Source organism: Lycium barbarum, chromosome 12 (assembly GCF_019175385.1).
Source record: "Lycium barbarum isolate Lr01 chromosome 12, ASM1917538v2, whole genome shotgun sequence".
NCBI lineage: Eukaryota > Viridiplantae > Streptophyta > Magnoliopsida > Solanales > Solanaceae > Lycium > Lycium barbarum.
The window spans coordinates 73,695,898-73,767,668 of record NC_083348.1 but is presented as its reverse complement, the minus strand read 5'-3'; the positions used below and the strand labels follow the sequence as shown (position 1 = coordinate 73,767,668).

Genomic DNA, 71,771 nt, shown 5'->3' with positions numbered 1-71,771 from the left:
TGCTACAGGAATTTGACTTTGAAGTCAAAGACCGGAAAGGGTCAGAAAATCAAGTAGCTGACCATCTTTCAAGACTTGAAGCACCAGGGAGACCGAGTGATGTGCTAGATATTGATGACACTTTCCCGGATGAAAGAGTTTTGGTCATTTCCAATGATGTGGCACCATGGTATGCCGATATTGCCAATTATTTGGTAACTGGCATCGTTCCTGAAGAGTTGAAGACATATCAAAAGAAGAAGTTCTTGAGAGACTGCCGACAGTATTGTTGGGATGAGCCTTACTTATTCAGAACGTGTGCTGACAATATGATCCAGAGATGTGTGGCGGAATCTGAGGTGATGGACATTTTGAAAGCGTGCCATGATTCTCCAGTTGGTGGACATCACAGTGGAAATCGAACAGCAGCCAAGGTGCTAGAGTGTGGCTACTACTGGCCAGCCATTTATCGTGATGCAAATATGTTGGCACGCTCTTGTGATAAATGCCAACGCCAGGGCACAATAGGTCGGAGGCATGAAACTCCGATGAACTTTGTTCTTGAGGTGGAGCTATTTGATGTATGGGGAATTGATTTTATGGGGCCCTTCGTGAGCTCCTACGGCCTGAAATACATTATTGTCGCAGTGGATTATGTCTCCAAATGGGTGGAGGCGGTGGCCGTGCCTAACAATGATGGTAGGAGAGTCAATGCGTTTCTCAAAAAGAACATCTTCACTAGATTTGGCACTCCTAGAGCTATTATTAGCGATGGTGGATCTCATTTCTGCAATAAACCATTTGCTGATCTTCTTGAAAAATATGGCGTGCATCACAGGGTTGCCACTCCATATCATCCTCAGACGAGTGGTCAAGTTGAGGTCTCAAACAGAGAAATAAAAAGCATCTTGGCAAAGACGGTCAATGTGAATCGCACTGACTGGTCTAAAAAGTTGGATGATGCTTTATGGGCATATCGCACGGCTTTCAAAACGCCTATAGGGACTTCACCGTATAAGTTGGTATTTGGGAAGGCATGTCATTTGCCAATTGAGCTTGAGCATAAAGCCCTTTGGGCATTGAAAAAGCTGAATATGGATTGGCCTGAAGCAACCAAGCTGCGGTTGTTTCAAATCAACGAGATGGATGAATTTAGGTACAATGCCTATGAAAGTGCAACACTGTACAAGGAAAAGATGAAATACTATCATGACACGAAGATCCTAAAAAGGGATTTTCAGCCAAAAGACTTGGTCTTGTTGTACAATTCACGCCTGAAGTTCTTTCCAGGCAAGTTAAAGTCCCGTTGGTCTGGTCCTTTGGAAATTGTGAGTGTGTCCCCAAATGGAAGCGTCTTTGAGGTGAAATCCGAGGATGGCACTCGGACTTTTAAGGTGAATGCACAAAGAGTGAAGCATTACCATTGGTGTATTGATGATGGTAAGGTCGTGGATATGTATCATTTGAAATATGGCTCCTGAACTCGAAAATGAGGTACCACGTCGAGCTGTGACGTTAAACCAAGCGTTGTGTGGGAGGCCACCCACATTTACTGCTTTGTAAGTAGTTTAAAGTTTGTATTTTCCTTGTATTCTTTTGTGTTGTTGATGTTCTAATGTGGTGGGATTTTGAGAACTGAAGGGACCAAATAACTACTGAGTGATCCAAGGCGAGACGCTCCATGTTACGGCCCGTAACTCATGTTACGGTCCGTATCATGAAGCGTAACAGGCAAAAAGAAAAAAAGAAAAAATCACTGAAGGATGAGGAAAAGTGTTACGGTACAAGTTACGGTCCGTCGTACGTGTTACGGACCGTAACACTGGGTCGTAACTTTGATACAAAATCTGGGCTTCACTGGAAATTTTCAACATGTTACGCCAGGTGATACGGACCGTAACACGAGTTACGGTCCGTCGATTGGACTGCCAGGTCATTAATGAATAAATGAAACAGGGTCGTTTGATGGACCGTAACACAAGATACGGTCTGTATCTCAGGATACGGTCCGTAACAGGTAACGTAATTGTCTGAAATGTTTAAATACATTACCGACGGTTCCCATTTCAAATTAAAAGGATTCTTAAAACGTTTTTCAACTCCCTCTCCCTCATAAATCCTCTCTTCTCTTCTTCACATCCTCCTCTCTTCATCTTTCCATTCTCCCCCATATTTCTCTAAAAATCTCTTTACTATCTTCTTATCACAATCCCTGTTTTAAGTTTGAGTTTCATCCTTACAATCGCCAACGATCAGGTATTACATGTCTTTGCTCTTTTCTTTTAGCTATCAATGCGAGTTCTATGATGCTCATGAGTAATTTCGTATAATATGCGTTGAAATTCGTGTTTTGGGCTTTGTTGATTGAGTTTGAATTTCAATTGATAAGTTATGGGGGATTTGACAATGGTTGGGGGTTGGGATTGGTATTGGTGCTGTTTAAAAGATTCGTGGGCACAAGCAAATGCTTCCCACTGAATTGGAGGGCGAATCCGGTTAAAGGTTTCATTTGTGAAATTACTAAATCGGTTTGCCCACCAACTGTTCGATAAAAGTCCCCAATGAAAACTTTAATAAAACCGGGTGAAGTCTGAGTAACCCGAGGCATGTGAGGGGATATGATATTGTTTTACAACATACCCATGGGACATTAAGTCGAAAACCTTAGCCTCGTGCTTAAAACGAGAAAATTTGGCCAAGTCATTTGTTTGCTAATCTGTTGCCCGTCATTATGTGTTACGGACCGTAACGTACGTTACGGACCGTAACATCGCACCGTAACACCGATAATTTCCATGAAAACTTTCTGGAAATTTGGCTGATGTTACGGTGGGATGTTACGGACCGTATCCTATGTTACGGACCGTAACACCACACCGTAACATCGATGGATTCCATGAAAACCTTCTGGAATTTTAACAGACGTTACGGTGAGGTGTTACGGACCGTAACACGAGTGACGGACCGTAACATCATACCGTAACACCTCTCAAATTTCCAGTAACTTTTCTGGAAATTTTGATCATGTTACGGTGAGACGTTACGAACCGTATCCTACGATACGGACCGTCGACTGTGTTACGGTCCCTTTGCTTAATTGAACCATTTGAGTTACGGTTGAAGATACGGCCCGTAACACCATCGACGGTCCGTCGACTGTGTTACGGTACCTGGCCTAATTAAAGTCCTTAGCTTAAATTCATAAGGTGTCTAATTTTTTTTTTTTAAACAACTTCTCGTACATCATATCTAACTTTTCCTTCCACAGGTATGGGTAAACCACGACAATCAAAGAAGGCTTCACCTAAGGTCGCGCAAAAAGGAAAAGGTCGTGCTGCAAGCAAGGTAACCTCACGGCTGCGCGACGACGATCTGATCAAGGACGCCAGGCCTAAAAAGAGGCCGGTCGCACCTAGCAAGCCAACCCCACCAGTTGCACCCAGCCAACCAGACCCACAATCAGAAAGTTCCTCCTCGACTGAGGAGTTGAGAGAGTCGAGCTCGTCGAGTTTGTCGAGCCAAAGTGAACCCCAGCGGGCTATCACACCAACACACCAACCTCAACCACCCATTAGACAGCCTACTGCGGAGGAGCGCGAAAAAGAGCGCGAACAGGAAAGGAGGAAACTTGACATTCGACTGCAAGCTATGACTGAGAAGATCCTCCGGTTTAATGTGGAGGGATCTGAAGATTTGTATAACAAGGGGTGTGAGCTGGTAAAAGGTGAGGGAATGGACCCAAGGCGGAGTATTTTCGAGGAACGGAATGTCATCTTCGATGGAATAGAAGGATATCCCGGCATTAGTGATACTATCCGATTCCACAAGTTGGAGTTTTTGAAAAACCCCGTTGGGTCCTACATACCGGTTTTTGTTAGGGAATTCTATGCTTCATATGGGGCAGCTATATTCAAAGTAGTGAAGAAAGGGCAGCGAGCAACTCAAGTACCGGCAATGAATGAGGTTGTATTCCGGACAAAGAAGATAGATGTCTCTCCATCGGCTATAAATAAAACACTATTCGGGGAAGATTATATAGAGCCTACAGCAGCGGAAGAAGGGGAGTTTGCCTACAAAATTGAACAGAAGGATACAATCCCCGTCCGAAAATGGGTAGCTTCTGTTATTGCACGGACAACAGATCCTGAATGGGCCATAGTACCAAAGTTGACAGCCACCACGCGGATTTGGAAAAACACCCTAACGCCAGAGGCAAAGTTTTGGTGGCAAATTGTTCTGTTCCGCATCCGTCCTACCCAATCAGATAATTATTTGACTCCAGACAGGGTTGTTCTTGTGGCTTCCATAATGTCGCGATATAAGATCAACTTCGGACGACTGATAGCCGAAGACCTCCGAGAGAGAGCCACCCAGCCGGCCACTTCCCTCATTCATCCATGCCTGCTTACGCTACTATGCTTGCGTGCAGAACCAGAACCCCTACCCCATATCGATCACAGTGTGATTGCCAGCCATATTTATGACATCACAAAGGGGAAAGATGAGGTGTTGAGCCAGGGTTCATTGCCCTCTGCATCGGTTTCTGAGGTGCCGGAGGGGCCTACGGGGTCAGATGTTATACCCTTGGCTATCATGGGTGAAGAGGGAGCTGCTGCGGATCAGCCCACAGATTCGGAGGCTCCACCGGCTGATCATGCTACACAGCCTATGCCACCTCCAGCCGCACCTACTTCGGGTGGTCCTACCTCTTCCACTGGAGCAAGCCCAGCACCACCGCAGGCAATACCAGGAGTCCCACCCTAGCTTGGGAGAAAAATGATGTTCAACCGGGACAATTTTGGGGCAGTGGTCCTGCAAGCGGATCGCACAGATAGGCAGGTCAAACAGATCATGACTGAGCTAAAGTTATACACAAAAAGGGCTATTGATGCAGCGCTGCGACCGATAAAAGAACAAATGGTTGCGGACCACCTATAAATCCACTCCCGAATAGATGGTATTGAGGGCAGGATGACTGAGCTGACTAGGACACACCCTACATTGGAATTGGGCGCTATTCGGAGTGAGTTGCGGTCTGTCAAGGATGATGTGCAGAAATTGAAGGCCCAGGAAGTGGCTGTGGCGACAGACCAGGTTCCTAAAGTACACACGGAGTTGGTACAGAGCCTATACCAGCCGGTTCAGAGCCTACTAGGGGATGATGACAACGAAGACACGGTTGAGGAACAGCACGACGAGGAGTTGGAGGAGGATATCCCCTCTGTGGACAAAGGGAAGCGAAGCAGAGCATCGCCAGATCTCGAGCCCATTCTCCAAAGTCTTGATCCATATGCTGAGTTGCGCCCACAGAATGAGGAAGAGGAGCGGCGTACTTTGAAAAGAATCCGCCAGGAGTCCCAGTTAAGTTCCGACACCGCAGGAGCTACTTCTAGCTCAGCTCAGCCCATTGAACCGGCTCACCGTATTTCTCCCCCACCCACTGCTCCACCCCATGATGTTGCGACAGATCCGAGTGCCTAGTGCGCTCCAGGGAGGCCCTCCATTTTTTAATGCGTTATATTGATGCTTTGAGGGCAATGCATACTTTTAAGTTGGGGGTGTGGTATTTACTGATTGGTTGTTGGGATTGCTGTTTTAGTATACTGGATATTGTTTTTAGTATTTTTGTTTTGATGGGTATTTTATCCCAAAAAGTTGATAATAAGCATGTGTTTAAGACAATTGTTATTGTTTTGTTTTGTTGGTATTATTTTTATTAGCAAGTATGTGTTAGGACGTTCTTCGGCTGTTCTTTGCTATGTGTTTCTATTCCCGAAGAATGCTATGTGTATGTTAAACCTAGCATGTTTAGGATGTTTAATATAGAAGTAAAGTAATGATGACTTAAGTGGTAGTGGTCCGTGTTTCTAGCATAGATATAAATGGTTTTTACAAGTTCAATGATATCCCTCCGAAAAATAATTTGTGATATACATCAAAAATGAGTTGTTGATATTGACATGTATGGTTCTTTTAATGACATTGCAAAGAAAGGGTGTTTATGCATATGAAATCTTCAAACGGAAATGAAGTCGGAATATTTAAACAATCCTTATACCATTGTGTGGTGAGTTTTTAGCTTCTATTTGCATATGATGCTTGCAATCTAGAACTTGCCCGGTTGGTCGTGCGTGAATTCTAAGGAGAATTTGATTGTGAAGTGATCTTAGGCTTTCTTTGTATTAACCCCCAAGTATCTTAAATGAGTCTGGCCCGTACAGAAAATGATCCCTAGTCTCCCATTTTTGAGCCTATAGACTTTTTCTTCGATTAACCATCAACTAACCTATTTCCCTTCTGTGAATAAACCCATTTGGCACCAAGTCCCTCCTTGACACGGAAGAATGACAAATGAGGCTAAAATCCTAAGTTGGGGGTAACAAGTCAAAAGTGCGAAAAATGAGGCTAAAAGCCTAAGTTGGGGGTGATAAGTCAAGATGCGGAAAATGAGGCCAAAGGCCTGTTGGGGGTGATCACGAATATAAAGGGACATAATTCAGCGTGGATATAAAAGATTTTTTTTTTTTTAGATATATAGGTATATAAGTTCTAAATAAATCCACGCTAAAGATGGAGGGTCGGAAATGATAGGAAGAATGATGAATGAAGTCAAAAAGAAGTGTCGAGGAGAGTGAGTCACCGATACCCAAATATTCATCCTACCCGTCCCTAAGCCAACGTTACAAGCCCAAAAAGTCCTAATGTGATCACGATCAAATTGTTCAGAGTTGAATGCATGGAAAATAAAGGCAAGCCTATGGTTTGTGCACGCATGGTATGCAAATTTCTTTGTGAGTGTGAGTGTTCTTCTGTATCTTTAGTCTTCCGTCCCATTTATGTCGTAAATGTGTGTTGGGACATTCTTTGGTCTATGTGAGGGCATAAGGATTGTAGGATTCAAAGTAACTGGCTTTCCGGAAGTTGAAATTCATGTGCATAGAGACCCCCGTACTATGATTGTGTCATTAATTGAGGTTGCATAGTTAATTGAAATTTTTCTGAAATGTGCGTTTTGTGTCACAAACAGGAGATGGATAAGAGCCTAAATATTTTTCTTGGATCGAAGTGTTCGTGCTAGAAACACATGCCAAACCCACCGTAGTCATTCTTATTTTGCTAAGATGTCGTGTGTTAGTAGCGAGTATTGTTGTAGTTGCTTGAGGACAAGCAAAAGCTTAAGTTGGGGGTGTTGATGTGCCGTGAATTTTAGCACATTTTATGCCTTTGTAACTAGACATGTTGCTTGATTTTAAGTGTTTTTACATTGTTTCTTATGTTATTTTTGTGTTTTATAGGGTTGATTAACTAAGGATCGAAAATGAGAAGTAATGCTGAAAAAACGGACAAATTGGAGCTAAGCGACGCTCCGTAACTCATGTTACGGACCGTAACTCATGTTACGGACCGTAACTCATGTTACGGACCGTAACAGGGTCCGTAACTCATGTTACGGTCCGTACCTTTGTACCGTAACAGGGCCTGAATTTCCAGAAAGTTTTCATTGAAACCATCAGTGTTACGGTGGAGTGTTACGGTCCGTAACTCATGTTACGGTCCGTAACATGAGCTAAATTTCCAGAGAGTTTCAATAAAACCTTCAGTGTTACGGTTTAGTGTTACGGTCCGTAACTCATGTTACGGTCCGTAACCCTTCACCGTAACATCATCCAAAATTCCAGAGAGTTGCCAAGTAATTGTCACCACTTACGCTTCAGAAGGACGGACCTTAACACAGGGTACGGTCCGTCGCATGGTGGCCGTAACGTCAAAGTGGTCAAATGACGAAATGAAGGACGGACCGTAACCTGAGTTACGGTCCGTAACAATGCGGCGTAAGGGCATTTTTGTCCAGAAACTTGGCGCGATTTTTGGCTCTATAAATACATATTGTAGGGTTTTAATTCATCATTCAGATTTTATTTTAGAGGCATAAACCCTAGGTTTTTAATCTTGAAGTGGTTGGAGCACTTAAGACAACAACTTCACTCTCATTCCATCTTGTATTAGTATTGTAAGTGTATTATGTTAATCTTTAAGCTTTTTCTGTCAAGAAACATTATGAGTAGCTAATTTCAATTCTAAGGTTGTGAATCCCATGATGGGTATTATGTGAATGGGTTTCTATTATTGATATATGCATAATGGTTGTTGTTATTTATTCTATCTTTGAGTTGTAACGTTGGGTAATGATTGCAAGCATTAGCCGAAGCCATTATATTGACTTTTCTTGGGAAAGAAAGTAAATATTGGTAAGATTGAATAACAATGACTCGAGGCGTTAACCCTCGTTTAATAGACTAACTTAGGAATAAGAATAAGTCTAAATTGGCATCATTGGTCGCTCTTCGAATGTAACTCTTTTATATTCGGAAGAATCATAAAGAGGAAATACTGCTTAACTGTTGGGAAACATTAAGAAGTTTTTAAGAGACCAAGTGCATATTCATAGAACAACCATTAGAAGTATATCACTTTGAAACCTGAAGCATAATATCTAATCAAATTGGGGAACACAACCTTAGTCTCTCTCTCTCTCACATTAATTACATTTTAAGTCAAAGTATTAAATTACATTATTCAACAATCAATTCAAACTATCCGGAATAGGATTAAAGCATTTAAAGACCGGTATCGCATACGATTAGTACTCTTTTCTCTCCATATTCCCTGTGGGATTCGACCCCAACCTTGTTGGGTTACTATATTTGACAACGTCCGCTTTACGCCATTAATAGGTGTAATTTGAGCGTATCACGCCTCAAGTCGAAAACAACCGTCTACATCACCGATGGGGGATTTCATGGACTGAAGAGGAGCACCAATAAATTTTGATTTCTTATAACTTCTTAGTGGTGACTAACTTACACATAAATTATTTACAAACTTTATTTTTATGTTTTTATCACACATCTGCATAGTAGATTTGACTTTATGAGATTGATTTTGTTGTTTGGGAGTTTTAAATTCATTTAAGTTGTTTGATTACTTGCTTTTGATTTTTCGGAATTTATTTTCGTCACTACTATCATTCTCTACAATTTGAAAACAACTTCAAGCAGACTATTGGAGAAAAACAAAAATAAATAAAGTCATTTCCCTTTGAATAAGAATTTTCAAACAAATTTCATCTATTGGTGGGCCCAAACAGAGCATCCGCAATGTGTACCCTTAATATCATTAAAAGTTTGTTTAGGATCGTCACAAATAACATTTGATTCAATTAATTCAGGAAGAATCCATGCAAAAATTAATCGATGAATGTAATCCTTTACAACATCAATATTTTGAAAGAATTGATTCAAAGATTGATAAATGAGTGTAATCTTCTCACCATAGGCATTTAATATTTGTCTTTTAAACGAAATATCTCAACTATAAAGGACACAACTCTCTGACTCTAACACATCAATTGAGTGCACAAAGAGAAGAATAACTTCACTCTTAAGCCCTTCAAGTACTTACTAACCCATTTCTTCCTTATCTCAATGGAATGGCCTGAATTCCTAGAGACTTCAAACTCTCAAGATCCCACATTTGATTTGTTCGGTGCAGCACCTCACGATAATCGCGAGGTTGTTGGACAAGCAGACCAGTGGACTCCTGAAGAGAAACAATTTTTTTAAAATGTTTTTTCTAGGTTCAATAATTCAGGGTCTCAAACTCTTTTCAAATATGTTGCTTCAAAACTCCCCCATAAGTCAATGGAGGATATAAAAAACCAATACATAATCCTCTTCAAAGACGTTGAAATGGAGAATCTCGTCCCAAAAATAATGTAGTTGTTGATGACCCAGTGTCGCAGGAAGACGACTCAAATATGAAGGTTGCTCTGAATGACGTGCCGCCTCAACCCGAAAACGACCGTCCACATCGCTGACGGGGGATTTCATGGACCGAAGAGGACCACCGATAAATTTTGATTTCTTATAACTCTTTAGACTAACTTACACAGAAATAATTTTTACAAACTTTATTTTTATGTTTTATCACACATATAATTATGAGATTGATTCCGTTGTAGCTTCTTGAATAGGGATTTGTAAATACATTTAAATTGTTTTATTACTGGCTTTAGATTTTTAGAATTTTTTTTCCTCACTACTATCATCTCTACAATTTGAAAACAACTTCAAGCGGACTATTGGATAATAACGTAAGTAAATAAAGTCATTTTCCCGTTTAATCAAAATTTTGAAACAAATTTCATTTAGCGGTGGGCACAAATAGAGCATCCACAATGTGAACCCTTAATATCATAAAAACTTTTATTAGGATCGCCGAAAATAAAATTTTATTCAATTAATTCAGGAAGAATCCATGCAAAGATTGATAAATGAGTGTAATCATTTACAGCATCAATATTTTGAACTCCTGAAGAGAAACAATTTCTTGAAAATGCTTTTTCTAGGTTCAATAATCTAGGTTCTCAAACTTTTTTCGAATATGTTGCTTCAAAGCTCCCCCATAAGTCAATAGAGGATATCAAAAATCAATATATAACCTCTTCAAAGACGTTGAAATAGAGAATTACGTCCAAAAAAATAAAGTTGTTGTTGATGATGATCATGACCAACATCATTACGAAGTGCCACAAGAAGCTGACGCAGATATGAAGGCCGCTCTTAGTAATGTGTCGCCTCAAGTCGAAAACAATTGTTTACATCGGCGACGGGGGATTTAATGAACTAAAAGAGAACACCAATAAATTTTGGTTTTTTTTCTTATAACGTTTTAGCTATGACTAACATACACATAAATTGTTTTACAGACTTTATTTTTATGTTTCATCACATATTTGCATAGCAGATTTGATTTTATGAGATTGATTCCGCCGTGGCTTCTTGCATGGGAGGTTTTAAATTCATGTAAGTTGTTTTATTACTCAACTTTAAATTTTTCAGATTTGGTTTACCTCACTACTATCATTCTCTACAATTTGGAAACAACTTCATATGGGCTACTAGAGAAAAACATGAGCAAATAAAGTCATTTTCCATTTTAATCAAAATTTTGATGGCTAGAAAATGACTAATTTTCAAAAAAAAAAAAAAATATTTCATAAGAAAAACATCCATATACCCAATTGTATAACACTTTTTTGAGTTTTAGTTACTATTATAATTTTTTAATACAGGTAAATAGTTTTTATTTTATATTTCTTTATGCTATTCCTTTCTTTCATTATTCAACGACGTTAAATCATATGCTCGATTGCAATTTTTTTTTATTTAAAATAAGATTTTCTTGTTTTATATTAAGAGGCTGGAATTAACTTATAAATACTTTTTTGTATTAAATTTTTTATGATATATATTAAAAGTGTGTGTAGAAAGTGATGACAGTTCTTGTTGCCTCGGTCTCAAGTTGCAACCAATATAAAGGTAAATAGGCATTAAGCCCCCGTTTGGTCATAAGCATGATTCACTTTTTTCCGGAATCAGCGTTTGGTCATAAAAATTCCGAATACAACTTCATCCGGAATATCAAAAACTCAAAAAACTTTTTTTTTTTCACTTTTTTACAACTACATTTCACCAAAAAAACTACAATTTCAAAAATTATGGTCAAATACAACTCCAACTACAAAATTCCGAATTTTTTTTAATTTTTTTTTTGTATCTATGGACAAACGGGGCCTAAAAATATACTCCAATTGAGATGGGAGGGGACGATATAAATATTATTTAAATTAAAGGGGAATTTTTTTTTTGTTTTTGTTTAATCAAGAGGAAAGTGATTTTCACCTAGGAGAAAAAGAAGAGTATTATAAATTGGTGGTTAAAGAAAGGAATTTATGCCGCCGGGTTTTAACATCTTTGAGACATGGGTGGGGGGACGATGGAGTGGGCTGCGAGAGCAAACCACCTTGGTGGTCTACCTAGGAAATTGGTCGTCACTGCGGTTGGTACCTTCGCTAAGGTGGTTGCCAATGTAATGAACACAACCACTGTTCATAACGGTGACACCCTCATCCACCTTGTTCGATCTCGCCCTGCTGGTGTTCCTCTCCTCACCGTCAGCAATCACATGTCCACGTCTGTCACTTCTTCATTCTAATAAATCTTTCACTTTATTACTCTCTCTATCCCAATTATGTGATACTTTTCGATGTATTTTCTTCTATGAGAAAAGTCTAGTTTTCAAGATTTTCAGTCACTTTTTCAGTTTGTTCTCTTCTTAATTCAGTCTTGTTAGGACTTATGAGCTCGTTGAGATAGAAAATCTTGTTTTTTTGATGTATGCTTTCATTGACACCTCTAGAGTTGACACAGGAGCTGGGCATGCAATGTCTGTTGTTCTTGAGAAGTAGATCCTAGGCAAGACTTGGTGAATAAATTGTTTATTGGGCTATTGATTGTTGGGTAAAACACCCATTATTGAATTTAATGCTTTTAGTCATTTAGGTGTTAGATGCTGTAGAGATCACAAAATGGTCATAACATTTAATTCTTGTACTAGGAAGACATTCTTGCTAGGCTTGGCAAACTATTTTTTGGTGACTTATAATCCCATTTAACTGGCAATGAAACTGAAAATATTTTTGTTTACAGTCGCTTAAAGGGGGAGAGGATATAAGAATATCTTTTTTACTTTAATTTTTGCTGATATTTGGATTTAAATGTGCCTTGATAGTGCGGAATGCATATAGAGGGTCCATATAACCAACCCCATTTTGTGGTGAAGCATATTTGATTGTTGAATTTATCATTGATCTAGTGATTTTCTAGGATACTTTGATCATTCTGATATATGCTTTCACTGAGACCTTTGCCTGAAAGACTCGTTCTTTTTTCTAGTTGAATAATATAGAGCTGGCAGCCAGGCACAGCAGCTAGGTATACAATGTCTGTTGTTCTTGAGAAGTAGATCTTATCCAAGACATGGTGGAAAAATGAGTTATTGATTGTTGAGTACAACACGCATTATTGATTTGAATGATTTTTACCATTTAAGTTAAGTGTCAGATGTTTGGGGATCAGAAAATGGTTATATGACATATAACTGTCCTGCTCGGTACACTGCAGACATTCTTGCTAGGTTTGAAAAATCAGATTGTTGGTGACCTGTAATCCAAGTTAATGGGCAATATTTCCAAATTTTTTCGTGTGCAGTCAGTTAAAGGGGGAGGGGATAATAAGACTACCCATCTTTCTTTCCTTTTTTTTAAAAAAATAATTTTTTTATAACTGTGGTGTTCGGGCTAGCTTGCGTGCACCTCAACTAATTCCACTGGATACCTTTCACCTCCCACCAGCAACAGGGACCAAGTAACTCCAACAAGGCTAGGATAGATGGAAAGAAATCACCTAGTGTTTTTTGTCTCTACTGGGATTTGAACTTGAGACCTCAGGGTTCACAACCCATTTCATTGACCACTAAGCCACACCCTTGGGTGCAGACTACCCATCTTTTTATTTCAGTCTTTGCTGAGTTTTGGAATGAAATGTGGCCTGGTATAGTGGAATGCATATAGAGGATTCATATAACCAACCCCATTTAGGGTTGAGGCATACTTGATTGTCGATTTGATCATCATTCTAGTGATTTTCTGGGTACTTTGATCGTTGTTACCATCTCTTATTTCCTATTCTGTGTCTAACTGCAGATTGGATGACCCAGTTATGTGGGCATTCAAAGGTTTTCCAATTTGTAATGCAAAGCTGGCTCGATGGGTACTGTCCGCTGAAGACATATGCTTTAAAAATAAAGTATTGTCATACTTTTTCCGGATCGGTGTGTAATCTGTTGGTCTGGTACACTTCTGTTCTTGTATTTTCATGCCCTGTCTTTCTGGTGCTTTTATTACTTATGAACTTCATATCGTAGTGGAAGATATGGGAGACAATTCCTGCGTGTGTTTGGTGGGTGAAAGAGGAACCAAAGGTGTTTTGAAAGTAAATATGAGAATATTACACTATGAAATACAGATGTATTTCCCCTTTGGGTTTTTAGTGTAGACTAGAAGATGTCAATACAGTTAATAGGATAGAATTGTAATGGAACTGATCTGTATGTAATTTTTGACAACCATTGTGGGTCATTAATACAACCTTACCATTCTTTAAAAAAACGAACTCCATATCATAGTAGGGTTCAAAAGTGAAAAGAGAAATGGAAGTTATGCTTTGTCAGTGGACATGTATTTTCAAAGCAGAATATTAGGTTCCCTTAGGAAGGAGGGAGCATGCTTTTGCATAGATGTTCTATCAAGAACTTTGAGAATATCTACTTATAAAAATAAAAAAACTTTGAGAATATCCGGAGATCATTTACCTAAAAAAAACAGTAGAGAAGGAGCTCTTGGGTGTAGGAATGATGCAATAAATGTATTTGGAATTGCTGTATAATCGAAATAAAAATGTGTAACTAGTATATTTATAAACTGAAGTAGTGTCTCAAAGCTTAAGGCCATATCATTTTTTTTTTTGGGGATAATTGTGGTGTCCGGGCCAATTTGCGCACATCTCGACTAATTCCACGGGATACTTGCCACCTCCCACTAGCAAGAGTTTAACTCTGTCCACCAAGGCTAGGACAGATGAGAAGAAATCACCTAGTGTTTTTGTCTCTGTTGGGATTTGAACCTAAGACCTCATAGTTCTCTACCCGCTTCATTGACCACTAGGCCACACCCTTCGGCAGACTTTAGTTTATATCTCAGTGGAATAGGATTGAGATTTAGGACTCGTTCGGCCATACAAGTTATTCACTTTTTTCCGGAATAATTGTTCACTTTATTTGAAAATTAGTGTTTGGCCATGAAAATTCCAAAGCTAACTTGAAGTTGTATTTCAAAGTCAGGAAACAACTTATAACTTGTTTTCCAACTCATTTTTCACTTTTGAAGTTGTATTTAAGTATATTCAAATATGAATATTATTCGAAATATTCTTTGTAAAAAGTATAACCAAACACAACTCCATCTTCAACTCCAACTCCATAAATTCCAAATAAAATGAAAAATATTTGGAATCTAAGGCCAAACACCTACTTAGCTTAAACTTCCATATTAGCACTTACTCGAATCTGCATGCGCGCCTATGTGGTTTCTGTGCGGTTCACATGGATATCAAGCTTTTCATATTGAGCAGTTATTCAGATTTGCACCCATGCTTCTGTACAACAAGCTTTCATGTTGAGCAGTTATTCATATCTGTACCTATGCTTTTGTTCAACATGCCTCCGTGCTTTTCCGTGATTGGGATCTGGATCTGTGATTGTGTGCGGTTTATTCTCCACTAACATGTATAACTGTCAATTTTATATTTTCTTATTTCCCTTGCTAAAGCGAGTAGTGGGAGACTCTTAATTTGATAGGCATTAGGGGATTTGAGGTTTTGGGGTTTCATTTGCAGACCTACACGAATTAAACAATTAAATACAAGATGTTATTGTTGTTGTGGGTTTCGTCTCACCGTGTGAATATGTGCAGGGAAATGTATACCAATAACAAGAGGGGGTGGAATATATCAAGAACATATGAATGAAGCTCTTGATCGTTTGACTGACGGAGCCTGGGTAATACATCTTTTACCCCTTACCCTGAATTCTTTTATCTAGTTATGGACGTTACTGTCAAATTTTCTAGACTTCTGCTTAGTCAATTGATCTTTTGTTACGCTTTGGGGCTTATTTTGTTACGGTAAAATGGATATGTATCTGATATTATGTTATTCTGGAATTGAGGACTGAATTTGAACTGATCCAGTGTCGCTTAATGTAACCTCCATTTCATCCAGAATGCATGAGAATAGTGTATAATGGTATCAACAGTTCCTATTAAGCTAAATTGAAATGACATGTTTGGCTAATGACTTACTTCCAAATGGGCAGTTGCATACATTTCCAGAAGGGAAGGTCTGTCCAGAGGATGCTCCTATAAGACGATTGAAGTGGGGAACTGCCAGTCTCATTGCTCGTGCCCCCGTGACTCCAATTGTCCTGCCAATTATCCATCATGGTTTTGAAAAGGTAGGTTCTTGACATAATAGCTGTCCATACACAAAAATGAACAGTGCGGGTTAATGCCTAAATAGCAATCCATTTGGTTTTGGTAATAATACACTATGCATACAGGCCTTCTTAGTATGTTCGAATTATTGTGATTATGTAATTTGTACCCTTCTGATTATGTATTTTTCATTGTTTATTGTAAAAATAAGGTAATGTAGCTCAGAGGATTAGTGGTCATGCAGTATTAAAAGTGTGTTTAAATCACTCCGTTGCATTTATGGCACTGCTTCATTGTTGTTACAAAGTCCATCCGATCCTTTTGTCAACTTCACTAATAAGCGACATGTCTTGCCAAATTATAGTTTCTTCCTCCTTTCCCTCCGGTGTCCCATCCTTAGAAAAGAAATAATAGTGGCCAAAATGCCATGATTGTCAGTACTTTTAGCTAAAAATTTATGCGCAGTCCATTTCGAGGATATAAAATACACATATACTTGTATATGAACACATGCATCCGTATTTATATGGATGTGTATTTTCGTTTCCAAATTAAGGTTGATTATTGATGCTGAACGAGCTTTTAGTTGAAAAACTTAAATTTTATCATTGGGATTATTGATACATTCTGTGCTTTAATCAATTATCAGGTTATGCCTGAGAACTATGCTTTTGGGAGAAGACCTCCAGTTCCTTTATGGAACCAGGAGATAAAAATAGTTATTGGTGAGCCAATGGAATTCAACCTTCCTGAACTCAGAGAGATGGCTCTATCTCAATCTCGGGATTCATCAGCTTCCAGTGGGCGGTGGCCAAGAACCATCCTTGGTGGACTGGATGAGGCAGCACAAAGATGTCTATACATGACTATTTCTGATCAAATTCGAACTACCTTGGAAAACTTGAGGAAGTTTAGTAAATCTTACGTAAAGCCAAAGCAATAAAGTTGGCGGTTTCAAAGCATTTAAAAGGAATTTGTAAGGTGCATCAAGCTCATATTGTATTGAGTGATTTGTAATTTTTTGTTTCAAGATTTTGATATTCTACGGCTAGACTTTCATCCCTTAATTGAGGATGTAGGGTAAGATTTAGCGGTTCAGAATCATAGTATCTTCCTTATAGCTGTAATTTTTGCATTTTGAGAATTTCAATATCATTTGGTCAAAAATGAAAGATACCGCTTCAATTCTTGAAAACTGATTTGGACTTCCTGATTGCTATATTGCCTCTAACCTTCTTTTGGCTGCAGACAAGACTGATTCTTTACTAGGAATGGTAATAAGGAATCATGTTAATGTGTCTAAATTTGCACTATTCTTTTGTCAACCGCTAAAGAGAAGCCACTGCTGGATAAAACATAAGATGGACTTGAGGAAGTTTAGTAAATCTTACGTAAAGCCAAAGCAATAAAGTTGGCGGTTTCAAAGCATTTAAAAGGAATTTGTAAGGTGCATCAAGCTCATATTGTATTGAGTGATTTGTAATTTTTTGTTTCAAGATTTTGCTATTCTAGGCTAGACTTTCATCCCTTAATTGAGGATGTAGGGTAAGATTTAGAGGTTCAGAATCATAGTATCTTCCTTATAGCTGTAATTTTTGCATTTTGAGAATTTCAATATCATTTGGTCAAAAATGAAAGATACCGCTTCAATTCTTGAAAACTGATTTGGACTTCCTGATTGCTATATTGCCTCTAACCTTCTTTTGGCTGCAGACACGACTGATTCTTTACTAGGAATGGTAATAAGGAATCATGTTAATGTGTCTAAATTTGCACTATTCTTTTGTCAACCGCTAAAGAGAAGCCACTGCTGGATAAAACATAAGATGGACCGTTCCTAGACAGTGAAATCACTGAAATGTGTCAAAAGTTTGTGCAAGAAGCATTTGAAGAAAAAAGTTTGAATGAGTATAGTTTTCTAAAGATTGGGAGCTTTTTGTAGGGGACATATTCTTCGTACCAACAATATTTGTAAATATTGGCGTCGCATCAGGCGTAGTGAAATATTGAAAAACTAGCTTAAAGAGTATTTCAAGTGAGATGCTAACTTTCATCAATATATTTTCAACTTTTTACCAAGAAAAATTTATGTTCAAACACAACTGTACTTCCAAATAATTTCTTCAATTTCAACTTTAATATTTTTTTAATTTCAATCAAATATCGTTCAAACATCTCTAATTTTTTACAACGAACTCCAAGGGTTAAAACGTTAAAATTTACTCGCACAGGATATTTGCACCGGATATGTGTCATATATATATAAGCGTATCATATCTTACCTTATTTATTAGTTAACTAAGGTTACATTAGTTAACTAATAAATAGGGTGTAAACCAATATGCGGGTCGAAGGGATTACTAGGTTTCTACTAGACTTTTTCCTAAAATTGACATGATTTATCCCCGTCATCACACGTTGACAAACCACTCTCCTGGCGCCCCCTTCAGAAAAAAAAAAAAGAAAGAGACACCTTATCTCAATGTTTTCTCTATAAAATACAGGAATTTTAACTCCCTGGCGAACTACTCCATTCATTATGTGAGTGATAACAGATAAAACTCCCAAACTGATAAGGCAATGATATTGGTTCTAAAAATATGCAGCATCCTCCGCTATTTCCTTTTCCAATTCCAAGCCCCGAAAACAATAGAAGAAACTGTGTCATAGCTTTCACCACTCCTCAAAACTACGCTGGAAGATTATCTGAGCTCATACAACTCAAAGGTTGGACACCTCTTTGGTGTCCAACAGTCATTGTTGAATCTACTCAACTAACTATCTCTTCCATTCATCAGTACTTACATCCTATCACCAATGAACCCAACTCACTTCTTGAAGAATTTTCAGCTCTTGCATTCACTTCAAGAACTGGAATCACAGCTTTTTCACAAGCTTTGTCAATCAGCCCCAGACCCCCTTTAACCCCAAATGGAGAAATCCTCACAATTGCAGCTTTAGGTAATGATTCTGAGTTACTGAATCAAGATTTCATTGGAAAAATATGTGAAAACACTGAAAGAATTAGAATCTTGGTTCCTCCAATTGCAACCCCATCAGGGTTAGTGGACGCACTAGGATTAGGCCAAGGAAGAAAAGTGTTATGCCCAGTTCCTGTAGTGATTGGGTTGGATGAGCCACCTGTTGTGCCTAAGTTTCTTGATGATTTATCCAAAAGGGAGTGGATTCCAGTGAGATTAGATGCATACGAGACACGGTGGGCTGGAGCGAAATGTGCGGTGGATGTGGTGACAAAGAGTGAAGAGGAGTGTGGATTTGATGCAATTGTGTTTACTAGTACTGGTGAAGTGGAGGGGTTGTTGAAGAGCTTGAGGGAATTTGGATTGGATTGGGAAATGGTGAGGAGGAGATGTCCAAGAATGGTGGTGGCGGCGCATGGACCGGTTACTGCTGCTGGTGCTGAGAGTTTGGGTGTTGGCATTGATGTGGTGAGTTCTAATTTTGGTAGCTTTCATGGTGTTGTGGATGCACTTTCTCATAAATGGAAATCATTGGAGAATCAAGAATCTTGAATTTGGTTTTTGCTCTTTTTTGTGTGAGTTCTTTGTTACCAAAACTAGATAATATGTATGCTCACAAGAAGATTTTGATGAGCTTGAAATGTTCTTATTACATTTTGGAATTTCTTTAATTGTCTCTAGCACAGTCTTTACAAGTGATTTAGCAATGTTGCCATTTATAGCAAGGAAAATGATAAGGTTTTGCACTTTGTTGGTATAAATTTTGATTCGTTACTAAAACAAGAGAATGTGTGTGCTCATCATGGAAGGTTTGATGAGCTAGAGTTGTTCTTATATTTTCCATTGGGATTTCTCGAATTGTGTTATGGATGTACTTTCTCATAAATGGAAATAATTGGAAAATCAAGAATCTTGAATTTGGTTTTTGCTCTTTTCTGTGTGAGTTCTTTGTTACCGAATCTAGATAATATGTATGCTCACAAGAAGATTTTGATAGCTTGAATTGTTCTTATTCATTTTGTTTGGAGTTTCTTTAATTGTTTCTAGCACACCCTTTACAAGTGATTTAGCAATATTTTCCAATTTTTTTTTTTGGTAACTATTCTCATTTTATTACCAAAAGTGAAAAAAAAAAAAAAAAAAAAAAAAAGGAGGCCCCGACTGGTGATACCACCTAGCTACATAACTTCTTGTCACCGATTCAAGCTAGACTAGAAAAGCATCAAGGCTATTAACACACTGTATTAGCTTAACATGCTTACTAGCTCTCACAAATACTTCTTGAATCACCTTCTTCACAATAACATCTTCATTCCTTCTCTTGCTCTGGAAAGCTTTATGATTTCTCTCCATCCATAGTTCATAAATAGTAGCAGCTAAAGTCATTCTGTAGGTGGTAGCAGCACTTCCCTTACCTTTGATTCTATCAATGCAATTCGTCAGTCCATGGCATAGCTACTCTGGATACGCCTTGCCATTGCAGGAGCTTTCTCCATTTATGAGCAGACACTGAACATTCAAAAAATAAATGGTCAATGGTTTCCAACTCAGTTTCACACAGTGGGCAGAGAGGGCAAATTTGCATACCCCAAATTATCAACCTATCCTTAGTCCATGCACTGCCAGGTATAAAATGAAAATCCACTTACGACTCAGATATGTACCCATTGGATCCATAAAGCATCCTTGCTGTAGTGTTTCCATTTATAGCAAGGAAAATGATAAGGTTTTGCACTTTGTTAGTATAAAGTCTTCCATGCACTGCCAGGTATAAAACGAAAATCCACTTAGGAAATCCAGGATTATTACAAGTCAATCTCCTCCAAGACACTTTAGGGTGGTCACCCAACAATTTGGGATACATCTTCTTAATTGAGAAAGTGGGCATATTAAGCAAATCGTTCTCACACAGCCCTGCCTCCTCAATATACTTCTGAGATTTCACTATCTTCTGTATTACCCAGCATGCCTGTTTAGGCCATTTTCCCCATAAGGACTCACCTTTACCATAGTAGATATGTACCCATTGGATCCATAAAGCATCCTTGCTATAAAGAAAATGATAAGGTTTTGCACTTTGTTAGTATAAATTTTGATTCTTTTCTTAAACAAGAGAATGTGTGTGCTCATCATTGAAGATTTTATGAGCTAGAATTGTTCTTATTTTTCCATTGGAATATCTCTAATTGTGTTGTGGATGCACTTTCTCATAAATGGAAATCATTGGAAAATCAAGAATCTTGAATGTGGTTTTGCTCTTTTATTGTTGTGAGGTCCTTCTTATCAAAACTAGAGAACATGTACTCTCACAAGAAGATTTTGATGAGCTTGAATTGGCTTTTTACATTTTCATTTGAGTTTCTTTAATTGTGTCTAGCACCTTCATTACAAGTTATTTAGCAATATTGTCATTTATAGCTAGAAAAATGATAAGGTTTTACAAGCAGGTTTTGCTCTTTTTGGTGTGACTTATTTTTTGATAATATAGTAATATGTATGCTCACACGAAGATTTTGATGAGCTTGAATTGTGTCTTATTAAATTTTCATTTGAGTTTTTTTAATGGTGTCTAGCACACCCTTTACAAGTGATTTAGCAATGTTGTCATTTATAGCAAGGAAAATGACACGTTTTGCATTTTGTTGGTATAAATTGTGATTCTTTACTAAACCAAGAGAATGTGTGTGCTTATCATGGAAGATTTGATGAGCTAGAATTGTTCTTACATTTCCATTGGAATTTCTCTAGTTGTGTCTAGCACACCTTTTATGAGTGGACTAACCATTTGCATTTTATAGCAAGGGAAGTGGTGAAGAGTCTAGCACACCTCTTTAATTGTCTACCACAATTTCTTTAAGTCCAGATCCGTCTTTAGTTATGCAATTTTGAAATTATAGCAATTGATGTGGTGTGATAGCATTGTGGATGCACTTACTCATAAATGCAATCTTTGGAAAATCCAGTATCTTGAATTTGTTTTTGCATTCTAAAAAAAGGGTCACTCGTTACAACTAAGCTCCCACTATGCCTGATATCTAGGGATGGATCGGACCATAGTGGATTTATTTTATGTAGACTTACCTTTTATTTCTACAAGAGGCTATTTCTATAGCTTGAATATGTGACACACGAAGTCGGCTGTTACAGTTGTGCCAAGGCTTCCCTTATTTTATTTTTATTTTTTTTCAATCTGTTGGTTTGTGCTGAGTTCCAAGTTGGACAGCTTTGGTAGTGTTGTGGATTCATTTTCTAGTAAATGACACTCATTAGAAAATGAAGTCTTGACTCTTGACTTTGGTTTTGCATCGTGCTGGTGTATATATTCTGGTTCTTACCAAAACGAGCTAATAAGTATACAAAACGAGCTAGTAAGTATACTCAGCTGAAGATTTGATGAGCTTGAATTGTGTCTTTTATTTTCATTGGGATTTCTTTAATATGTCTAGCACACCTCATATAAACAATATTTCAGTTTATAACAAGATAATAATGAAATTGAGCAAGGCTTTGACAGGGCCATTTTTTTGCTATTAGTGTGAAATGAAATATTAGAATAGAGACCCATTGCTAGTATTGGGCTACAGCCTCTTTTTGGTTTGGGCTGCATTGCCATTCCTTGTAGAATGAATTGGATAACAATTCTTTGCAAATAATGGAAATGATTGAGAGTGGACTTTTTGAGAGGAAAAACATGCTTGCGCATTAAACTCCCCACGTTCTTCTGAAATTAATGCACTAATTTTGTTGAAATGCTTAGCAGAGTCATAATCCATATTCATTACAATTGATTAAATTAGGATTCAATCATAATGAGTTGACATCACCTATCAGTTAAAAGTAAAAAACAAGAAAAGAGAAAAGACAGTCACTTTTGGATTTGGTTGCCCTCTCCTCAAAATCATAAGAACTACCAACAAACGCTTTCAGTAAAGGCACATGGTGGATCCAAATCTTCAATTATAAAAGAGCCATACCGACAGTGTTCCCGCTTTTTTCCTCTTATGACACACATTGATCTACTAAAATAACTGGCTAAACACCCATCTTTTTAAGGACAGTGACATTACGTTCGTAACATTTTACCACTAAAATATGTGGTTTTACGGGAGGGAAATGCAAAACAATCAAGTCCTATATACTAGAAGTCTCTTGGGTAGACGTGGAGGCTTTCGCCTCAAGAGATTTTTTTTTTTTTTTTTTTTTTTGATAAAAGACTTAATATATTAAATTCTGTGCATAATAACAAAATACAGGATTTCGCTATAAACCGAATGAGTTTAGATAATGGAGTCAAGCTTACTGTTACTATTACAAGCCGTAACGTTTCTAGCAAAAGCAGTTTGTTGTCTACTATAAATACATCAACAGCAAACACAGGAATCGTCAAGTGAACTATGTCACCAGATAATTTCGTCCTTGCTCCTTCTTTAGCCAATATGTCCGCTACCCTATTTCTGCTCTCTATAAGTGTGGCTAAGTGTAGGATTCTGCCTCATCAGTGGCCTTCATTCATGTAAAATTGGGTTAAAGATTAAGTTGTACTGGTTTTTCAGTCTTTACTTTTATGTATTTCCGTCTACTATCTATTCCAATTGATAACAATGTTTGTTAGGATTGGAAAAGTCTTCTATTCATAACCAGAACAGAATTACAATAGGAGGAGCAACTCTCACACTCAACTATTACAAAAAACCAATCCTAAACTGAATACCTATATCTCACTCAAGTGTTTTCCTTACTGTTTCTCTCTCTTGCTCTTGGTGATGTTACAAATGATAGAAGGCTTCCCTATTTATAGGGATGAAATGAACCTATTGATGTCATTTGTGACTCAAGCAAGCACTTGACAATTTGTCAAATACAAGGAAGATGTTTTCTTCCTTAAAACAAGGAATATGTTTTCTTCCTCAAAACAAGGGAAATGTTTTCTTCCTTGTTTTCTTCCTTAAAATGAGGGAGATGTTTCCTTCCTCAAATTATGGGATGGACCCAACAAATCTCCCCCTCCAGTCCCATACACCTGACTGGCTTTTAGTTTGAGTGTATGCCGACAAGTTCTTTGCACAATTCGAACTTGTCTCTCGGTACCACCTTGGTCAGCATGTCTGCAGGATTGTCGTTTGTGTTGATCTTGGCGAGCTTCAGTTCATGTTGCTAGACTGCTTCTCTGAGCCAGTGATATCGAACGTCAATATGTTTTGTGCGTGAGTGGTACCTCGAGTTTTTGCTGAGATCCATAGCGCTTTGACTATCACAATGAACTGTGTATTCTTCTTGTCGGAAACCCAGTTCTTGAAGGAAACGTTTCAGCCACATAAGCTCCTTCCCAGCTTCAACTGCGGCAATGTATTCGGCTTCTGTGGTTGATAGTGCTACACACTTTTGTAACTTGGATTGCCATGACACAGCTCCCCCTGCAAATGTGAATATATAACTCGAAGTTGATTTCCTGCTATCATAATCTCCTGCCATGTCAGCATCGGTGTAACCTTCCAAAATCGGCTTAGCTCCCCCATAGCACAAACATAGTCTGGATGTACCCTTCAGGTACCGTAGTATCCACTTGACAACTTCCCAATGTTTTCTTCATGGATTTGATAAGTATCTACTCACAACACCGACGGCATGAGCAATGTCTGGCCTTGTGCACACCATTGCATACATCAAACTTCCAACTGCTGAAGAGTAGGGCACTGCTTTCATCTTCTTCTTTTCTTCTTCGGAAGAAGGACAACTTTCCTTGCTCAACTTGAAGTGATTTGCTAGTGGAGTACCAACAGGCTTGGTATTTTTCATGTTGAACCTTTCGATCACGCGTTCAACGTATTCCTCTTGTGACAAGAACAACTTCTTTGCCTTTCGATCACGAATGATTTTCATGCCCAAGATATGTTGTGCAGGGCCTAAGTCTTTCATATCAAAGAACTTAGACAAATCTTTCTTCAAGTTGTTGATCATAGTTGCATCCTGGCCTACTATCAGCATATCATCCACATAGAGCAGAAGGATGATAAATTTTCCATCGGGGAACTTCTTCAAGTACACACAATGATCTGCAGTTGTTCTTTTGTATTGATGTTTCAGCATGAATGAGTCGAACTTTTTGTACCATTGCCTTGGGGCTTGTTTGAGACCGTAGAGACTCTTCCTTAACTTGCAAACGAGATGCTCTTTCTTTGGGATTCGAAAACCATCGGGCTGCTCCATGTATATTTCTTCCTCCAAATCACCATGCAGAAAAGTTGTTTTCACGTCCATCTGCCCAAGTTCAAGATCCATACTTGCCACCAATCCGAGAACCACTCGGATAGACATCATCTTCACAACCGGCGAAAAAATCTCATCAAAGTCGATTCATTCCTTCTGTTGGAAACCTTTGACTACGAGCCTTGCCTTGTACTTCACGATATTTTCGCTAGCATCTTTCTTGAGCTTGAAGACCTATTTGTTCTTCAAGGCCTTCTTTCCCGGAGGAAGTTTCACCAACTCATATGTTTGATTCTTTTGTAAAGAATTCATTTCTTCCTCCATGGCCTGTCGCCAATTGGATTTTTCACGATGAGATTGAGCTTCTTGAAAGCTCTCTGGCTCCCCCTCGCTAGTAAGAAGGATCCATTCTGTTGGCGAGTATGACCTTTGAGGGATTAACCCTCGTGCAGAACGTCGAACTTGATTATTTCCAGCTGCGTCTTGGGGTGAAGGCTCCCCCTGCTCAAGAATTTCTTCGTTTTGATCATCATCAACATCTGCCGGATCAATGTTTTCTTGTTCATCATGGACATTATCATGAAGTTCCTCGTTGTTGAGAGGAATGTGTGGTGATTCAGGGACATCATCTGGAGCATGATAACTTCGTTGCTTGTTGACTGTTGGAGCACACTCATGAAACTAGTTTTCATGGAACACGACGTCTCTACTTCGAATCACTTTCTTCATTTCGAGATCCCATAGCCTGTATCCGAACTCTTGATCTCCATAGCCGATAAAGATACACGGAGTTGATCTGAGATCAAGCTTCTGCCTCAACTCCTTGGATACATGCACAAATGCCTTGCAGCCGAACACTTTCAAGTGAGAATATGAAATATCTTTCCTAGACCATATCTTTTCTGGAACTTCAAAGTTCAATGGGACTGAAGGTGACCTGTTTATAAGATAACAAGCTGTCAGAACAGCTTCGCCCCAAAATGGCTTTGGCAGTTTAGCCATACTGAGCATGCATCGGACTTTCTCAACAATAGTGCGGTTCATTCTTTCAGCTACACCGTTATGTTGTGGTGTTCGTGGCACCGTTTTCTCATGTCTGATCCCATGTTCAGCACAATATGCCAAAAACTCCCGGGAAGTGTACTCGCCTCCATTGTCGGATCGGAGGCATTTCAGCTTCTTTCCAGTCTCCCTTTCTACCATAGCATGGACTGTCTTGAAACGATCGAATACTTGATCCTTCGATTTGAGACAATAAGCCCAAACCTTCTGTGATGCGTTGTCGATGAATGTCACGGAGTATTTGCTACCACCAAGAGATTTTTCTTCAATGGGTCCACACACGTCAGAGTGGACAAGGCTCAGCAACTCGGAACGATTCTTTCTGGTGGAACTGAAAGAAACTCTATGTTGTTTCATGAATAAACAGTGATCACAGGGATCCAAAGTTACGTCTTTATCTATTGAGATGGCTTCTTTCTTTGCAAGAGTCGTCAATCCCTTCAGACTCATGTGGCCCAATCGTCTATGCCACAAGTTTGGCGATGTCTCTTCTTCAACTGCATTGAGACTCGGTCGATACAACTTTACATTGGTTTTGTAAAGAGTACCACAAATATGTCCTCTAGCAATAACCATAGAGCCTTTGGACAGCTTCCACGTACCATCCTTGAACAGATTTCCATACCCCTGTCGATCTAGAGCTACTCTTGAGATCAGATTCAATCTCAGATCCGGAACATGACGAACCACTTTTAACACAAGTGAGCTTTCATTGCTGGTTTTTATGTGCACATCACCAATGCCAACAATGCTCGAGAAACTGGTGTTTCCCATCTTCACAACGCCGTGGTCTCCAGATTTATAAGTACTGAACAAATCCCGGTGTGGAGTGGCATGGAATGATGCAGCAGTATCAATCACCCACTCAATATCATTTGTGCCCACGTGTAGGCATGCTTCCTCTCCGCATATAACAAGTGCAATGTCTGGTGACACGGTGACCATGGTCTCACCATCTTCCTTGCTCGAACTCTGGTTAGTTTGAGGTTGCTCCCGTTTAAGCTTTCGACACTCCACCTTCTTGTGGCCATAGTTGCCACAATAGTTACAATAGCCCTCGAACCAAGTGTTGGTATCGACGGACTTTCCCCGCTTTCGTGATCTCCCTCGAACTTAAGATCTTCCCCTACTTTGACCTCGACCTCTACCTTTGCCTCGGCCTCTTCCTCTACCTCCGCTTCTACCTCCGTTGCGTCCACTATTTTCAGAAACAAGGGCATATGATTGATCTACCCCGGCTTCTTTTCTTCGCGATTCCTCGTTTATTAAGGCGTGCGTGACCATCTGCATGGTCACCTTACCATTGGGGGCGGAATTACTGAGAGTGACGACAAGAGTCTCCCAGCTATCAGGTAGAGAACTTAGGAGCAAGATTGCTTGCTCCTCATCTTTGAGAACCCATTCGGCTGCACTTAGCTGGTTCACGAGATCTTGGAACTGACTTGTGTGTTATGTGACAGAGGTACCGCTACGTAGCTTGTGATTTACCAATCGCCTCATCAACAATGTTTTATTTCGAGCCGTTTTTGCTTGGTACATGCTCCCAAGATTTTCCCAATGTTTGTAAGCACTCGTTTCCTGCGCGACATGATGGAATTCACTATGGTCAATCCACTGTCGAATTTGTGCGACCGTTTTCCTATTCATTCTTGGCCATTCTTCGTCTGTCTTCTTGTCGGGTTTGGCACCTTTATTTTCGAGCGGCTCGGCTAATTTGAGGATGTTAGCGGAATCATGGTATCCGATGATGATTTGAGGATGATAAAGTGCACCTAATCTGCTTGTACTGGACTGTGGAAGCAGAATCAGGCAAAACGGGAATCATGGTTGAATCCGGAATGGTCGAAAACCTAGGGGATCGATATGACCAATCTGAAAACCGGACAAAAACAGAGTGAACCGGGTTGCACTAATTCAAACCGAACCGGGCCGGTTTAACCACTGGCTGGTTGAAAGAGTCAACAAAAGGATGATGTGGCAATTGGACTTTGACCAGATCTGGTTCTGGTCAAACGGGTTGGTCGGATCGGGTTTCTCCGGTCGTCTTCTCTGGTGAGCTGGTGGCCGGAAGGTGGCGGAGCGGCGGCGGTGATGGTGGACAGAGAAACTTTGACTGGACTTTTGGAGGCCTTCCGGTGGTCAAAAAATTCCGAAAAATATATATTCGGAATCCTCGGAACGAGATCTTTCTAATGGTATACTCAGAGCATAATTTTGGGACAAAAAATTTTTGACTGAAAATTTTACGAATCTTTAAAAGATTGGCCTGGAAGATTAACCAAGCTCTTGATACCACTTGTTAGGATTGAAAAAGTCTTCTATTCATAACCGGAACAGAATTACAATAGGAGGAGCAACTCTCACACTCAACTATTACAAAAAACCAATCCTAAACTGAATACCTATATCTCACTCAAGTGTTTTCCTTACTGTTTTTCTCTCTTGCTCTTGGTGATGTTACAAATGATAGAAGGCTTCCCTATTTATAGGGATGAAATGAACCTATTGATGTCATTTGTGACTCAAGCAAGCACTTGACAATTTACCAAATACAAGGAAGATATTTTCTTTCTTAAAACAAGGAATATGTTTTCTTCCTCAAAACAAGGGAAATGTTTTCTTCCTTGTTTTCTTCCTTAAAATGAGGGAGATGTTTCCTTCCTCAAATTATGGGATGGACCCAACAATGTTGTCTGTTTCGTATTCACGGGGTGGAACTTAATTAATTTTTTTAATAGTAATAGTTAATGTGTAGTTTCATGAGTTATTTCTTGAGTTATAACTTCTTGGAGGCATATAATGATAGAGTTGTATTATACGTGATTGTGATTTAATCCCCTAAAATCAAACGCGTCAAACCTGTGTGTCGATTATGGACTATAATGCAAAAAATAGTGAAAGAAATCAAGAATAATTAATCTAAGCAGGCAGCCATAATGAAAATTGGATTGTCTTTCAACTTTTGTACAATAGTTAAAATAAAGATTGGCTGGCCTACAAATGAAATTGCCAATAAAATATTTAATGCTAAAGCAAATTCGTATTGCATTAAATATTGACTTAGTAATCAAAATGAATGAAAAGTTATGCTCCCAACTTTCTCATGTTTGTCTTAAATACAAAAGCACTATAACTTTGACTTCTTATGGTATATATATCCCACTTTTAGTTGTGGGTACTATTGGTTTTTGCCTAGTCTTGGCCTGCCTCCTTCTAATAGTCACACCTTTCATATACCTAAAAATAAATAAATAGTTTAATGACATTGCTGGCTAAGTAGTAGATATTGGGAAATTCTCGTGAGCTTATTTAATTCCCCTAACAATTATTGTGTTTTAATTTTGCCCCAAAACCCAATCCATTCATTTCTCTCCATTTGGTTTCAAGGTTTCTCAAGCCGGCATTGCCGGCAATCTAACAAGTGTTTCACTCGGATATTCATGTCACATTCATTTCCTTTATGAAATTGTCACTGATTTTTGTAGATAATAAAAGCAAATTGGAATATTTTAAATACTACTTAAAGATTTGTCACCATGTTTTTATATAAAAACAAAAACTTGTGATATAGTGACAAAAGAAGTTAAGAGAAAACTCAATATATGGAAACATAATGGGCCTAAAGCAAAGATTTATATGATTGATAATGTTATCGGACGAACGTCTAATTACAAGTCGACGATCATATGTTGTTTGTTAGTAACTTTTAGTCTATGAGAAGTGATAATAAACCATGACTTGGGATTTTGATGATATGCAAAATTTGGAAAGTTTAATTTCTTGAAAAATATAGCTACAGAATTTTCATGGGGGTCTACGCATCTTAGTGAACCAAAGAGAGCAACAGTGACTCACATGACCTTTACTTTACATGGCATGTACTTATTCATATGTCACTATTAAGATGAATAGAGTAAAAGGGCAGTGAAGCTTTGAACACAAGTTATGATGAGATTAATTATGTTGGGATAAGTTATATTAGGATTATTTATGTTGAGATTAGTTATTCTGATATTGTTTCTTATTGATTGTTTGGTTTGTTGTATTAAAAGTAACATGCATTGCATAACTTTTAAGAAAAAGTTATTTGTTTACAAAAATACCCTCCACTTTATGTAGTAGAAAAAGGGTTTTGAGAACCTCGGGGCTATTTTAGTCAATTTTACTGTTTTATCCTGGAATAAGTTACCCAAGATTACTATCCACCCTTTGATAGGTATAAGTTATCCCGGCACTATTTTTAATCTTAGGATAACTTATCCCATGATTAGTAACAAAACAAAAGATAAGATGATACTAAATTTTTATCCCATCACTATTTTTGTTTATCCATAGTACCAAACCATCCCTAAATGATGATTTTGAACTGTCAAAGACCAAGGTAGGGAGTATTTATTAAGCTCTCACAGGCTATACCTAGTATTATTGAAGTACCATGACAAGCTGGATAGTCTAAATAGTATATAGTACAATTCCTCGAAATTAATTTTATTAAGATCTGGAAAATTTATGTCTTCTTTTGAGAAAAAAAATTCCAGGTTTTCACAAGGAGAGGACAAATATTGTAAACTCCCAAAATTACTTAGATTAAAAAAAATAAAAAAAAAGGAGCAAAAAAGGACTTGCATATTTGGGAAGTGAAGGAAATCAAAAGTGTTGTCTTTTTTTCCCTTTTTTCTTTGAGAAAGAAATAAAAGTTAAATTATGCTCCTATAAATATCGATAACAAACATTTTTCATTTTCATCTACCAGTCTAAAATAACTAAGTGGTATTTGTGTGAGATTTCACTTGCAAATAAAAACGTTTAGGCTTGTAGATTGGCATTTGTTTGTTAGAAATTTAACTATATACTGGAAAAAAATGTTCAAGTTGAAGTTGTGGTTTAAAGGTGCACTCCAATTGAGGTTTACAAATGTTAAACTTCCACTCACGTAACATATTTTCATTTCTACAATTTTTTTCCCAATAAATTCAAATTTTGGGAGGACTTGAGGAATCCTGATCCACACACACATATATATAGAGAGACGAATCATATTCACTCTAATTTTCACGTACACTAAGTTGAGGATGTTCTTTTATACTACTAAATACGAGATATATAAGATAATGAAATAGTTTCTCAGTTTTTTTTTTTTAAATAGTTATGATTCTTTTCGAGTTTCTTTATTATTAGTTTTGTTGTTGGAATTTAGGCGTCCATGTACTTGCAAACATGTCTCTAATTTGTCTATTTTGAGATTGAAAATTTCAAACTCCTCCAATTGCAATCGGTCATGGCATGATTGGATAGTTCCTAACTGTCCAAGATACATCGACAGTTGGACTAACAATATAATTTAGAAATTAATTAGTTTAACTTCATTTTTCATGAGATGCAAATGCTATTATAGAGCTCGGAGCCAAAATGGGTATTTTTTGCATACATTGGACAAAAATGATATGTTTTTTTTTTTATATACCAAAATGGGCAGTTCGTGCTTCAATCCACGAAATAGGTGGTTTTTTTTTTTTTTTTTTGCAATTCGTGGTGAAATAAATGAAAGAAACATTTTTTTTTTGGCATTTCGTTGGATGATTCACGAAATAGCCCTTTTTTTTTCAATTCTTGAAATTAAAGAAACAAACTATTTTTTTTATTTTGTTTTTTTTTGCATTTCGCACCACAATTCACGAAATGCCATCTTTTTTTTATTATTTTTTTATCTCCTGAATAAAAAATAAAGTAATTTGTAATTTATTTTTATTTTTTTTTGCATTTCGTGACACAAATCACGAAATAGGTTTTTTTAGTTTTTTTTTTTTTTTGAAATAAATGATTTTTTTTATCTCCTGAATAAAAAAGAAAGTAATTTGTATTTTTTTTTTTTTTGCATTTCGTGACACAAATCACGAAATAGGTTTTTTAGTTTTTTTTTTTTTTGCAATTCGGGAAATAAATGATTTGGCATTTCATTGGATGATTCACGAAATAGCCCCTTTTTTTTTCCATTCTTGAAATTAAAGAAAGAAACTGTTTTTTTGTTCGTGATTTTTTTTTTATTTCGTTCAAATTGGAAAATATATATATATATATATATTGCATTTCGTGTATTAATGAACGAAATAAGTTTTTTTTTTTTTTTTTTTTTTTGTATTTCGTGTATTAACGAAGGAAACTGATTTGTTTTTTTTTTTTCTTTGCATTTCGTAATCTAATGAACGAAATAGGTTTTTTTTTTTATATTTCGTGAATAAAAAAACGAAATAGGATATATATATATATATATATATATATATATTTCATTCATAATTTTTTTTCTTTCATATACCAAGGAAATAGGTGGGGGTTTTTTTTTATTTTGTGAATTAAATGAAGAAATTGATTTTTTTTTTATTTTTTTTTTTTGCAATTCGTGGTGAAATAAATGAAAGAAACATTTTTTTTTTTGGCATTTCGTTGGATGATTCACGAAATAGCCCCTTTTTTTTTTTTCAATTCTTGAAATTAAAGAAACAAACTGTTTTTTTTATATTGTTTTTTTTTGCATTTCGCACCACAATTCACGAAATGCCATTTTTTTTTTACTCCTGCATTTCGTGACACAAATCACGAAATAGGTTTTTTTAGTTTTTTTTTTTTTGGAAATAAATGATTTTTTTATCTCCTGAATAAAAAAGAAAGTAATTTGTATTTTTATTGTTTTTTGCATTTCGTGACACAAATCACGAAATAGGTTTTTTAGTTTTTTTTTTTTTGCATTTCGTGACACAACAACTACTGAGTACGATTGGGGCAACGATTTTTGTTATGACCGGTTTGCCTGCAAGTTCCACACCTCCTAGCCATGCGAGCAGGAGCAATATCCATTTCATTCCTCCTTCTAGTTGTTCTCTGGGCTCCAGAAGTTCGCTCGTATGCAGTGTTTGCAATTAAACAGAAGGGACTTGCAGGCCAATATGCCTCATCACCCAAGGGAGAAAACTTTCCACTGTATGTTTGCTTGTAATACCTACAACTGTAGTACTTGCTAACATAGTCCATAGGCTGAATTTTACGGATCCGACAGAATTTAATTGCATGGGAACATGGCATGTGGTAGTTTTTCCATTTCCCACACGAACATTTTTTTCCATTGTCAGAGACTTTATGGACATTTCCACCCTTACCTTCGTGTGCAAATGTCAGAATCTCGAAGACCCCAGTCACAATGTTATAGTTCATCATATCAGTGTGCATAGCGGCCCTATCCCAATATTCATGGAACTTTTTATCAACACTGGGCGGCCAAGTCTTCTTATTTACCATTAGCAGAGCAGCAAGGGCGCTTCTTTTAACAAAATGATCAACAAGATTTTTAAAGGTCAAGCGAACCATGGCAGTAACAGGCAATCCACGGGCTTTCTTCAATAAACCGTTGTAAGACTCAGAGACATTTGTCGCCATAGCCCCCCACCTATAACCACCGTCCTTATACAATGTCCATTTTTCCTTCGGAAGCTCGCTTAACCACATATGCGCTGCAGGTGACAAAGTTTTGATTTGTTGCATCCTCATTTGGTATTTCTTCTTCTGGTGCTCTGTAGCATCCAACCACATTAGCTTCTCAAGATCAGAGTTAAGAAACTTTTTGTTAAAGTTGCTTTTTAAATGTCGAACACAAAATCTATGATGTGTGGTGGGTGGCTGTAACCATTCATGTGTCATTACACATTGCAAGATCCCTTGGTGACGGTCAGAAATTAGTCCAATGCCTTTTCTATGACAAACAACATGTCTCCATAATAAACTGAGAAACCAAGTCCATGACTCATAGGTCTCACGTGCTACTATAGCATATGCAAGTGGAAAAATATTTCCGTTTGCATCAATGCCAACAGCAATCAACAATTTCATCTCATACTTACCATAGACATGGGTGCCATCTATTGAGATGACCGGCCTGCAACTTTTGAATCCATCGATACTTGGTTTAAAGGCCCAGAAAAGATACTTGAAGATGTGTTCGCCTTGCATTGTAGTTGACTCGTGTGTCCACTCAACAATAGTGCCCGGATTGAAATGTCCTAGGGCAGCCATGTATCGAGGCAATGCCCTAAAAGAACCTTCGAAATCACCATACACCATCTCAAAAGCTTTCTTACGCCCTTTTTGCGCTTTTCTATAACTAGGAGTATAGTGATGGATGTCTTTTATAGTTTCCTGAACAAACTTAATACTGATTTGTGCATTGATCATAACATATGGTATCAACGAAGTAGCAATCATGTTGCTATTCAAATTGAAATGATCCTCTGTATAATCATCCGTATCACAATTATGTGGCTCAATCATTTTTCCTGCTTTCCACATACCACTTCCGATCAACGAAAAACGGATCATCCAACTACAACCTTCCTCATGCCGCTTGCAAATAACCTTCCAAAATGTACCTTTGGCTTGATCTGTTTTATATTCTTTTTTGTGAGATATATTATAGAGCCTCACTGCACCTTTCATTTGCTTCTTGCTGTGAAATAACATACCTATTTACATGTCCAAGAAAAAATATCAACTCCTAATTACACCAATTAAAATCACAAAATTCAAAAATAATATATTATTACAAAAATTAGTCACACGAAACTAACCTGATTTGATAACTTTAGGATTACTAGAATTCCAAAGTGCAGCCCGAACAGACCCGTTATCTCTCATGTATGCAAAATCTTCCGGTTCTACTTCTTCTGTATTATCCAAATATGGGATCACATTTGAATGATAATTATCACTAACATTACTGGGGGCCGCAACATCTTCATCAGAATCGTCACCGTCAGCAGACGATTGATCAGCGTCCGTCCCGTCATGATCTAATGGACTATCGCTATCCGACTCATTTATTATATCATTAGCTAAATCGTTATTGCTCACAATTTGTGTGAGTTGAGTCAATGTGGGGTTATCTTCAAAATCGTTATGCCTATAAATAATAAAAATTCATAGAATTTACGAGTCAAATACAATTATACAATCCATGAATAAAGTGAATAAAATAAGATTATATTTACCTATCACTGTCCAATTCACTTGGACCAGGATATGAAGGGTGTCGTACATTACAATTCAAATTATGCAACTGCGTAGTAGCATTATTTGGTCCACCCGTCTCCCGATTCTGTCCACTCCAATCAAAGTTATGATCATGCGTTGAAGCCATACCATCATACTGTGTACCATAATTAGTTGTATCATTTGACTGACTACTAAATCCTACAATTGTTTGTTGTTGAACTACACCCCTTGAAAAACCAATATTCAAACTTGGGAGATAGGTAGTATCTCCAAAATCGAACTCATTGTCGGTCGGTACTTCGACCTGGGTAGAGCGTTGAACTGTAGCATACATGTCAAGCGCCGCTATGCATATGTGATTTTTTAAAAATCTCAGGACAACGAAGAAATGACGATAAAGATTCATCGTCCGTAATTGGCATGTCACCATAAATTGGTGAACCATCGGCTGTAAATGAACTTGGACATCGTCCGGTTATAACCACCGATAGTTCAGGATCATTTACGAACATTTTACTCCTTAAGACGCGTTGTAGACGATCATATTTTAGGGAAATTGGAAACCTTTGCCCTATTTCAGGACCACGGTTGTATCTAACCGAACCAGCTTCATACACAACTTCACCACCCCAAAATAAATACACTTTAACATGAGTTTCCGTCATCTTTTATGAAATATATGAGAGAAAAAATAAAAGTTGAAGGATATGAAACAGATAAAAGAAAACAATAGATTAAAGATATGAGATGGATAAAAGAAAATTGAAAGACTAAGGATATACCATAAGTAAAGATAGGACAATATTTATAAATGAAGAAAAGTAAAAAATTTCGCAAATTAAGTCACGAAATGTAAAAGATATTATTTTGACAAGTATTCAAAGATATGTATTCCTATTTTAAAATTATTTTCCTATTTCGTTTTTTAATACACGAAATGCAATATATATATATATATATATATATATATATAATTTCCTATTTCGTTTTTTTATTCACGAAATACAAAAAAAAAACCAATTTCTTTCATTAGATTACGAAATGCAAAAAAAAAAAAAATCAGTTTCCTTCATTAATACACGAAATACAAAAAAAAAAATTAAAAAAAAAAACCTATTTCGTTCATTAATACACGAAATGCAAAAAAAATATATATATATATTTTCTAATTTCCTTTTTATATGAAAGAAATAAAAAATTTTTTATCCTATTTCGTTTTTTAATACACGAAATGCAAAATAAATAAATATAATTTCCTATTTCTTTTTTTATTCAAGAAATACAAAAAAAAAAGGACCCATTTCGTTGACTATTTCACGAAATGATAAAAAAAAAAACAGGTAAGTTAATTAATATGCACTAAATTAAAAAAAATAAAAAAGGCTATTTCGTGATTAAAAAAAAAAAAACCCATTTCGTTGACTATGTCACGAAATGCTAAAAAAAAAAAAAGTTAATTAATATTCACGAAATTAAAAAAAAAAAAGGCTATTTCGTGAAATGTGGTACGAAATGCAAAACAAAAAAAAAAGGCTATTTCGTGAAATGTGGTACGAAATGCAAAACAAAATAAAAAGAAAAACAGTTTCTTTCTTTAATTTCAAGAATTGCAAAAAAAAAAAAAAAAAAAGGTCTATTTCGTGAATCATCCAACGAAATGCCAAAAAAAAAAAAAAAATTCTTTCATTTATATTTCACGTATTTCAAAAAAAAAAAAACTAAAAAAACCTATTTCGTGATTTGTGTCACGAAATGCAAAAATAAAATAAAATAAAAATTACAAATTACTTTCTTATTTATTCAGGAGATAAAAAATTTTTAAAAAAAAGATGGCATTTCGTGAATTGTGGTGCGAAATGCAAAAAAAAAACAAAATAAAAAAAAACAGTTTGTTTCTTTAATTTCAAGAATTGAAAAAAAAGGGCTATTTCGTGAATCATCCAACGAAATGCCAAAAAAAAAAAAAAAATGTTTCTTTCATTTATATTTCACGTATTTCAAAAAAAAAAAAAAAAACTATTCGTGATTTGTGTCACGAAATGCAAAAAAAAATAAAATAAAAAATTACAAATTACTTTCTTTTTTATTCAGGAGATAAAAAAAAAAAAAAGATGGCATTTCGTGAATTGTGGTGCGAAATGCAAAAAAAAACAGTTTGTTTCTTTAATTTCAAGAATTGAAAAAAAAAAAGGGCTATTTCGTGAATCATCCAACGAAATGCCAAAAAAAAAAAAAGTTTCTTTCATTTATTTCACCACGAATTGCAAAAAAGTAAAAAAAAAATCACCTATTTCGTGGATTGAAGCACGAACTGCCCATTTTGGTATATAAAAAAAAAAAGTATACCATTTTTGTCCAATGTATGCAAAAAATACCCATTTTGGCTCCGAGCTCTGCTATTATATGGTAAAAAGAAAAGCACTGCAACATTCTCTTCTTATGTAATAGAGTTAATTTGTAGTTTTCAATACTCTTGATTCCCATTCTTTTTTTACTCATTTTAATGACAGGTTTTCAATTAAAGAACTAGGAGTGATTTTCAACGCAATGAGGCCAGGTTATGTCACTTGAGAGTCAAAATGAAGGTACCTATTGGGATAAATACAGGTATTTGATAGCGATTGCTATAATTATGGTAATTTTTTGTGGCGATCTCATTGTATTTGTTATTTGTGTGAAGTTCTCCAATACTTCTTCTGGTTTCATACATTAGTCGTCTTGACAAACTGAATATGCCTCAAAATATTTAATGACTTTAATAGAACAATAAGTCACTAGTAATTTCTTCTTCATATCTATACTTTAATGGGTGAAAATTATTTACACCCCTCAACTTTGCTTTAAAATTAGATTCCCCTCAACTATAAATAATAGACATTCTCCCCCTCTCCCTCCCCCTCAACTATAAATATATGTCCGTATAGATAGTGGAGTGTTAGTAATTGAGTAACACATTTAAGAAGAGATAAAAGGAACATTTTAAGGAAATATCTTTAATATTAAAGCAATTAGATATCTCTCTCTTTTTAAACAATTCGCAAAATTCTTAAAAGACAGAAAATATAGAGGGTGCTTTTTAGCATTTTTTTCGAGTGTCACTTGATATTTTTAAGTGTTTCAATCCAACTTTCCTTTGAGCTCATCAATATCGTTTTCATCAATTTTTTTCGTATTCCCTGTTCTTTTTTCTTCGCCTGTTGTAGCTTGGGATCTCAATATAAACATCAAAGCTCAATCATCCCTTCCTCTAACACTGAAGGAGTCAAACAGATTTATGAGTTTGTAGGCAATTATAGGTAACATGGGAACACAACTATAGGACACTAGAATATATATTATGTGGTAGGGGGCATAGATAGTCCTAGTAACGAACTTGCAAATAATACAAAGTACATGCTACCCATAAACCTCCGCCCAGGTCCCAACTAAAGCTGCAAAGTCTCAATCCAATATGTACCCTGCCAATAGGATAAGCTAGTATATGCTTCAAACCTTATAACCGAGGGCAAGAATCTTTCTTTGATTTAACATTTCTTTTGACCCCATACTGTCTTCTTTTACTAAAAAACTTACCATCGAAATTTCTTTTGATTCTTTAAGTCACATCCGATCGTTCTTGTACCAGATAATTATACCGATTTTATGTTATTTTCTTCTAATCACGCCGAATTACTTTATTTTTCTCATCTTCTATTTAATCTTTTCTTGAGAATTAACCCAATATTCCATTTTTTATTTTTATTTTCTCCCGATTTACTTTTTCTTCCTCTAGGTTAGGAGACATGTAAACCAAAGAAAAGGAAGAAGAAGAACTTTTTGTGAATATCAAAAGGATATATAATGACTTCTCTACCTATAGAAGAAAATAAAATACTTGTAAGACTGATAACAAAATAGGTGGTTGACCTCTATTTATAAAAATATCTATTCAATTATGTTGTTTTTTAGGATATGATAAGAGATGATTTACTTGAGGACTCGAATTCAAGATTTAATCACTATAAAGTTCACAATTTCTTATTCAATAGCTTTGTTTTCCTTTAAATTTTCACTTGCAGCTAAGTTTCCCCTCTATTTTCATTTGATAAGCATGTATTTAATTTGTTCATCACGGGGAATTGAGCTACTGAATTGAAGAGAAGATGAAGGGATTGTGATATTATGATAGTACATAGTAGTAACGTAAAAGCTATTCTACACTTGAGATAAGTTTCTACGCAAATGTGATGGTATATCAAACGATTAATTTAATAAGACCCTTGAATACCCTAAATTGGATTAATTTACTTTTTTCCCAAACAAACACCAACTTGTAGATGACCTTCAACAGATCTAGGAGTTTAAAACAGGATCCACATTTATTGAAGATAGATTGATGCAGCCATGGTTTTGCGTTTATTTGTTTTTTATTTTAAAAAAACACTGTTAAATAGAAAAAAAAAACCATTAATATTCGAATTTCTCTTACTATTTTTATGTTAAATAAAAGACAACAAGATATGTTAACGTTAGTCAAAGAAGGTTTACCTAGTTATTAATGCTGGAACAAGTGGCATATTTTTATATTACTAGTAAAATACAGACTAAAGAGTAATGCACGTAATGTATATTGTAAACTTGTAATCAAATTTTAGACCAGCTTGAAAAAATAAAAAATTTCACCATATCTAAAACTGATTTCTTTTTTCCTAACTACTATTACACGTATTTTTATCTAAAAGTGTTTCATTTCTAGTTTTAATTTTTCACAACTTCAATTTACCTTTAGAACTGGTTGATTGGTTAACAGACTAATCATGTAGAGAAAATAATATAATGCTTATTAGTGTAGTGAATGATATCATTGAAATAAAGTTATTCTGCTAATAAAATTATTTTTACTCCACATAATATTTCAGTTTTAGGAATACGGAGCTAATAAAGTCAAACAATTAATATAGTATTAAAATATTGATCATTATTTTTTGTGTACTAGTATTACTTATGCAAAATTCTATGTGAAATTAATTTCATTAATGCGGCAAACCAAACGACAGGAATGCTTATCGACCATGAAACTTACATACAAACGGCTTTCTTTAGGCAAAAGGGGCCAGTCGAGTAGTAGCAAACTATTTTCTTTTTCTTTTCCCCACAGTTAGTAAGGGGCCTCTTTCCCTTAGACTAACTTATCGTTATTTCACTTCAATAAATTACACTATAATCATAACACTTAATATTAACGGTAAGATAAGAAAAATTTAATTAATTTTAGCTTAATTTTTTAAACAGAACAGTCATTCGGGATATATATTTTTAGTAATGTGAAAAAATAATACAGGACAAAAGCAGTATCAAAATTGAAAACTATGAGAAAGAAATTATAACATGAAATTCACTGAGCTACTAGATACCTACTTAACAAAAATTACTAATCTCAGACCAAATACAAAAAACAGAAAATTCTGATATTTTATACTAGTAGTACTACTTCATATCCAAGTTATTGGAAGACCATTTCATTTTTCTTTTGTCATTTCCCCCTGCCCCGAAAAAAAAAAAAAAAAAAAAAAAAGAGGTTTGAATTGAAATTATTTAAAAAACTCTCGTGACCCTCACACCATCTTCTTTCTCCCTCCTTCACTCCACCACCATTGCATTTCTCTCTCTCTATACTATTTTTTTCTCTCAGTAGCTCATCTTTCTTCTAAGTAAAGCTCCATTTCACCATAAAAATCCAAAATCTTCTTATTTATTTCATCATTTCTTCTTGGTATGTCTCATAAATATCCCTTCACTTACTATTTCTAATTTTAAGAGCTTCTTTAAGTGTGAACTACATTTGTTGCTTAGGTACACGAAACCCCAAAAAAGAAGTTTTTTTTTTTTTTTTTTTTTTGCATTTTTTTCTGAGTTACAGCTGTTATTATGTTGTTTTGTTAACTGGGGTTTTGTGTTTTTTTGGATCTACTTCACTGTTTATGAGTTCTTGTTTTTCCCCCCAATGTGTATTATTATTCCAAAGGTTGAAACTTTCTTGTATTTTCTATAGTTTTGTGCTTGTGATTTTATGGATCTTGGTGTAGATTGTCGGTTCTTGTTTTGTAGAAAAAAATTGCTGGTTATTTAGTGGATGCTAAGGAGCTTGCTACTTATCTAATTTTTTCAGTTTTCTTTGAGCTTTATAGCATATGGTGCAATGTTGATCATATTTTTGTGATTCTGTTGATTTTTGTTTGGGAATGTGTTGACTATTTGTTAAAATTGGCATCTTTTTTAATGTGTGGGTATGTTTTTTTTTTTGTATCTGATTCAATTTATGCTTTGGGACTTGTTTGATTTATAGTAATGATGGTGTTACTAAATTGGTCAGGTAACTGCTGAAGTTATTGAAGATTACCATTTAATTGAGGAGTTGGATGGTCTTTGTGAGAGTTGTATAGAGTTAAAGATTACTTATAATTTTGGAGCATGACTTCTGATATGCCACCAGTTAGTATGAGGTCAAGCAGGTCTTCTTTTGGCTCGAGTAACGGATATGAAACACCTTCTCATTATTCTTTTCCAACCTCAAATGGGGATGATTATGATAGTGATGGTTCCAATTTCGCTCCACCGTAAGTCCACCCCTTCATTTTTATCATTAGATTTACTTCTTTGGTCTTGTTTTACACTGATATGAAAATGGGACTTGTTGTTTGATGATGTATCTCCTAACTTACAAGTTACATTTACCAACTGTGTTTTGCCTTATGTAATGTGCAGCACTCCAAATACCCTCTCATCAGTTCTGTCATCCGAACTTGCTGGTGCAATACCATATATTGATAGATTCCAGGTGAGACATGACTTTTCGGAAAAGAAAGTAATTTCAGTCTGTATGCACACAACAAAGATTGTTGTGACTTTTTTGCCCCTTTAATTCTGTTAAGAATGACATGTCGGACCTCAATTATGCTTTTCGGAGAGGTAATTTAGATTATTTGTGATTGCAGGTTGAGGGGTTTTTGAAGGCTATGCAAAAGCAGATTCACTCTGCTAGCAAACGTGGGTTCTTTCTAAAAAAATCCGTTGGGCCCCAAGTTCGAGAGAAGTTTACATTTGAGGATATGTTGTGTTTTCAAAGGGTAAGATTAAGCGCTTTAGCTGTTTACACTTTTTAAAATGTATCTCTTGACACTTGCACACCTAAAACAATTATCCTGACAGGAACCCATTCCAACATCAGTTTTGAAAATAAATGGTGATCTCATTAGCAGGGCAGTTAAGTTATTTCAGTCCATTCTGAAGTATATGGGTATTGATTCCTCTGATAGAGTGGCTCCAATCAGCTTAGATGAGCGAATCGAGCTTGTCGGCAAGCTATTTAAGCAGGCCTTGAAGCGGTCTGAGCTTCGAGATGAAATGTTCGCACAAATTTCAAAACAAACAAGGAATAATCCGGAGAGGTACTTTGACCATCAAGTTTATTGATTGAGAAATGGGAAGCTGATATTTTCCTCTTCCTGTTGATTCTTTTGTTTTTTTACTATATAATGTTATGCTTGCTTCGTACATACAGGCATTCTTTGATTAAAGCATGGGAACTAATGTACTTGTGCGCATCTTGCATGCCTCCGAGCAAGGAAATTGGTGGATACTTGTCAGAATATATTCATACTGTAGCACATGGAACTAATACTGATTCCGAGATTCAAGTTTTTGCTATAAATACTCTAAATGCGTTGAAACGTTCTATTAAGGCTGGACCGAGGCACACGATACCAGGTCGTGAGGAGATTGAAGCTCTCCTAACTGGTAAAAAGCTTACTACGATAGTGTTTTTCTTGGATGAAACCTTCGAAGAAATTACATATGACATGGCCACAACTGTAGCTGATGCTATTGAGGTAATGCTGAATTTTCATACAGTTGTTTACATACAAACAACTTCTTCTGTTTTTTGATAAATTTGATGTTAATGTTTGAGTTATGCAACAAGAAATATACATGGGATTTATAATTTAGTAGAGCTTAACAAGAGTTAGGAGATCCTTGTTTTTTTTTCTTCACTTTTTTATCCAAGAGCTAACATCCTTGTCTGACTCAGCATGAACTTTACATGACAACAACAACAACAACATACCCAGTGAAATCCCACAAAGTGGGGTCTGGGGAGGGTGGAATGTATGCAGACCTTACCTCTACCATGGTAGAGAGGCCAGCATGAACTTTACATGAGAGATGGAAAATCTCTATTTATATGGGGAAACATGTAGGGCTGACTAATTACTCTTTGGTATTCAAGTAAAGTTTAATGAGAAATATTGCACGGAAAAAAGTGGGATAAATGTAACTTCTTGGTTATTTAAAATGTGACATATCTTTCCTTTGTTCATGAAAGCGAACATTGCTCTTTAGATACTATAAGAGGGAGGTGACAGTGTGACTGGAGGGAGTAAAGATAGTTCTGCATCTCCAAATGTACTCTTGAACGAAACATCTGAGCTCTTCCTACTTAAATAATTTTCGTAAAAACAGATATCCTTGAATAAACCTAATTAATAGATGATATATAGTCTAAAAATGTAATAGCAAAGCCTTCATTTACAATAGCTTAAACAGTTTGGACTTACAAAAACCGAATACTATAAGGCAATATTGGAGTAGCCTAGGCCATTATAAATGTTTGGACCTGCACAACCCATGTGGGACACGTTCTCTAACACCAAAACTTGCATTGCCAGTTTTGCTATCTCGTCCTTTCGTCTTTGTATCTATCCCTTATATGGTTTCTTTATCAATCTTTGCTTCCTTCCAACATACATCTAATGTATGTTCTGAATCTGTTATTTACTTGGCTTAATATTTAGGTAGTAACTGACTTCTGCTCAGTCAAATGGACAGCTTCTTATAGTCTGTTCTCGAACCTTAACTTTTCTGCTATCTGTCTGTTACTTCTTTTTCTTTGTTAGACTCATTTTCTCAAGACTCAGGAATTTTAAAATTTTGACTTACGTATAGATTTCTTAGTCTCTCTAATTCTAATTTCAGAAGAGGTTTTAAGATCATTTCACATGGAATCACTTTTTTAATTTGACAATCTTGATTTAAGAAGTCCTCTTTAAGCATTCTTAGTTTCTTAGGGAAACAGATATATTTAACATTGGATATGATGATGATGTTTTCCCTTTATAATTTTTGTGTGATACACTTTCTCTTTCAGGAGGTTGCAGGGATAATCAAATTGTCTGCTCATGCTAGCTTCAGTTTGTTCGAGTGCCGTAAGGTTGTTACTGGTTCTAAATCTCCAGACCTTGGAAATGGTACTAATTCCTTTTCTCATTATAAATTCTTTTAAGGTCAAATATTCTGCATTCTAAATGTGTATATTTTCTGCAGAGGAGTACATTGGTTTGGATGAAAATAAGTATATTGGAGATCTACTGGCGGACTTTAAGGCATCGAAAGATAGAAGTAAAGGGGAGATTTTGCATTGTAAATTGGTTTTCAAGAAAAAGTTGTTTCGGGAGTTAGATGAAGCTGTTACAGAGCCAATGTTCGTGCAATTATCATATGTCCAAGTATGTTAGTTTGCTTAGAGTTAATTCAGCTATGCTAAATGGTTAAGTTCATTGGTATACCTTCAAATCAAAGTTGATTATATTTTGTAAAAATATTTGTTGTATTCACAGTTACAACATGATTACATAATGGGAAATTATCCTGTTGGCAAGGATGATGCTGCACAGATGTCTGCTTTGCAGATCCTGGTTGACATTGGATATGTGGATGGCCCTGAATCTTGCACGTCAGTATTTTTTGTTTTTGTTTTAACTTTTGTTCCTTTCAAATTGTGCCTCATACTTTTCTTCCAAATTTGACTTGTCTCCGTTTCTTACTCCTATTTACCAGTACTTTTCCCTTCAAAGCCTGAACATGTTGTAGTGTTTATACCTTTCCTATATGCTAACTTTGTTTAGTTGTTTATTCTAGTGACTGGACATCACTGCTGGAGCGATTTCTACCCAGACAAATTGCAATGACACGGGCAAAGAAGGAATGGGAATTGGATATCCTTTCTCGTTACGAATTGATGGTAAGAGCTTTATTCTGGGTCTTCTTGGTCGATGAATAATGTTCTAAGCAATTGGATAGAAGTTCTTTTGTTGACTTTATCTTAATGATGTATTTTTATGCTTAACTACATTTTTTTCTCATTCTTAATAAAATGTATTCTCTCATCAATACAACAACAACAACTACTCCTTAGTCCCAAACAAGTTGGGGTCGGCTGTATGAATCCCTTCGAATCCATTAAGCTCGTGTCATCACCACACAAGTGTTCTCCAATCATTATTTAGCTTATTTATGTTTCCTGCATTTCTCAAAGCCATTTTTGTGAGCAGGGAAAAAGAACCCCTAGCACTTCTCGACTGTTGTCCCTGAGTTACTTTTCAACCGCTCATTTTCTTCTATTTGTTTCTTTTTCTTTTCATTGTGGTTAGTTTTCCCTTATTTTTTTGAAATTCTACTAACCAGCTTTCCCATGGTTTATGTTTAAATTACTTGGATTATTGTTTTGCCATGAATTGCCTGTGCTTGTGAACTGCTACCAACATAAGGTTCATTCTTTTAATCTCTCTAGGAAAACCTGACAAAAGATGATGCCAAACAACAATTTTTGCGGATCCTGAGGACGCTTCCTTATGGAAATTCAGTTTTCTTTGCTGTTCGAAAGATTGATGATCCAATTGGACTTTTGCCTGGTAAAATCATATTGGGCATTAATAAGCGTGGGGTAAGATATAATGTCTACTGTTGCTTAACTAGTTTTGAAGTGAGATGTGTATTTACTTTACTCATGATTTCTTCTTCTCCACAGGTTCATTTTTTCCGTCCGGTTCCAAAGGAATATTTGCATTCAGCTGAGCTCAGGGACATAATGCAATTTGGTAGCAGCAACACTGCTGTGTTCTTTAAGATGAGGGTTGCTGGTGTCTTGCATATATTTCAGTTTGAAACGAAGCAGGTTCAAAGTGTTTCTATTACTGATGAACATGCTTATGTTATGTGTTCTTAAATTGTCATTGGATCTGACTCACTATTTTGCATAGCTTGACATCTCCATTCTATGCAGGGAGAAGAAATTTGTGTTGCTCTCCAAACACATATTAATGATGTGATGTTACGCCGCTACTCTAAAGCCCGCTCTTCGGCTAATGGTTCTGTTAATGGAGATGTTCCAAATAATCTCAAAACTGCAAACACTGATATTAATGAAAGACGCATTCAGGATTTGTCTAGAGCCCTTGAAGAATCACAGAAGAAAGTCAATGATGTGAGTGCTATTTGTTGTTGTAGAAGAAACATTTATGCTGTAAGCAAAGTTAGATTTCAAATGTTTAATGTAGAAGGTATATGCTGCTGGTAATATGAAAACAGGGACTGTTCTCTTTTGTTAACATAAGTTGACTTGCCATATTAGAATAGATTCCCCATCTCCTTCTATCAGTTGTCTCCCTGGTGAAATTTACATGACACCTGTCTACTTGCTCTACCCATTATGCATGCATCTATCTTTTCAATTACAATAGACAAATACGACGAGATGTTTGTAGGCACACATTTGCTTCGAGCTCATGGTCTTTGTATTGATAAGCAGTTGCTGGAAGATTTACATGAAAGGCAAAAACAAGAAACAGAGATGCAAGAAGAATTGGAAAACTTAAAAGATAATTTGAGTTCCGAGAAGCAAAATTTAGCAGCGGCTGCTTATGATTGTGATAAATTCAGATCTTTATGCGATGAAAAAGATGCAGAGCTTCAGGTATTTGTTAACCATGCTTAATTTGATTTAATGAGGCGACAATAATCTCATTGTATTAATCCATTCTTTACAGGCTGCCCTAACGGAGAAGCGAAACTTGGAAATGCGGATTTCGAAGTTAAGTTCGCAAGGTTTGGAGAAAAATATCACGAAAGAGTTGGTTGAAGCAAATAACCAGGTAGAGCTATAAATTTGTCTTTGGCCTTACGTCGCTGTCCAAATTAGTCAGTGAGTTTAATAAACCTACAAAACACAAACATATGTGGCTTTCACTTGCAGGTCTTACAGAAGATCCAACAAGAGTTGAAAGCTCGTACTATGGAGTTGCGTACTGCAGAAGAAACGAAAAGGAGGCTTTTGAGTGAAAAAGCATCACTTGAGGAAAAAATTGTAGGGTTAGAAAAGAAGAAATCCAGTGAGGTATGTTGCCTTAATGTCTCTGTGTTTAGCATGCCTTCTATATTTATATTGATATTTTTATTTGACTGCACTGATTTGTTGGAGTACAGGTGGAAAACATTCAGAAAGATTTTGAAAAAGAATGCAAGGGGCTGAGGCTCCAAGTTTCTGAACTTCAAAGGAAACTGGAAGAGGCCAAACATGACTTGATTGGTGCACAGTCAGGTCTTGAAGCTAAAGAGAAGGAGCTAGAAACGTTGCAGAATAATTTGAAGGAGCTTGAGGAGCTGAGAGAAATGAAAGAGGTGAATATCTTGTACTAATACTTACAAAAACTATGCTTCAATCCCAAGCTAGTTGCTATCGGCTATGTGATCATCCATCTCCATTGGTTCTGTATTGTAAGGATTCACCATTCAGTAACTAGTTTTACACTGGCAGTACACTTACAAGACCCTCTTCCTTTAGATGTGCTTGGAACCAGCAACATTAGCAAGCTCACATAGGCGGAGTTTATACTAGATATTTGTGTCATAATAGATACACCATTTCTTATGGTATATCAACCATCATATTTTCATTTTTAATTTGACAATTATTTACTCAGGATATTGATCGAAAAAATGCACAAACTGCTGCCATCTTAAAAATGCAAGGGGCTCAATTGGCAGAAATGGAAGTACTTTACCGAGAGGAACAAGTTCTGAGGAAAAAGTACTTCAACATAATAGAAGGTAAAATTTACCGGCCTTTCGTTATTTTGCGCCAGCGCCACTGACTTTTTTTTGTTTTTAGTTTTATTTGCCATTTCTATTTCTATTTGAAATGTAATGTATGGACTTTACTCATGTCTCAGATATGAAAGGCAAGATCAGAGTCTACTGTAGATTAAGACCACTTTGTGAAAAGGAAATTATAGCGAAGGAAAGAAATGCCATCAGAAGTATTGATGAGTTTACTGTTGAACATTTATGGAAAGATGATAAAGCAAAACAGCACATGTATGATAGGGTCTTTGATGGAAATGCCACCCAAGATGATGTGTTTGAAGATACGAAGGCAAGGGAAAAAGTCAATTGCTCTCTTTTAGACTCTGCTAGTATCTAATCTATGCATATTACCTAGCAGCTTCTAAGTTTGACACGTGGTTGGTGCAGTATTTGGTGCAATCAGCTGTTGATGGATTTAACGTTTGCATATTTGCATATGGCCAAACTGGATCAGGCAAGACATTTACAATCTATGGAGCTGACAGTAATCCAGGACTGACACCAAGAGCTATGTCTGAACTATTTAGAATTATGAAACGAGACAGTAATAAGTTTTCTTTCTCTTTAAAGGTAAACACTTCTGATTCTTTAAAAGATTCTAGTAGGTTTTTATTCCGGCTTTAATTAATTTACTTAGTACATTAATTATGCTTCAAATTACCTTACCTTATAAAAAAGGTACATTAATTGTGCTTCAACTTTCTAAATTCCCTCTTCGTCAATGAAACATCTAATAACAGAAATTGTTAAGACTATGAGTATTTGAATGTTTTCACCGTCTTTGTTTTCTTTTCATATGAGTTCTCTCCTTATTGGTGCTTATACCTGAATAGATGGACATCGTGAAGGCTCATTGTAAACTCATGATTGTTTGTGCACTTGTTCAGGTGTACATGGTAGAGTTGTATCAGGATACATTGGTGGATCTTTTATTGCCAAAGCATGCAAAGCGCTTGAAGTTGGATATAAAAAAAGATTCAAAGGTGATTGTTATTTAGAGCTTCTCAAATTATCAATACTTCTTAAGTCAATAATTCTTTTATAGTTCTCTTTTTGCCCTAGCTTGAATAAGCTTATGTTTATCTTTTTATTTTGGCTGTAACAATTAGCAAAATTTTGGCACAAACAGGGCATGGTTTCTGTGGAGAATATAACGGTGGTGTCTATTTCATCGTACGAGGAACTTAAGATAATAATCCAAAGAGGATCTGAACAGCGTCATACGACTGGAACCTTGATGAATGAGCAGAGTTCAAGATCTCATCTTATTGTTTCAGTTATTATTGAGAGTACCAATCTTCAAACTCAGGCAATTGCCAGAGGGAAGGTAGGTGCATCACAACCTTTTGTTTTCTTACGACAATTTGAACTTGTGCTACCTTATATGATGCACATCCTAGGGATTTCAAAGTGCTTTTTCTTAGCTTGAATAGGAAACTTTTTCGCATCCTGATAGTTTATTTCTTAGCATCTTTAGGTAGATCTTAGAGCAAGTATATCTTAATATTGTTACTTACCTAGACCCTTGTGACTTTGCCAATCATTGTAATATGTTCACGAATTTAACCAATATAGAAACACCAAAAGTTTTGCTTTGTAGCCTTAGCTTCTGCTTTATTCTTTTCTATGTGTCTGCAGCTGAGTTTTGTGGATCTTGCTGGCTCAGAAAGAGTTAAAAAGTCTGGCTCAGCTGGCAATCAATTGAAAGAAGCTCAAAGCATTAACAAGTCACTGTCAGCACTTGGTGATGTTATAAGTGCATTATCTTCAGGAAGTCAACACATTCCTTATCGAAATCACAAGCTAACCATGTTGATGAGCGACTCGCTAGGTGGAAATGCTAAAACCCTCATGTTTGTAAACATCTCTCCAGCAGAATCGAACTTGGATGAGACTCACAATTCCTTGACGTATGTTCTTATTTGTGCATCTATGTTCTTTATTATTTATACATGTCGTATTGTTTTATTTCTTGATCGTGTTATTCACATTTAAATGAGTGAATAGGTTTCCTCCTTAAATTTGAGTGCTCTCTTTTAAGCCTTATTTGATCATATGATGGTGCCGACTTGTAGTTAACTTATGTACTATAAATTTGGTTTCCGTGCTTCACAGGTATGCATCAAGAGTCCGTTCTATTGTAAATGATCCCAGCAAAAATGTTTCATCCAAGGAAGTTGCTCGTCTAAAGAAGCTAGTGGCATATTGGAAGGAACAAGCTGGTAGAAAAGGGGATGACGAGGAATTGGAGGAAATCCAAGATGAACGACCAACTAAAGACAAGACTGATGGTCGTTATTCGATGTAAAATAATCTAGAATTGAATGCGAGGAACGAAAATCAAGTTGTGAATCTTGTTTAGCAGCCTCAAAAGTTTGAGGAGGAATAGTGAAGAACTGCTTGTTCAGCTGGTTCGTAATGGTACTAAGTGGTTGAGATTTTCCTTCCCAGAATTTTGTTGTCTGGATTGGGAGGCTTAAAGAATTTAGCTTAGGGAGTCCTCAATCCTCATGTTGTATAGAGCTATATGTGTATATTATACTTAACAATCAATCAATGGTTACTTTATTCTTTCTCCCAATTTTTGTTGATAATTAGGCAAAGCAACCCTACTTACCAACTGTGTGTTAATCTGAAACAATTTTCTTTCTTTCTGATTTTACTTTTAAATATTTGGATCTGAATGAAGTTTTTTTTTTTTCTGAATGAAGTCTTCTTACACGAAACTTACTGATCTCAATATATTACTAGAGTCTATATTCTGATGATTGATTTTGGTCAGATTTGATTTGCTATATGTACTCCGACCCAAAAGAATTGATTTTTATATCAGCATTTTCTTTTTGGAACCATAAAAGAAATTTCCATTTATCAGCTTTCTTTCCTCTACAAAGCTGATAAAAAATTCCCCTAAAAGGGGTTAGCTGAATAAGAAATCACTTCGATTGAGGGCTTTTGCCCTGGGGCAATTCGTAGTATACCCTTAATTTGGGGTGGTCTTTAATTTTTGTTCATTAAAATGAAAGTTTTTAACTTTTGCCCGTCACCTAAAACTTAGGGTTCGAGTTTGAATCCCTGTTCAGGCGAAGATTTTATAAAAATTCGCTAGGCAGAGGTTGCCTACAAACTCTACCCCATCGGGCTGAGGTTTCCTACAAACTCTGTCCCATCGGACAGAGTTTCCCTGCCAATTATGCCTTAAGTAGAGTTTTGCAGGCAAACTATGTCTTAGAAAACTCTACCTTGAGCAAAATCCTGTCTTGCGAATTCAAACATTTGCCTTAAGATTTTTTTTTTTTTACTGAGTTGGAATTCGAACCTAGAACCTCGGATATTAGATGAAGGATAAAAATTAAAGACCACTAATTTGAGGGGTTAAAATTAAAGATAACCCCAGAAGAATGCCAATCCGCGCAAAAAAATGTTTGGCCTATAGGGCACTTTCCTATTTCATTTTTTGATTCTTGTCTCACCAAAAAAGATGTACCTTTTTTGTTTTCCGACAAGGAGCCTGTAGTCATCGAGAGTGACGATAAGGGCAACTATAACAATTACTCACTCCGTTTTATAATAAGTGATGCTTTTAGATTGAGCACACTCTTTAAAAAACTCACTCTTTTCTAATAAGTAAGAAGTGTTTTTATTAACTTATTCTTAATCAAATATTTTGAAATAAAAGTAGTTCTTTAGTAATTTCTTGGTTACGTAAAACTCCTTAAAAAGCAATGTCTTCATGATTTGTGAAACACTAGTTATTTTAAGACAAAATAAATAGTTGCCACCACTTATTACGTAACGGATGGAGTAATATGATATGGTAACTTGGAAAATAGATTAATAATTTGATATAACTGATTAAATTAATTACAATATTGATGTATATAACTTTAGGGCTTGTTTGGAAAGCCACCCGGTAATTGGAATTGGTGTAATTACTAGGGTAGTAATTACACAACCTAGTAATTACACAGTATTATAATTACAACGACCTATTTGTTTGTCATAACGTAATTACAGTGTAATTACAAGTGTATTGTTTGGTTGCACAAGTGTAATTACACAGTTAGTTTAATTTAAAAATAAAATTTAATTATAAAAAATTTAAAATTAATATTTAAAAAATATTTTCCTTTGTAAGGGATATTAAATTAGTTATTTAATAACACATTGTTTCTTGAAAATATATTAATTAATAATCATATATTTGTAACTAATATTGTAAAAAATAATTGATATATATTTTTCAAATTAATAATATTTAATTTTAATTAATTATAAAACTTAAAAGAAGTCTTTTTTTTTGTGAGAATGTTATGGATTGAAAGTTAGAAAAAAAAATATTTATAAATATAATGCCATAACATTATTCAAATGTTTGACGCAAAAAATCCATCAAATGTAAGTGAAAAATAAACAACATGCAATGTGAAAGTAAATAACTTAAAATTGAAAATATAACCTAAAAGAAAAAGTTTAACATAACACTCTTATGTCAAATTCCAACATTACATAAGTAAGTTCCAATGTAACTTAAGTAAATAATTCAAAAGAAAGGGAAAATATAAGTTTATAACCTCAGAGGTGGGCCCACATGGAAGGTGGGAGTGCACGTGCACTCCCACCATTCGAAAAAAATTATATATATGTGTGTGTGTATATATCTTGAGAAATTAGTATATATTTAATTATGCACTCTAACAAACGAAAGTGTCTTTGAGGCATGTTGGTTGCAACTGCAGCTTCCCTTACATGTCACCTCGGATCGAACCCGAATGTCACTTTTAATTATTTGTTTGAGCCTATTTTTAGGAAAACAATAAGCTTTAAATGAGCTCGCCCAGATTCGAACCTGCACTGTCACCATATGTTGCACAACCTTAGCCACTGAGCTATCTCTTTCACTGTGTTAAATTTTATTTATTACACATATTTGACCTATATACTTGTAGTTTCGCCACTATTACTCTATTAGTGACCGGTCCGACACGGTATTATCCCCCAGTCGTCATTAAAAAATTTGTTAGCGTTTATGCTAAGATAATGGTGCCCCTGCCGTCTTAAAATTCTGAATCCGCCGCTGTATAACCTCATTCACAATGAAATTCTACTTTAATAACGTCACTCATTATATATATGCCAAGTTTGTTATTGACTCATTCTTTCCAATTCTAAGAGGTGTAGTTTCAAAAATTAAAATAATAACACGGTTATGCTAAATGAATAAAAAAAAATTCGAGCAATTACATGTAACCACAAGAAGTAAAGGTTGGGAATGAGAAGAAAGGAAAGGAAAAATAAATAATATAAAAAGAAAAACACATTTCAAAAAATAAAAATAATTAAAAAGTAAAAATAAAAAGGAAATTAAAATAATAGAAATTAAAAATAAATTAAAAATCAAAAGAAATTAAATTAATAGAAATAAAAAATAAATAAAAAAGAACACAAACGAAAAAGTAATTCTATAATTATATGGTGTAATTACACCTAATTCTCAACCCTGAGAATTGCAGAGCGTAATTACACCCAATATTTACATAACTGTGTAATTATTTAGTCAAATAAATAGCTGATAACTGAATTGCAGGATTAAGAACTAATCGAGAATTCAGGTAACTGTAGAGGAGTTTCAACAGAGGAAACTCGAGCTTAACAGTTAAGAAAATGGGGGATTTAGGTGATTTTAGGAAGAAGAAGTAGGATAAGAGAAATGATATATTTTCATAGATGATTCTAGAATGAATTGAATACAATGCTATATAGATCACAACTGATCCAATTTCAATAACTGCTCCAACTGCTTAACTACTTTCTTGGCAGCTGTAACTAACAAACTAACAGTTCTAGACTAACTAACTAGCTGGTCTGTTGACTAACTAACTGAGTAGGAAATTCTCTAGAATCACAATATTGGCAACTGAATTACAAGACCACAAAATACATGTATCAGTACTCCCATCCTAGAAAAGATCCTTGTCCTCAAGGATCAAAATCAGGGAATCTGGTCTTGAGAACATTGAAATACTCCCATGTAGCATGATCAGCAGACAAACCAGTCCACTTCACCAAAACTTGAGCTACTGCTTTGTTGCCTTTCTTCACCATTCTTCTTTGTAATATGGATTCAGGATTGGGACAGTGAGGGTTAGCAATATCAGTGGTGGAAGGGTAAGCAATTTCAGTAGGTACAACATGACATTTCTTAAGAAGAGAAACATGAACAGTGGGGTGGATTTTGACAGATGGTGGAAACAGTAAAGTGTAAGCTACTGGGCCAACCTTCTTGAGAATTTGGAATGGACCATAGTATCTGGCTGCTAGTTTGTGGAAGGGTTGAGAAGAGAGGGTAGATTGCTTGTAAGGTTGCACCTTGAGAAACACCCAATCCCCTACATCAAAATTTCTGTCACTTCTATGGTTGTCTGCCTGCTGTTTCATTCTGAGTTGAGCTCTACCCAAGTGATGCTTCAAGAGTTGTAGCTTCAATTCTCTTTGGAGTAATGTATGATCAACTTCAGCTGAAGCTGATTCCCCAGGTAAGTAAGGTAAATGGAGAGGAGGGGGTCTGCCATAGAGAGCTTCATAAGGGGTTGTTTTAATAGCTGAATGGTAGGATGTGTTATACCAGTACTCAGCCATGGGTAAGCAAGAAAACCAGTTAGTAGCATCTTCAAGACAAAAACATCTCAAGTAGGTTTCTAAGCACCTGTTTAAGATCTCAGTCTGACCATCAGACTGAGGATGATATGCTGTAGAAGTGTTCAATTGCACACCTTGCAAGTTGAACAAGTCTTGCCAAAAAGAACTGAGGAAAACAGCATCCATGTCACTAATGATAGAATCAGGTAAACCATGGAGCTTGACAATGTTATCCAAGAAAACTTTGGCAACAGACTGAGCAGTATAGGGATGTTTCAGAGGGATGAAATGGCCGTACTTGCTTAATCTATCAACAACCACTAATATCACCTCATGACCCTGTGATTTTGGTAGACCATCAATGAAATCCATGCTTATCTGTGACCACACCACCTCAGGGATGGGAAGAGGCTGGAGTAAGCCTGGGTAAGCAGCTAGATCAGACTTACTTCTTTGACACACAACACAGTTCTGAATAAACTGTTTCACATCCAACCTGATGCCTTTCCAATAGAATAATGTCAACAACCTTTTCAAGGTTGCTTCCACCCCTGAGTGACCACCTTGAGGACTAGAATGCCATAGTTGGATGATTTCAAACCTCAATTGAGGTACCTTGCCAACTACCAGTTTCCCCTTCCTTCTCAACTGGTTATTCAACCAAGTAAATTGTGAATGAGCATCAGGAGTAGCCAGCAGGTGTTCAATTAAGTCTTTGAGCTCCTTATCAGTGGCCCAACTAGCAGTTATAGCGTGAAGTAGATCAGAATCTGTAGGAGAAATCAATAAGGTCATAAGCTCAACACCAGTCACCCTTGATAAAGCATCAGCTACTTTGTTTTCCACCCCCTTTTTGTATTCAATAGTGTAGTCAAATGGTAACAACTTAGTCAACTATAGCAGCTGAGAGTTGGTATGCAATTTTTGTTCCATCAAATACTTCAAAGCCTTTTGATCAGTCTTGATGATAAATTTCTGGCCTAACAGATACTGAGACCATTTTGTCACTGCATGAACAATGGCCAGTAACTCTCTATCATATACTGATAAGGCAGCATGCTTAGGTGATAATGCTTTACTAATGAAAGCTATAGGGTGACCTTGTTGCATCAGTACAACCCCAATACCATATCCACTAGCATCAGTCTCCACCACAAAATTCTTGGTGATGTCAGGTAGTGCAAGTACAGGAGCCTTTGTCAAAGCAGATTTCAATGCTTCAAAAGCACTAGTTGCTTGTTGAGACCATTTGAAACTGTCCTTTTTCAAAAGATCAGTTAATGGTCTAGAAATCACTCCAAATCCTCGGATGAATCTTCTATAATAACCAGCTAATCCAAGGAACCCTCTCAATTGTTTCAGAGTTGTTGGCATAGGCCATTTCTGAACTGATTCTATCTTTTGAGGATCAGTAGAAACCCCTTCCTTGGTAATGAAGTGTCCCAAGTATTCAATCCTGTCAACCCCAAAGAAACACTTACTTTGCTTGGCATACAACTGGTGTTTTTGCATCTCTTGAAAAACAGCCCTTAAGTGTATCAAATGCGCTTTAATATCTCTGCTGTAAATCAGTATGTCATCAAAGAAAACAAGCACAAATTTCCTTAAGAATTGCTGAAACACATAATTCATCAGGCCTTGAAAAGTTGCAGGGGCATTTGATAGACCAAATGGAATAACAAGGTACTCATAATGACCGGAATGAGTCCTAAATGCAGTTTTTGGTACATCCTCAGTAGCCATTCTCAGTTGGTGATAACCAGCTCTGAGATCAATTTTTGAAAAAATTTCAGACCCTCCAAGTTCATCTAACAAATCTTCTACTATTGGAATAGGAAATTTGTTCTTCACAGTAGCTTTGTTTAAATCTCTATAGTCAACACATAATCTCCATGTACCATCTTTTTTTCCAACTAATACAACAGGTGCAGCAAAGGGACTACAACTTGGTTGAATGATCCCTTGTTTAAGCATTTGATTAACTAAAGACTCTATCACATCCTTTTTAACTGATGGATACCTGTATGGTCTTTTATTGATTGGTTCAGTACCAGCTTGCAACACTACCCTATGATCAAACACTCCTCTAGAAGGTGGGAGTGTAGTTGGTTCTGCAAATAATTCTTTAAACTCAAGTAGTAAACTGGCTAGGGCAGGATCAGTGACAGATGTGTTCTTAGTTTCTAGAGAATACCATTGTCTTTCTTCATTCAAATTGGATACCAACTGAAGCATATAGAGTTGTGTATGGTTACCTGATGGAATCTTGGCTAGTTTCCCAGCTCCAGTGTTCAATATCTGTTTACCAGGACCCCTTAGAACATGGTTCTTGCCCTTATACATAAAATCCATTGTTAAATTTCTAAAGTTCATTTTGATATCACCTAATGTCAATAACCACTGAACCCCTAGGACTACCCCACAATTGCCCAAGGGTAACACCAAGAATTCAGCTGAAAATTCTGCTCCTTGTAATAACTAAGAGATCCTACACATCTTGTCCACTGGTATGCTACCATTTCCTGTAGCAACTGGTTGAGAAATGGTTTGAACAACAGGACACCCCAACTGTTCCACCAGTGATGGATCAATGAAGTTGTGTGAACTTCCTGTGTCCACCAATATGTGTAAAGGTTTCTTAGAGTGATAACCTGTAACTCTTAAGGTCCTATACCCCAGTGATCCATTTAAAGCATGCATGGAAATCTCTAATTTTTCTTGGATTTGCTCTATTGCTTGATCTGCCTCCTCAGTTGGTGATTCTTGTTCACAACACTGATCTTCTTCTTCTTGTTCTTCTAACTCAAGAAGATATAGTTGTTTCAAATTCCTGCACTTGTGGCCCGGAACATACTTCTCATTACAAAAGAAGCAAAGTCCTTGAGCCCTTTTTTCATTCATCTCTTCTGGTGTAAGGGTTCTTCGATTGAATCCTCTTTGAGTTGGTTGTCCTCCTCTATTAGGTGTTGGCAAAATAGGTTTGTTGTACTGCCCCCTCTGATCATTAAACCTTCTTGAAGAATTTCCCACATTGCTTGAACTCATAGCAGGAAAAGAACTTTTTATTACAGCAGCAAGATATGCCTCTTCCATTCTGGCAGATTTGTAAGCTTGTGTTAATGTGATAGGTTCAGCCCTCTTAACAGCTATGTTCAACTCAGGTTTCAGTCCTCCAATGAAGCAACTGATAGCATTTTCTTGAGACAAGGTGACCCTAGTCAAGTTCCTTTCAAAAATATCCTGATACTCCACCACACTTCCTACTTGCTTCACCTTCTTGATTTCCTCCATGGGATCATCAAAATCTGTACCAAATCTTTCCACCATCGCCATGACATAATCATTCCAAGTAGCAGGTTGAAGGTATTTTCTATATCTCATAAAGGACAAATGCCATTGTATGGCTTCACCCTCCAATTGTAAAGCAGCTACATTAACTTTCTCATGGCCTGGAACATTTTCCATTTCAAAGAATTGTTCGATTTTGAACAACCAAGAACTTAAATCTTCCCCAGTAAACCTTAAGAAATCCATTCTTGACCATCTAGAGAAGTTCGAATGGTGAGAAGTATAGCTAGCAGGGCTCCTTCCTCTTTGGACCCTTTCTTCAATTCTGGCCCTTCTTTCTTCTAAGTGATCCACCCTAATTGGATCTTCTTGTTCGTGTTCCATTGGAATTTTATCTCGCCTACGTTCATCGGTATTTGTGAGTTGATTCTTCAATTCGAGTACTGTTTGATCCAGTTTCTTCAAATTGGATACATCACCTGCCAAGGTTCCCAATTTTACTAACATCTTTTGCATCATCTCTCTCAGTTCTCCCATTTCAGAAGGAGAATCTCCACTAGTTTGTTTTCCATTTGCCCTAGTGCCTTTTGCCATTGATGCCGAGGATTCAATGGCTTTGATACCACTGATAACTGAATTGCAGGATTAAGAACTAATCGAGAATTCAGGTAACTGTAGAGGAGTTTCAACAGAGGAAACTCGAGCTTAACAGTTAAGAAAATGGAGGATTTAGGTGATTTTAGGAAGAAGAAGTAGGATAAGAGAAATGATATATTTTCATAGATGATTCTAGAATGAATTGAATACAATGCTATATAGATCACAGCTGATCCAATTTCAATAACTGCTCCAACTGCTTAACTACTTTCTTGGCAGCTGTAACTAACAAACTAACAGTTCTGGACTAACTAACTAGCTGGTCTGTTGACTAACTAACTAACTAACTAACTGAGTAGGAAATTCTCTAGAATCACAATATTGGCAACTGAATTACAAGACCACAAAATACATGTATCAATAGCTCAAACTGTGTAATTAGATCCAATTACACCCAATTCCAATTACGTGGGTGGCTTTGCAAACAGGCCCTTAATTTTTATTTTTATTTTCCCCACGAGAGTGATGTATGTTTCAAGTGTGTCTGTATGTCCAAAAGAGTTGCGACCATCCCGCGGAGAGACCGAAAGTGTGTTCCCTCTCAAATTCAACGCATCCAAATTCTTCACGTCTTTACTTTGTTTCATTATAAGAAAACAAACTTCAAACAAGTAAAAAAACACCCAAGTTTCAAAATAAACTAAAGTTAAGAGCAAAAAACAAAAAACAAAAATGGAGAGTGAAAATTCAGTGCCAGTAATAGATTTACAGGACTTTCCAAGACAATCATCAAAGTTAATTTGGGCATGTGAAGAATGGGGTTGCTTCAGAATTATAAACCATGACGATATCCTTCCAGTTTCACTAATGGCAGAGATGAAAGAAGTGGTGAGGACATTGTTTGATCTTCCAACTGAAATCAAGAAACGTAACAAGGATGTAATAGCAGGATCAGGGTACATGTCTCCTAGTGAAAAGAATCCACTTTATGAAGCTTTGGGTCTCTATGATATGTCTTCTCCTCAAGATGTAGCTGAATTTTGTACTCAGTTGGGTGCATCCGTACACCAGAGGTTTGATTTCTTGTTTCACTTTTACTTTCTTAGTTTCTTGATAATGAAAATTTGAGTTCTTTGTTCATTTATTATGGATACCTTTGATGTTCTACAATGTTGAATAGTAGTTAGCAAGTTGCTGGTGGGATCTCGAAGTGATTTACTAATATTACTAGTGAGTTTGGACTTAATTTGAGTAAAATAATCTAGGAATTATATGATCAATGAAGCTAATAAAGAAAGCTAATCCTACCTGGAACAAGATGCAATTGATAGAGTACATGCAGTTCACCATTGTTGATTGGCTTTCCCCTCTATTGTTATGCCAAAATCAAACAATTCCAGATCATTAGTTTGCTAGACCTTAATCTGGTAATAATTAAAAGGGCACATACCTTAGGAGTGAAACACAAATCTAAGAACCTATTCAGCAAGGTGTTACTAAATTTGCAGTTTTTTAAATCCAAGTTCAAAAACTTCCAACGTTTTATCCATCTCTGGGTTCGTATAACTCCTTCATCACACATTTAAAACCAGCTTCAGCTTAGTCTCTGCATAGCAATACTGAGAAATGAAAAAGAGGAAAAGGAAACCTTACCTTATGTATACTTTTGTATTGATATGGTTACCTTATTATTACTTATAACTACTTTGCTCAGCAGCTTGAAATATATTAATGTGATTCCTCGTTTCTTACTTAGACGTGCTCAGAGTCAATGAATCAAGGTTAGCGGAAATTCAGAAAAGTTGGAACTCTCGAGTAAGAAAGAAATGAAAAGCATGCACTTGATAAGTAGTCAAAATATAAAAAGAGAACGAGAGAAAACAAGTAGAAGCAGAAGAACACAGAAGCCTTCCAAAAATTGATATCTAAATATATTTTAAGAATAATGGGGGGCATGTTTGTGTAAACTACACTTACGTTTTGCATTAAAGAAAATTCCAAAAGACTGCTCTACTAGAATGCTAAAAGCAGTTTGATTTGTACTGTAAACAGAGAGACAATCATGAAGTATGCTGCAGCAATTAATGGACTAATGATGGACATTGTGCGAAAGATGGGCACAGGGTTGGGACTGCCAAATGTTTCCTTCAAGGAATGGCCTTGTCAGTTTAGGATAAACAAGTACCACTTCACCCCGGAAGCTGTAGGTTCCTCTGGCGTTCAGATACACACAGACTCAGGATTCCTTACTATTCTACAGGATGATGAAAACGTTGGCGGTCTTGAGGTCATGAAGAAATCTGGTGAATTTGTTGCAGTTGATCCTTGGCCAAACACCCTCCTTGTGAATCTTGGAGACATAGGCACAGTAAGTATGCTGCTGCTCTTTCCTACTGCCTTACTCCTTTTAAGATCGAAAAAAGAACTAAACAATCGTACTTCCTTTTTGCTATGTGAAGGTATGGAGCAATGGAAGATTTTACACTGTTAAGCACAGAGTGATATGCAAGGAAGCAAAAATACGAGTGTCCATTGCTTCATTTCTCTTGGGACCAAGGGACACAACAGTGGAACCACCACCAGAGCTGGTGGATGCTGAACACCCCCGTGTCTATGTTCCTTTTACTTTCAATGATTATAGAAAGCTCCGGTTCACAACAAAGTTGCAGGCAGGGGAAGCTCTTGATCTTATGCGCACTAACTTGTAAAGCTTTCGCGAGTATCTCGTGGCCTCCTTTATATTGATTTAGGCTAATGAACTTGAAAGTAGGAAAGAAAATAAATCTTTGTGGGATTTCATACTACAATAGTCTATAGTGGCGTAGTCTGCCCTGTCTGGTTTATGCATATCAACAAAGCATCTATGATCCATCTTTATATTGTCTCTTCTCTTATCTAATGTATTTTAAAGAATAAACAAGTCTTATCTTTCATTACAATTTGAGATCCTGGAATTCTTATCTAATGTATTTTAAAGAATTAAACAAGTCTTATTTTTCATTACTTTTGAGATCCTGGAATTCTTTTTGTATGTACTAGTACCATTTCTTTTTCTTAAGTCTTTCGACCTACAGATTTCAAGTTATGCTAGAGAGATCATTTTTGGCATTCAGAATTGACACGCGTCAAAGGGAGTCACAAATGGAAGGAGATTTGATACGAATTTGTTGTCGTCATTATCCTCAGAGAAGTAAGGTGATATCTTCCTATAATGTCTAAACCAAAACTGTATCTCCACAGACCGTTTTGGTACAAAAAATCAGGTATTAAATTGTATGTATCAAGACTTGTTATTGTTGTAGTTCCTTCATCTCCTCCAACTGAGACTATCACGGTTCAAAATCCTGAAGCATCTCCAATGTTCAAATGTCTCAATCAACTTCAATGATTGCCTTGGGAAGTACTGCAAATCAATCACTGACACTGAATTTTTAGTCTCCATTTTGTTTTGGTCTACAGTTGATGGGGAGGTATCTCCATTGTCTTCCTGTCTCCAGCTCGAGTTTACAAGAAAAGAACTCGTCTGCTTTATCTGCTTTATGCAACTCCAGATAGAAACAAGTTAATTCCTTTGTTTTGTCAAAGAAACCTAAAGGCTAAAGGTAAGAAATAACTGCAAAAGCTATCTCCAATCTGCATCGGTATTTTTCTCTCTCCTTGTCTTAGGTTTATTTCATTTGGAATGGAATGGGACTATATAGTGCCAAAATGAATATAGAGGATTCATATAACTGAACTCTACTAGTCTGGGTACTGAAGGATAGTTGTTGGTGAGGTCTGTGTTATTTCATACTATAAGAGAAAAACCCGGAGATTAGCATTATCAACTGTGTTCTTCAATATGCTCGAATAGCACCAAAAGTAATAGAAGAACCTGTGGAGAACTATGCCGTCATGTATCTTTTAGATAGTGTAGAAGCACAGGAGGGTGAATTTGTAGAAGTAGATACATTGCAGTCAAGAACTTATTTTACTTGGTATTATGCATACTAGTTTAGCACTTGAGATATTGGTCTTTACTCACCTTAACAAATTTGTTCTTTCAGAACCTTGCAATTGGTTTCAAATGTTAGTTACAACTTGCTTTAAACCAGTCCAAGATCATCAGCATGTCTAATAAAGAGCAACAGTAAATATGACATAATGTAACACTAATGAGTTTTATGAATGTACATGGGCTGTTCTGATCTTCTGATCCTGCCCCATAAATTGAAGTGACAAAAAAACATCAAACCAAAATGTAAAAAACTTAAGGAAATGTTTTACCTTCCCAGCAAACATAATTACAGTAAATAAAAAAAAAATAGACGGCCAAAAAAATCATTTTTTTCCTTTTGGTAATAGTTGTTGTACCAAAGTAACTACACCAAAGAGTGGTCTGCATATGATGGGCTCTCCCTGCTTTGATAATCAAGACTCCATCCAGAATTGAAGTGAGAAGTAGTAATGGATGTTGTGTCCATAACACTTGAGTCTATGTCAATTGGCATCATTGATGGCCATACAAAGGCTGGCTTGAATGGTGGAACTTCTGGTGCTGGTGCTGACCCTGATATAATCTGAACTATGGCCTGTGTTTTAGGCCTATCACTAGCTATTGGATGTGAACAAGCCAAACCAAGCAGTAGAAGTTTCTTTGCTTCTTCAGCAACATAGTCATTTCCAAGCCTTTGATCAACAGCTTCTAAGATACGTCCATCGCGATGCAAGTACCAAACCCAATCAACAAAGAATTGAAAGCCATTAACCTTGGTTCCAGGTCTCTGGCCACATACAACTTCCAACAACACTGCCCCGAACGCGTACACATCAGATTGCTGGGTGGCTTTCCCCGTGTGGAAACACTCTGGTGCTATGTATCCCATTGTGCCAAGTACTCCTTCTGCCTCAGCATAAGAGGTCCTCTCATTGTCAAGGGCTCGTGCAAGGCCAAAATCCCCAAGGCGCGCATTGAACTTGGAATCGAGCATGATGTTACTTGCCTTTAGATCGCGGTGGACCACCCTCTGCTCGTACTCATTATGCAGATAGGACAATGCTGAGGCGACACCTTGCACAATCTTGTAGCGGACGTGCCAGCTCAGCGGCTGTTTATCTGGTCCCGCAAACAGGTGCATATCTAGGCTGCCATTAGGCATGTATTCATATACAAGCAGTAGCTTTCCATTCTTGTGACACCATCCTGTAACCATAACATGTAATGTTATCAATAAAAAATCATCTAGAGACACACAAAATTATCTAATGTGATACTTATAAAGTTGTCATACTTGTAGAGAGAAAAATATTTCCAGCACCGAGAATACACAAATGGTCAACTTTATGTTGTATTTTACAAGAAAAAGAGAGTCTCAAACCTTATCTCTTTGAAGGGTCAGATGACGAGAGTAGATGACAAAAAGAGTAGGTATTTGAAGATGAATGTATACTAAAATACCAAGTCAATGTCCTTTTCAGTGGATCTAATTTACCATCATTCTATTAACATCCAAAACTTGTCTCAATCATTGACAATGCATGAAAGGGGGTGTAGGGCCAAGAAGGAGGCTTCCTCATTTTTTGACATATATGGCACAGAAAATTGGTTTGACGAGTGTCTGCTTACGAGCATATTCCATGGTCTGCGAAGGATGATCATAAGGGCTTCAAGATAGTGTCCTGGTCTTCTAAATTGGAGGGACCACAGCAGCAAGGTGGTTCTTGGTCAAAACTTTAAGGCATTCCATTAGTTTTTCTTACTTCCATGATATTTTTAGCAGAAACTGTCACTTACCAAATGACAGGAATCAAACTATTAAGACATTTACCACCGAGTGTGGTGAGATAAATGTGATCCCTCCATCCTTAACTAGAGTCTCAATTTCAGGCAGTTTCTCACTTTAGTGGGCCTTATGCACCACAAATCTAGTTAGTTAATCGGATTAGTGAATTTTGGTTTCCGCTAAAAGAAACTAAGCCTTAAAGCTTTGACAAATCCTTGGGATGACTAGAAAATTCCAAGAAGGTAAAAAGAGTTTGAAGACAACAAAGGAGGATCAATTTACAAGAATTCATGAAGGCTTTGATTCTTCAAACGGAGAAATCTGCTTAGCAGAAGATGATCCAACTTAGTAAATTCCTAGCATGCTAAATGTCAAACTAAAAAGACTAGTCTCGTCACTTGCGTCAAAATTACACAAATTAGTTGAATAATCATGTAAGCTCATGGATCACCGAGTGGAAAGTTACTGGGTAAAGAAAAGCATAAAAAGATAAGGCATGTGCTCACGCGGTTAACGAGTCTATTATCACATATAGTAGTATTAAAGTTGATGTCCCACCAATCTTGGCTTTAAGTTATGTCAGTAACTTTTACGAGGTTTTTGGAACCATTCTCTCAAGTCCCATCAAGGGACTCCCTGTTAATGAATTCTCCCTTTCATTGAGAATCAAACAACATCCAACAACTTCTGTCTCTGATTGCTATATTCAATAAAACTTGATTCCTACCCATTGTCCCTGTCTCATTGCGTATTTATGGCAGGAACGGAACAAGAATTCTAAGGGGAATTCAAGAAAATGCAAGAACAACAAATATGGTTCAAACCTATGCTCTAAAGAAAATTGGAGCAACACTAGAAATTTCCTTTACGTCAAAGGGGTTCAACAATTTATGTATATACAAAAAAAATTTACACTATTTGCACAGTTTACTTTTTAATGGAAATATTGGAGATTGGCCTTATTTGAGACTCAAATTTGTAGCCACAAGCTGTGTGCGCACACATTCTTGCAGTTGCCATTTAACCTCTTTTTTTTTTTTTTGCTAACTTATATAGTATAGATAATTATCAGTACCATTTCCCTAACTACTATGAAGATCATAGACGGAACAGGCAGAATATAACTCTAGCACACTACTCAAAAACATGAAATTCAAGGTACTATAAGCAGAAATAAGTGTAAAAAACCTATGTTCCAACAAAAATAAAGACTTACCTAGCAATTTGACAAGATGTTTATGCCTGAGACGATTGATAATAGTAAGCTCAGCCAAGAAATCATCTTCACCTTTGATGCTTTCCCTAGAAAACCACTTGACTGCAATATCTTTATTATCCTCGCCAGCTAAAATTCCTCTGTAAACAACTCCATATCCCCCTTGCCCCAGCTTATTCTTTTCATCAAAATTATTGGTAGCTTTCTTCAATGCCTTGAACTTATACTCTTGTGGGGTTCCAGGCAAACTTTTTAGTGCACCCAAAATATTTGACTGTGACCTGTCAATTCTTCTCTTGTTGTAATAATACCCTATATATGCTGCTCCAAGAAGCAATAGCACCAGTACTGGAATCCCAACACCTAAACCAACTTTCAACCATGGATGTTTTTTATCAGGGAAATACTCAACTGTTATGTTCCATCTCAACACACAGTTGAGTTGGTAATTACTCCCAGTTGATGCAGAAAACCCAAAATATGATTCTTGATTTACGTGGTCTCTTAAATCAAGATTATATGTTAAGATGGGCTTGTTTGGCAAAGGTGGTGTAGACCCATTTTTCTCTGCTTGTTCAGCAATATAAACATCAAGAACCATGTTGATTCCATCATATTGTACCCAAACATTATAGAATCTTGCACCAATAGGAGCAAGTTCTATACCATGGGATGATAAAGATTCATACTTTACAGATCTAACACTGTGTAGATCAATACCAATATGATTATCATCAGGGTCAAAGTTCTGTTTGAAAGTATCAAGCTCAACAGCAATAACTTTGTTACTAGATTTGCCATCAGTAGTAGCATTTGTCAACCCCAAATACTGACCTTGACTATTAGGTGGCTTATCTAAATCTGGTGAAATCAAGAATGCTAAACCTTCAGCAGCAGTTTCATTATTTGGCCTGTATATGTTGACAAGAAAAGAAGAGTTGAAAGATGCAACTCTTGTTTTATTATCAGAAACATCACCATCCCAAAGCTTAAAAGGTTTCTTAAAGAGTATTCTTCCTGAGTTATTATTGAGGTTGAAATCAGATGAAGCAGAATCAGGGGTTACCTGCAAAGCAGCGTTGCTTATTGTTGCAGGCTTTTCAACTTCAAAGATGTCAAAGAAAGTTTCATCAAAAGATGGATATACTTTGTTGAAATGTTCTAGTTTTTTGGCTTGAAGTTTGACTTGAAGACAGCAAAGAAATATGAAAATGGTGAGTGTTTTTGGTGTCAACAATCCCATTTCATCAGCTACAGAGGAAGTAGATTTGGTGATGGACAAGAAAACAGGGGGAAGAGAAGGAAACAATGAGCAGAAACTTTGAAGCACGTTGGGGTTGTCTTACTTTTTTGTAGATGCAAATAAAACAATTGATCAATCAGTGATGAAAATGACATAAGTAATACTTAAATTATAGTGCTGGAGAAAGAAAAAGAAGTTTGAAGTTTGAACAAGTTATTGGTTTGGTCTCACACTCTTTCATGCCATTACCTGGAATACGCACCTCGTTTGATTCTTTATTATTCTTTTGAATTTAAGTTATACTGATACTATAAAAGTTGCGTACACAATAAGATATAATTTATTAGATAACAATTTTTTGATAAACATGTAAGTGGTAAATTAAATATGGGAGAAAAGGACATTAATTGTCCCTTAGCTATCAGAGTAGGTTCAAAATAGTCTTTTAACTATGCACTTAACGGTTTTGATCATTTAAGTTTGCGATAAGTTAACAAAAATGATCCCTTAACTATGAGGGTTGGTTAAAAATAGTCCCTTAAGTATGCACTTAACGGTTTTGGTCCTTAAGTTTAACAAAAGTTAACAGTTTTAGTCTCCGACAAACTATTCATCGAACTCTGTTTGTTAGATTTGACGAGAACTGTAAAAAAAAGAAAAAAATTAGCGAGAACTCACATCTAGAGGTCCACATTATTAAAAAAACAGTCAAATACCTCGGGACGAAATCGACGGACATCAATCGGTTATAGGAAAAAACCTACAGACTTGATAATGTCAGAAAGTGGTGTCTCGAAATACAAAGACCGATGGACTCTTTTGATTAAAACCGAGGGAATCCATTGGCTAAATAAAATACACTAGACTTTACAAATAAATTAGAAATAGCAGAAACTTAAAAAGTTGTCACTACCAAAAACAAGCGAAAAAATGACGGACAGAAACCGATGGATAAAATCGAGGGACACTATTTTTTTAATTTTTATTGTTTTTTACGAAAACCAACGTAAGTCCATTAGTTATTTTTGAGGAAAAATGCGCGAAAACTATTTTTTTTTTCAAAAAGAATCACTACACTAGAAGTATTTATTTTTCTCGAGTTTTCAGTAAAAACGAATCTAGTGTATTTTACTTAGCGAATGGACTCCCTCAATTTAAATCGACAAAGTCCGTCGGTCTTTGTGTTCCGAGACACTATTTTCTGACATTATCAAGTCTGTAGTTTTTTCCTATAACCGACTAACGTCCTTCGGTTTTGTCCCGAGTTATTTGACCGATCTAGAGTTCTCGCTAATTTTTTCCTTTTTTTCATAGTTCTCGTCAAATCTAACAAACAGAGTTCGATAAATATTTTGTCGAGACTAAAACTGTTAACTTTTGTTAAACTTAAGGACCAAAACCGTTAAGTGCATACTTAAGGGACTATTTTTAACCAACCCTCATAGTTAAGAGACCATTTTTGTTAACTTGTGACAAACTTAAAAGACCAAAACCGTTAAGTGCATAGTTAAGAGACTATTTTGAACCTACTATCATAGTTAAGGGACTATTTTTGTCCTTTTCTCTTAAATAAGGAGAACAGGAGGGTTACTGGCATCCTGTCACATACTCCGTATTTAAAATTCATCGCTAGTGTAAAAACAATATTTAGCTTGTTACCGTATTATATTTTATTTATTCATTGTTTTCTTCTGCATTTTATATGATTTGTAAGAGTATTCTTTTGAAATTAAAAGGAGTGGAAAGAGACGATAAACTTCGGGTTGTTCATCACATGCCCGCCCTTCCAGGTCAACATCTTGCTAGTTGGATTAAAGATATTTGACGGGGCCTGCTGGTCTTCTTAAATATTCTTTTATATTTGATAATATTGGACCCACTTGAACAATTATGTACTAAATTTCGTTGCACGCTTTATTCATCAAAATATGCTCTCTTTAATCTAAAAACAATGTTTGTTAGTCTATATTCCATTTTATGCTAGTATATGATTTAATGTCGCTATAAAGAAGAAGCAAAACATGTACCAAGGATTTAATTTTCATTAGAAGAGTTACGTTGTGGGATTCCACTGGATTGTTGTTGTTGTGTTGTTATAGAAGAGTTTGCAGAAATATAACTTGATAAAACTTCTAATTTGTTTCTCCTGTTGATTATTATCAAGGCGGATAATTTACTAAACGTTTTAAATATTTGATGAGATTCAATTCCCGTTTTCGTCTTGAAAAAGGTGGCTGATAAATGAGAGAATCTTTAGTGCAGTTGTTGGACTACGACAGGTTGCCAAATCACATATGATTGACATTTGACCAATGTATTTACTAAGAAATTTGAATTTTGCCGTGGACTTCATCAATGCAACTAGACACAACTTTTCTTCCGCTACGAAGATGGCTATATTTTCGCCTATATGTTTGTCAAAGCCACCAAACTAGGTAGGCGTTTGGACATGCGATTTTATTTATGATTTTTTTTAATGAGATGAAATTTCAAATCATCTAAAAATATATAATTTGGAATTTGAAATCATGATATCAAAAAATATAAATGTAAAATTTGACCTATACGTTTATATTTTATAAAAAAAATAATAATTCATAAGTTGGTACATATATTTACCAATTATTTGTATTAAATATTAATATGCAAGTTAGTAAAATATATTTACCAATTATGTTTACCATGTGGGAGGATTATATTAAAGAGTAGTTACATTATTATTCATGTTAAATTTTTCTTTTTATTGAACTAATGTTTGATCAATTGACGTTGTATTTTTTAGAAAAACCTTCTAGTAGCGTATTAATTTGATTATGAACTATGATTTACTCATTTGGTAAGATTGTATAAGAATTGGGAAAATTTGATGGTTTTCATAACTTGTGGGGTTTTTATGTTTATAAAAAAAATCTGCAACTTAAGAAATCCAAATTGCATGTCCAAACATGATTCCATCTCATGATTTCATCTCATGAGATGAAAGCATGTCCAAACGGCTCCTAAGTTGACCATATTTCTGAGGTTTTTTAATTATTTTAATTTTATTTATGTATTTATAATCTAAGTGTCTGAATTAGCTTACGTGCATCTCAAACTAAATAGGCGTTTGGCCATGAAAATCAAATAGTTTTCACTTTATTTGGAATTTTGAAGTTGGAGTTGAAGATGGAGTTGTGTTGGTATGATTTTTGCAAAGAATATTTGGTTGTTTGAATATATTGAAAGTGAAAAAAGTAAAAACAAGGTGTTAGGTGTTTTCCAAATTCCAAATACAACTTCAACTTGTATTTAGAATTTTCATGGTGATTTCGAAATAAATTGAAAAAACATTTCGAAAAAAAATGAAAAATTCTCACGGCCAAATGGGTCCTTATTGTTTTTATGTCGAAGTTCGATAATTATTCATTTGTTATCTCATTGATAACTTATAAGAGAGGGTACTTTGTAAAAATTCTTCAAAACATACTAAAAGTTAGCCAAAAAAAAAAAAAACGTCATGCTTATTATACTAGATTATTCACACACCATAATGGATATATACCTGTGAGGGGTAGTTTAGTCGGAGGTTTTGGAGAAAATAATATTGGTATAGCTTTGATATTATTAATCTCTTGTTTGGTAGTGTTTGTTTTCTACATATGTATAACCAATACATATATTAGTTATACACTCTATTCAGTATTATTGTTATACAAGCAAACCATGACATTGACAATATCATTACTATTTTTATTCTAATAAACCTTATTCAGCAGTGTATAGAAGTTATGCAATGCATGTTATTTAATACAACAAATCAGTAGATAAAAAATATAGCTTAAGCAATCCCAACATTACTAATACACCCCATTCAATAAGCCATTAATACTTAAAGGAAACATGATTATTTTTTCCTTTATGGAATTTGATAGGCTTCAGGTACACTTACTACTGAATGGACAAATGTAGCACTAGTTGGTAATGGCTAAAATTATTGCATTTGCGTGTGTTGATTTCTATTCTTTAGGCTGCGTTTTTAAGGACATTGAATTAAAATTATTGCCTTATATGTATGTGCTTATTTGCTTCATGCTTACTTTTATATGGTAAGAAATAAATGTAGACTCGTCACTGTCTGGACCTTCTGAGTACCAGAAGAGATGTATAATGCAAGAAATGATCATCCATCTATTCCACTTTATTGACATTATTTTCTTAATTAGTGGAAAAAAATGATATAGTATATATATATAAAGAATTAATTCTAAATTTCTTACTTTACTTTTAAAGACATATTTTATAGCCACAAAAATTTAAGGTGTGTTTTAGAGTACCATTGTGATACCCTAGTTTAGAAGAAAAGTCTCATATCGGCATAACACAGGAGAGGTGCTGGATATATAAGTAAGCATGTTTTACCTCCTAGTGACGCGTTTTAAAGCCGTGTCGGCCTAGGCCCAAAGCGGACAATATCACTAGTGAGTTGGGCTATTACAGGATGGTATCAGAGTCACTCATGTGTCAGCCTTGTCGATGGTGAGCTAGAGTTCAACTGAGATTGGCCAAATCCCGGGTAAGCGAGACAAACCTCAGTGCTGAGTCTAGGCAAATTCCATGCGGTAGGGCAAACCTTAGCAAGGACGCTGAATCCATAAAAGGGTGTGTATGTGACACCCCAACTTAGGAGGAAAGTCCAATATCGGCATAATACAGGAGAGGTGCTAGTATTTAAGTAAGCATGCCTTACCTCCTAGTGATGTGTTTTAAAGTCGTGCGGACCTAGGCTCAAAGCGGAAAATATCACTAGTGGGCTGGATTGTTACAAATAGTTGGTTCGCTCAGTTACATATAGTCAGACATCGGGTGTTGTGTT

The 71,771-nt window shown here is 36.1% G+C and overlaps 5 protein-coding genes across 7 annotated transcripts; 4 read left to right on the top strand and 1 right to left on the bottom strand.

The window, feature by feature from the left end:
* Positions 1-11,726: 11,726 nt before the first annotated feature.
* On the top strand, positions 11,727-17,126 carry LOC132623018 (N-acylphosphatidylethanolamine synthase). Its single transcript, XM_060337719.1, has 5 exons — positions 11,727-12,014; positions 13,586-13,713; positions 15,413-15,498; positions 15,814-15,951; positions 16,581-17,126. Exons 1-5 carry the CDS (start codon positions 11,803-11,805, stop codon positions 16,872-16,874), a joined length of 858 nt encoding a protein of 285 aa, XP_060193702.1. The 5' UTR covers positions 11,727-11,802; the 3' UTR covers positions 16,875-17,126.
* Positions 17,127-18,531: 1,405 nt separating this feature from the next.
* LOC132624426 (uncharacterized) lies at positions 18,532-19,464 on the top strand. Its single transcript, XM_060339209.1, has one exon. The coding sequence runs from the start codon at positions 18,532-18,534 to the stop codon at positions 19,462-19,464; it is 933 nt and encodes a 310-aa protein (XP_060195192.1).
* Positions 19,465-40,812: 21,348 nt separating this feature from the next.
* Positions 40,813-50,755, top strand: LOC132621595 (kinesin-like protein KIN-14E). 3 transcript variants are annotated; one of them, XM_060335921.1, is made up of 24 exons: positions 40,813-40,969; positions 41,570-41,813; positions 41,962-42,034; positions 42,192-42,323; positions 42,406-42,644; positions 42,758-43,085; positions 44,402-44,501; positions 44,578-44,759; positions 44,871-44,986; positions 45,172-45,274; positions 45,824-45,976; positions 46,061-46,207; positions 46,316-46,516; positions 46,841-47,005; positions 47,079-47,183; positions 47,285-47,425; positions 47,515-47,709; positions 48,012-48,138; positions 48,261-48,463; positions 48,562-48,744; positions 49,062-49,157; positions 49,304-49,501; positions 49,813-50,084; positions 50,290-50,755. In XM_060335921.1, the coding sequence occupies exons 2-24, from the start codon at positions 41,668-41,670 to the stop codon at positions 50,480-50,482; spliced, it is 3,798 nt and encodes a 1,265-aa protein (XP_060191904.1). In that variant the 5' UTR covers positions 40,813-40,969; positions 41,570-41,667; the 3' UTR covers positions 50,483-50,755. The 3 variants fall into 3 exon arrangements, with proteins under 3 accessions (XP_060191904.1, XP_060191905.1, XP_060191906.1); XM_060335922.1 differs by having other exon boundaries at positions 40,816-41,049; XM_060335923.1 differs by lacking the exon at positions 40,813-40,969 and adding an exon at positions 41,237-41,483.
* An 8,540-nt stretch (positions 50,756-59,295) lies between these two features.
* Positions 59,296-61,718, top strand: LOC132621602 (2-oxoglutarate-dependent dioxygenase DAO-like). The gene is made up of 3 exons (XM_060335932.1): positions 59,296-59,771; positions 60,751-61,066; positions 61,158-61,718. Exons 1-3 carry the CDS (start codon positions 59,431-59,433, stop codon positions 61,404-61,406), a joined length of 906 nt encoding a protein of 301 aa, XP_060191915.1. The 5' UTR covers positions 59,296-59,430; the 3' UTR covers positions 61,407-61,718.
* Positions 61,719-62,832: 1,114 nt separating this feature from the next.
* Positions 62,833-67,183, bottom strand: LOC132621601 (probable L-type lectin-domain containing receptor kinase S.5). Its single transcript, XM_060335931.1, has 2 exons — positions 65,677-67,183; positions 62,833-63,880 (listed from the first exon to the last, which is right to left on the bottom strand). Exons 1-2 carry the CDS (start codon positions 66,917-66,919, stop codon positions 63,060-63,062), a joined length of 2,064 nt encoding a protein of 687 aa, XP_060191914.1. The 5' UTR covers positions 66,920-67,183; the 3' UTR covers positions 62,833-63,059.
* Between the last annotated feature and the right edge of the window lie 4,588 nt (positions 67,184-71,771).

Coding starts and splice junctions, on each gene's coding strand:
- LOC132623018 (XM_060337719.1), top strand. CDS start 11,803: ATGGGTGGGGGGACGATGGAGTGGGCTGCGAGAGCAAACCACCTTGGT. Junction 12,015..13,585: donor GTCAGCAATCACATGTCCAC/GTCTGTCACTTC, acceptor GTCTAACTGCAG/ATTGGATGACCCAGTTATGT. Junction 15,499..15,813: donor GTTTGACTGACGGAGCCTGG/GTAATACATCTT, acceptor CCAAATGGGCAG/TTGCATACATTTCCAGAAGG.
- LOC132624426 (XM_060339209.1), top strand. CDS start 18,532: ATGCAGCATCCTCCGCTATTTCCTTTTCCAATTCCAAGCCCCGAAAAC.
- LOC132621595 (XM_060335921.1), top strand. CDS start 41,668: ATGACTTCTGATATGCCACCAGTTAGTATGAGGTCAAGCAGGTCTTCT. Junction 47,006..47,078: donor AAAAAGATGCAGAGCTTCAG/GTATTTGTTAAC, acceptor CATTCTTTACAG/GCTGCCCTAACGGAGAAGCG. Junction 47,710..48,011: donor AGCTGAGAGAAATGAAAGAG/GTGAATATCTTG, acceptor TTATTTACTCAG/GATATTGATCGAAAAAATGC.
- LOC132621602 (XM_060335932.1), top strand. CDS start 59,431: ATGGAGAGTGAAAATTCAGTGCCAGTAATAGATTTACAGGACTTTCCA. Junction 59,772..60,750: donor GGTGCATCCGTACACCAGAG/GTTTGATTTCTT, acceptor TACTGTAAACAG/AGAGACAATCATGAAGTATG. Junction 61,067..61,157: donor ATCTTGGAGACATAGGCACA/GTAAGTATGCTG, acceptor TGCTATGTGAAG/GTATGGAGCAATGGAAGATT.
- LOC132621601 (XM_060335931.1), bottom strand. CDS start 66,919: ATGGGATTGTTGACACCAAAAACACTCACCATTTTCATATTTCTTTGC. Junction 63,881..65,676: donor ACATCTTGTCAAATTGCTAG/GTAAGTCTTTAT, acceptor TTATGGTTACAG/GATGGTGTCACAAGAATGGA.